Raw genomic sequence first — 60,948 nt, 5'->3', positions numbered from 1 at the left:
TGAGCAAGATGCAGCCTGCATGGCATTGAAGTGTTGGCCAAAATGAAGCTGTGCCAGCATTTTTTCAGAAGGCTTAATTAATTTATTAATATATGTTTTTGAGAAGTATATGCTATAAATAGCACAAAGCTGCATAACATCTATAGGCAAAGCCTAAATTAATACAAAGATAAAAGCTCTTTCTCTCTCTCTCTCTCTCTCTCTCTGGCAGGTTTTTACAAGAGTGTTCCAACACCACTCGTTTGGCACCTTAAACAGAATTTTTAATTGGCGCTAAACACATACTAAGCTAGCTCCCTCCATTAACTTGAGTATCATTCTTGAGTTGAAATAAAATAAAAAACAGATCAATTGATCAATCATAATGCACTAAGCTAACTCGTCTTTTAATTTGCTCCAAAATACTGGATATCATCAGCTATGCAACACTGTGAATGGCATGAATATATTTTCTCTTGCGGAATCAAGTCCAATTATTCTTTACACTGTGAGAAGAAACCTTTAGCTGCTTTACAAAGTATGTGGATGCTTAAATTGTCACATCTTTTCAAAGTTTCTATCTGGTGATCAGGAAATTCAATTCCAAAAGGTATTGGGTCAAAGTCTCCTTAATCTTCACACTCTGATTCCTCTTACAAAGCTCATTTCAAAATGCCTGAGCCTTTTTCTACCTTTTTCTGCATGCTAAATTGCTCAGCTCCTATAACAGAAGAACCCATTTGAGGTACTTCTTGGGACACTCAAAAGCTAGCTGTTTGTATATGTTATGTTTGTGACTTTGTGTGAGAGAGAAAGGGGGGCATTATTGTAATTTTAACAATGCCAAGGAAAACTAGGTGCTTTCAATAAAGCTAGTGGCACTCTCATTTGGGTTCTCTCATCAACTCCTTTAGTGAAAGAATCAAGCAATATATCTTCTCTCCCAAGTGCATATTTAAACCCTTCACCCATCTTTCCTATGGAAGCCAAAACACTTCCCCATTGTTTACAAACATGACCACTACCACCACCACCCAAACTACACCCAACAACAACACCACCACCATTTGCTTCTCCAAATATCTCCATTCCCTATCCCAAACACCCCACAGGCTCAGAAAGAGAATGCTAGCCACATGGACCCCAGACCAAGAGCTCAACCAAGTGAGGCAAAGGTCTGGGGCTGACATGAAAAGAAAGCTCAAGTGGTATGATTTGATAGCCCTTGGTGTTGGAGGCATGCTAGGTGTTGGAGTTTTTGTCACAACAGGCCGTGTGGCACTCCAAACATCTGGTCCTTCAGTTTTCATATCCTATATCATTGCAGGAATATCGGCCCTTCTTTCCTCCTTGTGTTACACTGAATTTTCTGTTCAAATTCCAGTTGCTGGAGGTGCCTTCAGTTATCTCAGATTGACTTTTGGTATGAACCATGAACTGCTTGGTTATGGGGGTACTAGCTATATATATTCTTTATTTTATGCTTTTTTACTTACTTTCATTTTATATATATGTAGGAGAATTTGTGGGTTATTTTGCTGGGGCAAATATACTCATGGAGTACGTATTGTCAAACGCTGCTGTGGCAAGAAGTTTTACAGAGTATTTGTCCTCTGCATTTGGAGAAAATGATCCAAAGACATGGAGAGTAGAAGTGGATGGGTTGGTAAAGGGCTATGATATGTTGGACTTCCCAGCTGTTGCTCTTATTCTTCTTCTCACTCTCTGTCTTTGTCATAGGTTTGATCTTTTGCTACCTACCTGTTTGCCGTGCTTGTACTTCTACCTGGCTTATATGTTTTTGCTGTATATTTTCATAATCTAGGTGCCCAACATTTTGCAACTAGACCTTATTTAGGCATAAGTTGGTGGGCATTTAGATTAGTCCTATATCATATTTATCACTTAATCACTATTCATGATAGATGTATTATATATTATATATATTATCATTGCAACCATCACCATTACTATTATTGATAATAATTTCTTTAAGTGTTATTGGGTTCCCATGTAATGGTATCTTTTGTTTTGGTGGATTTTGAAAGTGATGGGTGTTAATTTCTTTTGGGATTGCAGCACAAAGGAAAGCTCCATATTGAACCTTATTATGACAGTGTTTCATGTGGTTTTCTTTGGATTTATTATAATTGCTGGTTTCTACAATGGGACTACCAACAACTTGGTGAAGCCTAAAGGACTAGCTCCTTTTGGGGTGAGAGGTGTTCTTGATGGGGCAGCTAAAGTCTATTTCAGCTATATCGGCTATGACTCAGCCGCAACCATGGCAGAAGAGATCCAAAACCCTTCGAAGAGCCTGCCTATCGGCATCATTGGTTCGGTTGTTATCACCTCCATGCTTTATTGCCTTATGGCCTTGGCTCTGTGCTTGATGGTTCCTTACAACCAGGTTAGTACGTACTTGAATTTGGTCAAATTAACTAGGATTCGTCTACCATATTGGAACCATAAAAGTCCCGCTATAAATACTAGGAGGTTTACTGTTCATATACACACAAACATCACGGCATGGTAAAACATCCCAATTAACTAATTAATATGTTTCTGTCACTCCATATTCCTAATGATTTGGGATTCTTCAAATGATTCACAGATATCAGAGACAGTATCATTTTCAGTGGCTTTCAGACAGATTAATTGGGACTGGGCAAGCAATGTGGTTGGGGCTGGTGCAAGCTTGGGGATTGTTGCTTCACTCTTGGTTGCCATGTTAGGCCAAGCAAGGTACCTTTGTGTTATTGGAAGGGCTCGGCTAGTGCCCTCCTGGTTAGCCAAGGTGCATCCTTCTACAGGCACTCCATTGAATGCCACTCTCTTCCTGGGTACGTGATTAGGGAAATTGCATGCTTTTCAATTGCTTCTCCATGAATCTTATTTACATCCCATTGTGTAGATAGTGTAATTAATTGTGTCAAAAAGAATTTCAAGGATACCTATAGATAAATATGTGTTTATCTTCTTATATTTAATCTATACATTTTTACATGCATTTTGTATATCTTTGGATGTGGAAAAATACACCAAACAATGAAGTTTTGTTTGAGTCCAACTTCTAATTTTTTTTTTTGTTTTGATGTGGAACAAATGCTCGTGGTGGGTATGGAATAAGTGCTTTATATGAGCCCCACTTGTATATTTTTAATGTGCATGCTTATTGGTGTGAAATCTGCACTCATTTTGCCCATAAATCCCACTTATTCATTTCTTTCTGCTACTACCAACCGAATACAAAAAAAAGTACAGATTGTTGTTTTTTCAATTACATTGTCATATATTGACCTCAATTAAAAGTGAGTGCTGTGAGTTGAAACATCAAATCCATACAAAAATAGAAACAGCTAAAAGTGGAAAACCAGATAAATGGATGAATCTGTCTCTTATGATGCAGGAATTTGCACAGCATCAATTGCACTCTTCACCGACCTTGAAATAGTGATTGACATGATCTCCATCGGCACGCTCTTGGTGTTCTACCTTGTGGCCAATGGTCTCATTTATCGTCGATACGTGATCATTAGCAACAATGCCCCAATGCAGACTCTCTTATTCCTCTTCCTCCTCTCATCTAGTGCCATTGGCTTTTCCTTGTCATGGAAGCTTAAGCAACAAAGGTGGGGGCTACCCCTTTTTGGAGTGTCTACAATCACCATCATTGGCTTCTTTAACTACACAGTTCCTTGCCTCACTCATCCCATCGGGTGGTCGGTGCCACTCATGCCATGGCCAGCTGCATTATCGATCTTCCTTAATATCTTCCTCATGACCACGCTAAAGAAATTCTCATTACAAAGGTTTGCTGTCTGGGCATGTTTCATAACATTGTTCTATCTGTTGTATGGTGTTCATTCGACTTACCAGGCAGAGGAGATGGAGAACAGTGTTGATGAAGTAAATCCAAACTCAGCAGTACTGCAACAAACAAAGCTAGACATTCAAGTAATTTGACTACCAATGTGCCTGTCTTTTCCCTGTTCTTTTTTTTTTTCTTTTTTTTTTTTCTTTTTTTCATAGCACTTTTTGTGGTACTTAATTTGGGTTCAAGGAATTCCCATCAAGCAAAACAGAATTCCGATCAAATGGAAATGACAAAGTTAATTGTGTATAAAAATGTCATAGCAAAAGAAAACCAAATTAAGTACTTGTGGTTGTGTGTGTGTGTGTGTGTGTGTGTGTGTGTGTGTGAGAGAGAGAGACAGAGAGAGAGAGAGATGACCTACTAGTTTTTCTGCACTAATTTCCCTTTTTGCTTCAGCTGTTACCACCCATCATATAAACTCTTTAATTGTGGGAGTGGACAAGACGATTGAGGTCATTTTGGGCCATAGCAAGTAATGATTGACACACTAAAGAATTAGAACCTCACGATCCATTAAAAAAGAAAGGAGGGAAATGCTGAACCTCTAGCAAAGTCAACTTTTCATGTTTTTATCATTTATTGAAAGTTCCGTTGTATAAGTGTATGACAAAAGCATTATTATGCTCTGTTTGTCTTACATGGATAGTAAAGGTTCTGAAGTTTTCCCACTCAGTACTCCTGACAATCCTCACTCGATAATAAGAAGTTTTCTTAAGAAAGCCAAAGGCTAAATTTTCATTAAAATTCACTCTGTAGAAAGTTGAAACACATACATTGTAGGCCATGAATAGGACAACACTAGAGCTTGAACACAAAACATTTGTTCTCAGGCGGCTGCCAATTAGCTAGAACAACCTGTAGTCAATTGATCATGACTTCTTTTAGACAACTCTATATCATGCACTATTTGTTGCACTGAAAATAGACAGAGTTTTCAATTCATAGATGGTCAATTAGTCATAACATAATTCCAGATAAACCAATATCAGCTTTAATTTAAAATCACCAACTTCTCCAATTTTAGACATGAATTGGACCTCAAAGTTCTCCACAAAATATCTTAAAACAAATTATATTTTCAACTCCAAGATCCACCCCCTACCCTTTTTCTTAAGAAAGGGGAAGGAGATGCCATTAAACAAGATCATTGAATAAAAAATGATTATACAAATATAGAAGTATCATTCTCTACATGCAAAACTAGTGAAACTTTATTTGCATGGTTAGCTAAACCAACCCAATAGTTGAAGCAACAAAGGGAAACGATTGTTAGCCTTTTGGTGACACATTATGTCCAACCCAGAACATTGATTGAGCACAAGGACACTCTCAATATAAGGGTGTTCTGTGCCTTGAACCAATTAAGGAAACAGACCTCCATTTTCCAGGAAACCAGGAGACCACAATTCAATTTAATTTTTAGTTCTTTTACCATGCTGCATATGCTGATAACAGAACCTTCTTTATTTTATTTATTTTATTTTTTCTGAAAGAGAGATAATGGAACCTTTTTAATGATAACGAAGAACTAAGATGTACAGTGGGTTATACAGTCCCAATTTGCATCCAAAATACTAATGATTGCCCTAGAAAGATCCAGTAGTAGGATCAGACAAAAATTGCAACCATTTCCTCTGATGGATTAATGTCACTGCCATGACATCAAAAATAGTGATTCATTTTACAACTTCTAGCGTTCCATTGACAACCCATTTTTATTTCTGGTCGAGTGTCTAACCAAAAAAGATAGCCCTGTCAATCCTTTCCATAGCAAAACGCCCAGCTTCCCTCTTATTAAACCAAGTGAATTTTGGTCCTGTGAAGCCCAAATCAATAAAGGTATTTCTGAACATACAGTCTCTCAACCCCTAACTCTACTTCTTGAAGCTCCTCCTTTTTTCTCACTATCATCCAATATGCCATTGAGGTTCCCAGTTCAGGTTGAAAAAATGAATAAATCAAATTTGAAGTCCCCAGCTATAAGCCAAGGGTGATTACAAGCTGAGGGGGTATCATCTAAGAGTTCCCACAAGGAGGCTAAAGTATTATAAGCCAAGGGTGATTACAAGCTGGCGTAAAGTATTTCTGTAACTATTTCCTCAAAATAAAATTAATTTTTATGGCGTCTGATACATGTTCCTTCTATTTCTCCTAAAGTCATCCGTATCAAGTGAGTGATGGGTTCGCTTCTATATGATCATACATTATACTTACTATTATGAACTTACATTGCATGATGTTTTTTAGTTGATATAACGGTTCTGCCAACAGAAGAAGATCAACCCATAAACATTCGAAATCACCACACACACATTTGTGACCACAATAGAAACATTTCATTTTAAGCAAATCAAGTCATATAATCTGATCATGTTTTGAGCCATCAATCAACCACGAAACAGAGACAAAAGGATGATTCCCAACTTGCATGAACCAACAGCAAGAATATTAAGCTCATGTATCTATCTACCTGTCAAGATAATTTCCACCTTCAGGGCACAATATCCTATCATACTTGTTTTTGTCAATTACGAATGAAGAAAAAGAAAGAAGATCATCCTAATTTTGCATGTTCCAACAAAAGTTAGAAGCAAACTTACAAAAAGAACAGTTCAACTGCAAAATAAAAGCTCCGTCTAAGAATCAGGGCACACCAACTTCATCTTCTTTTTCTTCTTCTTTTCCAATAATGCATTTACAAAAGCATCTAGAATCTGCTGCTGCGATTCGATAAAGACTTCATTACGCTTCATCTCCATCTCCATTCGCATCTTCTCAATCTGCATGGTCATTTTCATCTTCATTTGTTCCATCCTCACAAACCCTTCTCCCAACAGTGTAATTGATGAAGCCAACTCTTCAACAGGATCTACCCCTCTCTTAACCCCAACAACAGCATTCTTCTTCTTCACAAACTTTGATCTTGACAAAGAAGAATACCCATCCAATTTCTTAAAATCAACACCGGAGTTTAAATTCCCATCAACAATGCCACAGTTCTTTGGTCTAAACCCAGCAGGTACAAAATCTCTATCACCTCTAAATTTGGCATTAAACCCACCTTCAATATCAACTCCAAATTCCCTATCTTGCTTGAAATTATGGTTAAGATTTACATCAACCTGACCATTACTTTTTCGTGTAAACCCCGAAGAACCACCTCTAAATTTGGCATTAAACCCACCTTCAATATCAACTCCAAATTCCCTATCTTGATTGAAATTATGCTTAAGCTTCACATCAACCTGACCATTACCCTTTCGTGTAAACCCCGAAGGCATTAAATGCCTGCCACCCAGAGTTTTTAAGGGAAACCCACTAGCACCATCAACTCTTTGAACAACATAATCATCAACTTCAGAATAAAAGCTAGAAGTTTTACCATTTTTACTATTAAACTTGAACCCCTGAGGCATTGAGTTCTGATCATCTTCAGTTTCTTCACCAAACTCACTTCCCGAATTGCCATCAAAATCAATGTTGGGGCTTGAATTCCTATCAACCTTTCTAAATTTCTTATCAACCGAAAACCCACATCCAAATTTAACACCGTTATGGATTTTCCGATCTGGTTCGGACCCAAAAACAGAAACAGACTCTTCCAATTCATCCATAAGGTGAAACAAAGCCCAGGAAGAGAAAAACCGACCTGGGTATGCCGAAGCCCGTTGCTTCTCGGAACGGTACCGTTTTCGGAGCTTCTCCATCTTGTGACGGCACTGCAAGGCGGTCTTGGGCGGCGAGGAGGAGGAGGGCAATGGGCAATGGGTGGCCATGGTGGCCGCCACGTCATCCCAGTCGGCGGCTTTGAGATTGGTGCGGCGGAGAGCGTGCCATCTGTCCCTGTAGGCCAAGATCAAGGCTTGGGTCTCGTCTTGGGTCCAACACGGTGGAGGGACCCTGCGGGGTTTGGGTTGGGTGACGGTGGTCATGGTTTTGGGTTGGGGAGTAGGATAAGCGGCGAAGAAGCGTAGGTTAGCAGAGAAGGGGTTTTGGTTATGGTGGTGGTGAAGGTGAAGGTGAAGGTGATAGTGATGGTGGTGCCTTTTGTTGACATTGTGGATTGGTGAATGGGTGCTGTGAATAAAGCTAGCGTGCGCAGGTGACGCAGTGCACGGAGTGAAGGTCACAACTAGTCCGCCACGATAGGCCACTACGGCTCAGCCCACCGTACGGAGTTTGGTTTTTGACTTTTGTTGTATGTGGTGGTCGTCGTGGTCCTCCACGTGGGACTTCGCCACCAAAGCTATGCTCGTCATGCTAGTTCTTTTTTTTTTTTTTTGGTTAAATGGAGTGATGCTAGTTTTTGGGCTTAGTTGGCATTCATTATTAAATTGAAGTAGCGTGTGAATTTAGCTCCTCAGAATGTTGATTAACAAATGACATGAAGTTCAGATTAAATACCAAATATTTAAAAGATTTCAACAAATCAGTATAGGACTAATATTTTTAGTTTAAGGTGCTAGCCTAGGGGTGGGAAACCTTAGATTAGGTCATAAATCTCGTAGAAATGAAGATTGTTTTTTTCACCTGGATCGGTAGAATGGCCTTTTTGTTTGGTAGTGAAACTGAAATATTGAAATTTTGATATCTAAAATGAAAAGAAGTTTAATATGGTACTTAAAATTAACGAACTTATAAACAAGATAATAATATTAAAGTCCTATGAGTCTAACTCACCCTTAAAATTGATCGGGGATATGACATATTTAACACCTTCAATATGTCCAATAATACACATCATGGGCTCTCATACCATGTTAAAGTCCTATAGACTTAACTCACCCTTAAAACTAGCTTGTAAGGGAGGATTGCTCAAAGCTTATACATTGTACTACTCAACTATATTATAACGATGTGAGATATTTGACAAATAATGAATTTATATTCAAAAGTTTGAATAAATGTAATATTTTCACATATTATTTAGTAAATGAAATTTGATGATCATAATAGGAAATTTTTTTCAAAAAATGACACATACTTTGGGGTCAATCTTATTTTAGGACACACGTTTAAGTTTGTATTAGTGTATGACACATATTTAGGATTTGTGTTATTGTGGTACAATTCGTCAACTCTATTAAAAATTCCGTTAAAAATAGATCATGTGTCATGCACATTAATTTTTATGGGATAAATTTGACAATTCACCTATATATTTTAAAAACAAATTAAAAAAAAACTAAAAAAATTGAAAAAAAAAAAAAAAATCAGCACCCCATTCCCCCGCCAAGCCCCACCCAACCCGCTCCACCACCTCCCTCTTCCCCACCCAGTTTGCCCTACCACCTCCCCATATCCCAGTCGGAGAGTCACAACTTAGATTTATTCTGCATAGTTATAGTTTCTATTGCTAAGTTTGATTTTGAATATTTGTTGATCTGAATTTTTGAGTTGTTTAGGGATTTAGTTTTTATTTCAATCTTAATATATGTATCTTAGATTTTTTTGATTGTTTGTGACTGATATTTGACAAAGCTAAGGCCTTTGCTATTACTTTGGTTGATAAGATAAGCTAACCTGAGCTTGACATTTTCCCTTATTTTTCCATACAAACTTAACGACATAAGTTCACCACTAAGCCTAAATTTTATCAATTTTTTAATGTCTGTATAAGACAGATGATATTTGTTGATGCCTATTGTTTTGCAAGATTCTTCAAGGAAGAAGATTTTCAAGGATAAAGATGCTGAACCTATTGAATTTGAAGAGTTTGTTGCACAAATAAGCTATGCACCTGTATATTTGTGGATAAGTATGCAGCTATGCAAATGTATACTTCAAGTAGGCATTGCATTTTGTATTTATTTTCTTATTGTTATTGTTTGTGAATAAATTTACTGGTCTGATTTGACCGATGACAAATTGCCACGCAGCCTAACCAAGTATCTTATTTGACACGTTGACTTGTTAATAAAAAAGAATGGGTTAGCACAGAAAACTGGACCCCGAGCCAACTACCATGACGTCTCAGGCCGTCTATTGGGCCTTGTATTAAAGAGTTTGAAGATGGAGGCCCATTTGAAGATTGAAGAAGCATGAAGAGCTCCCAAAAGAGAAGAAGCCCATTGGCCCACTTCGCCCAATTGTCCGTCTGCTGCCCATATAAGGCCCTTTACCCCTAAGAGTTGGGGGTTCTGTTTTTAACATTTTTACACAGCATTTCAATGGCTTTCACAAGCCAAAGCTGAGAGTGCTCTAAATACAAAAGTGTAATCTCTTCAACACAAAAAATGGAAATATACAGACTGTGACGTAAGCCAAGTTGGGTGAACCACTATAAAATCTCGTGTTCTTGATTCTCTATTTTTCTATGCTTACAACCCTTGTTGTACCCCTTTTTTTTTTCATAAACAGATTGGTGCCGTCTTTGAGAATTCGACAAAAATTCATGTCGTTTTTTAAAAAGTTCTACTTTTGTTCACTGTTAAACACATGAACATGAAGAACACTCAATCCAAAACCTAGTTCAGAACACCACTGTCCAAACCAAAAATCTGATGAGGACATCCACTGTCCTCATCCATTCCAACTCCCTGCAAAAACAAAAAATCCATACACTTATTTCTTCTTATGCTGTCTATCTCTCCTCTCTCACTGACAGAGACTCAAATTCAAAAAATACATCACCCATGTTCTTCTTCCCACTCATTCTTTGGGAGGTACCACTTCTTCCCTCCCTTGATACAAACACATGCATCTGGGTTCTCTCTCACAAGATAACAATGGTGAAGAGATCATAACAGAAATATACAAAACAAAAAAAAACCCATTTCATATATCTCTCTGCAAAAGAAAGAAAAAGACTATTCTTGTGTGCAAAACACCCCTCTGTTCTTTCTTACTTACGCGCTGGCCACCGCAATAGATATTTTACTGAAGATGATATTTCATTTTCTTTAATATGCTTTGCAAATTACATCCTAAATTAAGATGTTGTAACTACATTACACATATTGAACTTACATGCTAGTATCAATGGAATGAACACATAATTAAGACTATATATTGTTTCAATACTTTTATTACTTACCCAATGAGTTTGGACAATCGATGTGCTCGGACACTTGTGAATTTAAATTCCCGTGAATATCACGACCCAACTCACGGCCCGACTCATGACTATGAGTGTTTACAAGTTATACAGTCTCCTTGTATGCTCGAACATCCGATGAGTTCGGACAATCGTTGAGCTCGGATAATCGCTGTGCTCGAACACTCGTGAATCTAGCCAGATAATGGGTATAAAGTCTAGACAAGCCCATTGGCATAAGGCGTGGAGTCCACAAAGGCTTGTCCTAATGTCCACTTGTTGCAAGGGTGATGTAATTTGCAAACCAATGAGGATAAAAATGCAACTAAAACAAAAGGAAAAGGAAAGTTGCATAACTCAATTGCATGCCGTAAGGTAGTTTCCAAAGAAGAGGAAGTCAAGTTCTCTTGGAACTTTGCTCCAAACTACAAGTCCGATGGTGTCCCACGTACAACAAGCATATATTGAAAATCCAAAGTGACAGTAGGAGCTCTTTACAAGATTGGCTTTTGGGTTGACATGCAAATGAAGTAGCGTTCGAACCATCAAAGCCATGTTGTTGTAAACCAAATCCCACAACAATAAGAGAGGGTGCACGTCTTCTCATGGCGATTGAAATGGATGGATCAGTCCCCAAGAATATAGAGGCCAACTCTTATTTGGATTGCATCTAATGTACTTGGCCTATAGTACAAAATAATTTTGTTTATTTATTTATTTTAAAGGATGAATATCATTGGAAATGAATAGGAAACATCAATATCGACTTGGACTAGCTAGGTAAAGCCATAGGATCCTTCCTCTAACCAAGCCATGGTGATGTTACAATTTAAAGAAGATCTTATATATGCTCTAGAAGTAATAGGGCTCTCCTTTGACAAGAGCTTTTCAACCTTGACGCTCAAGTTAGGGTTTTTATACGCTTGCGACTACGCTAGGGCTTATCCACCCTTGGCTGCAAGCTTGCAATGCTAAAGGTACTATACTATATGTTCTGTAGTCTTTTCTTTGTGAGTGATTGTAGCATAGACTGAGTTCCATCTACTAGACTAAATTATCATTGGCAGTTTACATATTTTTCATTGATCTGCATTTTGATATACATTAATAGGTTGGTACATTACATGAGTTAATACATTTTAATTATATCAAATGCACCATATGTTAATAAAAGGCACCAATACGTGATCCAAATGCACCTATGGGTTAGTAGTTAGTGCATTTGAGATCTCTGTTTTGTTTAAATGATGGTTGCAATTTTCGGTTTTATTTGTTTTGAGTTTCTGTTATGTTTCCTTCTCTTGAGCCCAACATATACATATATATATATATATAGAGAGAGAGAGAGAGAGAGAGAGAGAGAGAGATGTTGTTTTAAGTAATAATGCTTTCATCATAATGAAATGGTTATATTGTAGGAAAAATTATTGGATATAACCGATATACCGCCACATGCATGGTATAATCTAGGGCTGGTATTTTTGCCCGACAAACAGACCGATATCGAACCAATCAACACGTCGATTTTCTGGCTATTCGGTGAAATATCAGTTATTGATCGATTTTCTCACCGACCTACCACCGTCGGAGTTGAGGTCGGCCTTGGTTTCTGGAATCGCCAAATCGATCGACATATGTGTCTCTCTCATCTGTCTCATATCTCTTAAACCTATGTTTCTAAGCAATGAGCACCAGTCGCCACCACATGCATCTCTCTCATCTCACCGAGCACCAGTCACCACCACCTGCACGCATCTCTCTCATTTCGCCGAGCCCCAGTCACCAGCACCTGTATCTCTCTCATCTCGCCGAGCACCAGTCACCACCGCCGAGCACCACTGAGACTCGCAATCTCCCCACCACTCGAGACCTCCCACCACTTATGATCTCCACCTCCACCACCACCACCACCACCACTAGTCTCTCTCGCATTCTCTCTGCCTCCCCACCAACTCTGACACCAACTGATCGCCTCCGACACAGTCGAAAACTGACAACCATCGGTTTGATTGCGATTGACATTTGTGGTACCTCGACTGCATTTGGTCGGTTGTCGATTGTGAGCTTTCGGTTTAGAAACCGAACCGATACCAGCCCTAGTATAATCGATCCAATGTTTAAGGGTATTGTTGGACGACATGTTTATATTTGTAGGGTATTGTTTTAAACGTCCACTCATTATAACATATAAGTTTGTTATACCACGTTCCAGTGTATCGGTTATACATAATAATTTCTCGTATTGTAGATGTTAGAAATAGTGGTTGGGCTCATAGAAAGAAAGACAAAATTAGAAAACTCCAAATCCTGTAGTTTAAAAACGATGGTTCGAAGCCCTTAGGGTAATTCAAGTGGTGACCGAGGGTAGGTGCAGTATTGAGTTCGCATTTTTCTAGGTTCAGGGTTTGATTTCCTCATGTAATAGAAAAAAAAAATGATTCCATTAGGTTGTTAAGTAAACTCAGAATCTCTAATATATTATGTCAATGGAATGGATGAAATAATGACGTGACCATCACGTGCTTGCTAATAACACATATATTTTCATTTTTTTGTGTGCCTCTAAAACCTCTCAACCACCAACCCACCATAAACATGGATTTGGAAGACTTTTTTGTTTAGAAAATTTGAGAAGTTAAAAATTTAAGGATGACTATATAAGTCATCACTGTGTACGTACGCCTATTCCATTGATAGAGTTGGGGATTTGCACTCGATTAGTGCACTACAGAGTATCATTGTTTATACACTAAAGGAACGAAATTGGAAACCCCACAAACTATAGAGAGTAAAAGTGTAGTTTGTCCAAAATTAACGAGCATACATGAACCTTTGACATACAACTATAATGATTAGTCACCAAGAAATCCTAGTGGCGGATTACATTTCCAAAGAATTTTTTCTTTCAGTTTCAGCTCATTGAATTTGATTATGACTTCAGATATTGTACCTAATACGTTGCTCCATTTCATTTTTGCAGTTCATTTGGTTCAAACCTCCAGACCAGTCCGAATATAGGGGAAAACGTATTTTCGATTTTGTTATCTATAACTGGCATAGTGCTATTTTTAATATATCTCAATGACAGGGTACAGGTTGGTACTGAGTATCCTTCATTCAAAATTTTATTTTGTTCAGTAGTATCTATGCATGTCATGTTTAATTGTTGGCCTATGAATAGGAATTACTTCTACTACGTAGTACAAAAACTGGGAATTAAAACTGACAAGACTTAATTTTGATATAGCGATCGATCTCCATGAAATTCTTCTATATATCAATTGTTTATCATATATAGTGTAATGTTGATGATGCATGCATTCTTTGAATGGATCAGAAATTAATGAACTGTTTGTTTTCAACTCCCTTTAATTTGGTGTAATAGGATGCCGTAGATTCTAGTCTTCTAGAAGGTTTATGAAACTTCCCGGCCTCTAGCTAGCTAATAGGTTTAGTGCATGCATTGGTTATATATGCGTTTTACACAAACAGTCGACGTTTTGATATTACATGTGCATTAATGCGTTTTACATATGAATTATTATGGCTAGCTAAACTAAGGTTTACCTCGATCAACGAAATAACTCTATATATATAAGACGCTTCTATTTGAGGGAGCTCACTTAGAAAGGTTACGCCCAATTCAAACATATATAACTTAGGAAAATGCCAAAACAGACTCGCAACAACCAGTTAATGACTTTCGCTGGATCTGAAAACCATTTAACGCGTAGGCAGATTTTAACACTCATCATTAGCCCAAAACTCAAAAAATAAAACCCTAAGTCCTATTAGTTTCTATACAGTAAGCAGTTACTTGTATCAGTTGTATGTATATGTATATTTCTGAATTTTGTATATTTTGTGATCGATCTAATGGACTCATCATGAACCTACTTGTTATGAAATAAACATATGCAAGAGTCAAAAAAATTATCAGAGAAGCGTAAGTTGAGACCGAAGATGCAAATCATGAGCCTAGAGATAGATTTGTGGTTAAAGAAGAAGGGCCTCTCTAGTGATCTGAAGACGGTGATCAAGAAAATTGTACCACAAAAACTTAAAGAAAACAAAGATGTGGAGAATATCCTTTCTATTATTCCCATAATACACAGAAAACGTATCATGTGCCTTCTCGGCATGGCTTCGTTGAAGAAAGTAAGTTCCTTAATTTATCTATATATATATATATATATATATATCAACAAATAAAGTATATCCAGAAGGTAATGGGATTCTTTACTAATGTTTTCCATATTGATGTTGTGCTTTTTATTCAAAACTACCTAGTTTTGTTTTGAGTTTCAAAGATGAACATTGTAGGTTTAGGATATAGTATTCAGGGAGTACAGTGGAAAAATATATAATTAAATATATGGAAGCTTGAAGGGTCATAATTTTGAATAGAAGCACGATATCAACACATAAAATATTATAGGATCTAGACTTGCCTTGGAAGGATACATACATCAATTTTAAACTCTTTGGAACTTAATAGCTAATCTGGCCATAACAAGATTTCTTCAATGTTTCTAATAATAAATATTGGTAGGTGCCAATGTTTGAAAATATGGATGAACGGGAGTTGAAAGAAATTTCTAAACATCTTAAGTTGGTAATCTATCCTGAGGATACCTATATTTTTCGAGAGGGAGAACCACTTGAGAAGATGGTTTTCATCACGCAAGGCACCGCATGGATCTGCACAACTAGCAATATTACCAATATTAGTGGAGCAAGTACAAGTGATTTCTCAATCATGATTATTAAGTGCCTTGAGATCAAGGTGATTTCTATGGGGAAGAACTTCTGAATTGGGCATCAAAACTTTCCTCTTTTTCTGAGTTTCCTATCTCAACCAGAATTATTACGACCCAAACAAAACTTGAAGCATTTGTTATCAGGGCTAGCGATTTGAAGAGTGTTGTCTCTAAATTTTGGTGGCATTTTAGCAAGGAGCTCAGTCATGTAGAGGATTCTCAATTGGAACGATGGCAGCATTTGGCAGCTTCTTCCTTACAAGTAAAATGGCGTCCCCGACATGCAAGGCTGGCTACGGGGGGACACTGAATGGGCATATTCAAAGTAAAGTAATTAGTCAAAAGTATCTAGTATATATTTGTTTACACCATCACAAGTGTCTAATCAGATTTCTTCTTGTTAATTTCATTGTTAAAACAATACACTCTTTATTTTTGGGTTAATTCTCTTGTTTGATAGAGATTGTAATCTGTTTAGTTTAATTCCTTTTGTGCATATTTTTACTTGCGGATTGTATATTTTGTGAAAAATAGTTGGTAATGCCATTGTAATTGAACGTTAAACTGCTAAGGGCCGGGCATTATCATCATAACAAATTAAGCTTTGTTACTAAATCAAGGACAAGGGGATTTTTCCATTAAGTGTGTTAAGAGTTTTGCATCAAACCTAGTGTCACATGGAGTGACACTAACGCTATGATATTATAAAAAAAATTGAAACATTCAACCTAAAATCAATTGATAATAAGTGAAGAAATTTAGGGCCCGTTTGGTATCCTACTCAAATTTTTTTTTCAAAAATTAAGATTTTTTTTTAAATATGAGTTTTCAAAATCAATTTTTAAAATTTGAAAACGTGTTTGGTATGAAATTTGAAAACAATTTTTAAATTTTAAAAATGATGACATCTAAGAAAAAAGGAAGTGTAAAAAAAAATTTGAAAAAAACGATGTTTTATCATTTTTAAAAAGAGGCATGTTTTTGAATTTTTTTCTAAAAATTGTTTTTAAAAATGGTCTACCAAACACGTTTTCTTGACTAAAACTTATTTTTTTGTTTTTGAAAACAAAAAATAATTTTTAAATAGAATACCAAACAGGTCCTTAAGTTCTTATATTCTATTATGTAAGACTTTTTTGGTCATAGAACTTATAATCTATTATGTAAGACTTTATTATCAATATGGGATACTTCTCTCAACTATGGCCGATTAGCATTCCTTTACTTCTAAGCTCCACAATATATCCTGGCCAAAAAAAAAAAAAAAAAAAAGCTCCACAATATATAACCGAACTTAATGTTACCATCACTTAATAGTTAATAATATGGTTGTCATGTGAATCTGTGTGTGACATGACTGTCAGTGTTACTGTTATTCAATAACATGATTTGATTGAACAATTAAAAAAAAACTCAATTACAAATGCAACCACCATGAGGAATATTTCAAATTGGTCTACGAATAAAAAAATATTTCAAATTAATATATTAATTAATAAAAAGTTACTAAATAGCACATTTATTATGAATTCCGTCAAGAAAGACAGTTAAATGCCAATTTGGATAACAATGACGTAGATTTTTTTAATAATGTGGACACCAAATTTGCTATACATGGATTTATAATGTCATATTGTAAAAAAAAAAAAAAACTACAAAAACTTTTAAACCTTTAAACTTGTTATTATTAATTCATGTGATATAAATTTAGTATCCACATTATTCAAAAAATTCATATTAATACTGTCTACACTAGCATTTAACACCTTATTAACGGAATTTGTAACTTATATGTTATTTTGTAACTTTTTATTAGTTAGTGTACTAATTTAAAACATTTTTTTGTTCATAGACTAATTTAAAATACCTCTTATAATTGATGGGTGCATTTTGTAACTGAACCTAAAAAAATCACAAATTAGAGTAAACATAATTTTTTTTTTTTTACTTTGTGTATTGTGTTAGTATATTATAGATGTTATTATCACTCAATGACATGATTGTTGCTGTCACTCAATGACAAGGTTGTGATCATCACTCAATGACATAGTGTAACTGAGCAATAAAAAAATCAATATGATTCATTTTACTTTTTTGTCTTGTACCAATATATTTTAATAGAAAAGACAGAAATTTATTCCAAATGTCATTGATTGTAGCCACTCATCCGATTTGTAGGTGACTAGGTGTAAATGTGTAATCAGCTGCCCTGCTGCTCTATCAAATGGTGAGATATCCGCAAGTGAGTCTGATGATGATGATGATCTGTTGCTCAATCAAATTCGCAGACTCGCCAGCGACAAGGGTGACGAGATATCCGAAAGTGAGAATTAGACAAATGTGCAGTCACATCGATGGTTAGGATGGTGAGATATCTGAAAGTGAGAATGATATGCTGCTCAATCAAATTTGCACGCACTCTAGGGGCGGCAGGCCGCTGCAGGCAATAAAGGCCTCCATAGACGCCATGTCGAGAGTGGCAGTCACAAAGGATGGGACAGAGTGTGGCATCTGCTTGGAAGGGTTGGAGGTGGGGAATGAAGCCAGGGACATGTCCTGTAAAGCATATATAGGACGTTTCACTCGGCATGTTTCGAAACAAAGAAGGACTTGTCTATCACGGTTATAGGAGAGGTGGCATCCCTCCCTCTCATCTTTGTCTCTGTATTTCTCCCCCTCTCTCTCTCCTCTTTTTCTTTCTCTCTCATTTTTGTCTCTATCTCTCTCTTGAGAGGGATGCCACGTCCGCTATCACGGGACATGGCAAGTTTTATTCTTCGAAACATGGCTGGGAAGGCATTCTCCTGCCCACTTTGCAGGTTGGCTATGCCCCAAGAATATCAGCAAATTAGCTAGCAATGGTAATTTCATAATTGGTATGTCATATGTGACTATTATACGTAAGTACAGTAGGCTAGCTGTGCTTATTCAATGCTCATCAGCTAGGTACTTGTTGCGGCATAATTTCTGAAAAAGCACTTACCTCTTCCTCCAGCTCAGGCACCAGCCATGATTAATTTCTCTTCTCTGTCCTTCCAGTTTAGGCTTTAGGCTTCCCCTGTTCTAATTTTTTTTTTCGGGTAAATGCAGGCTTCACTTGTTTTGGTCTCCTTTTTTGTCTTTAAAAAGAAATTGGCCTATTTGATAAAATGTCAAATGTCTTCAAGCAAAGGATCCTGATATAGTTATATCAAACCAAGAGCAAAGAATCCTAAAAGTTGCACCAGGAAAATGAGAAAATAGCTGGCCTGTTTTGGTCTCTTTCTAAAGCTTCCTTTATTGTAGAGGCCAACGGAAAAGATGCTAGATTTGATGAAATGGGACAACTTCAAACACAGTGCATAGTGAGTCAAATGAATTTTGGAAAGCAAAGTGGCACACCAGGTTCAAGGAGCATGGACATAATTAAGCCTTACATATAATGCAATTGAAAAAACCAAAAGAGTGGAGTGTCCCATAACACATCTCAGAAACGCATATGTGATGCAAATTGAAACACGAGCATTTAATTGCTAGAAACTTGTCATATAATCTTATAAATCTACCAGCTTACATGTTCCAAACCTTGGATCAGTCAAATAGAAATTAACCAAATTTACCAACTAATAAGAACTAACAGCAGGAATATTAAACCCAACAAATCTCACTTCTCGTCAAGACCAGAGAAATCTCTCCTTCAAGTCCTTCAAGGAACATCACCCTAATATACAGTTCTTGTCATTTACCTACAGTTTACAGCACACAAATAAACTTTTTTAATTAAAAGAACAAAAAAATAAATAGGGAGACCATCTAAGTTAGCATTCTCTAGAGAAAATGAAAAGGCAAACTTACAGAAAGAAGTGGTAACTCCATCCATCTAGGAATCAGGTGACACCACCTTGATCTTCTTCTTCTTCTTGCTTTCCAACAATGCATTCACACACGCATCCACAAACTGTTGCTGTGATTCCATTATGACCTGATTTTGCTTCATCTCCATCTCCATTCGCATGTTCAAAATCTCCCTGGCCATCTCCATCTTCCTCTTCTCCATCTTCACAAACTCTTCTCCCAACAATTCAATCGACGAAACCATCTCTTCAATGGGATCTACCTCTTTCACAGACCTCAACAAAGATGAACACCCTTCGAAACCTTTCACAAACCCACTTCTTGTACCAACTCCATAGTTACAACCATGCTTCAAGTTGAGCTTAGGATTAAGCTTTTCACTACTTTTACCATAACTCTTGGGCCTAAAATTTAAAGGCACCAAATTCCTATCACCCAAAGATTTTACAGGAAACCCACTAGCAGTATCAACTCCTTGACTAACATACTGATCAAAAGCAGCTAAAAAGCTAGAATTTTCCTCAACTGTACTATGAAAACCAGCCTTAATTCGAAATCCACCTCCAAATTCAACACCTTTACGGGTTTGCTGATCTGGGTCGGACTCAAAACCTGAAGCAGACTCACTTTCCATCTCATTCATCAGGTGAAACAAAGCCCAGGAAGAGAAAAATCGACCTGGGTGTGTTGTCGAGGCCCGTTGTTTCTCGGAACGGTACCGTTTTCGGAGCTTCTCCATCTTGTGACGGCACTGCACGGCGGTCTTGGGCGGCGAGACGAGTGGGCATTGACGAGCCACGGTGACCGCCACGTCATCCCAGTCGGCGGCTTTGAGATTGGTGCGGTTAAGAGCGCGCCATCTGTCCCTGTAGGCTGAGATCAAGGCTTGGGCCTCGTCTTCGGCCCAGCACGGCGGTGGGACCCTCCTGGGAGCGGGTTGGGCGGTTGTGGACATGGGTTGGGGTGGTGGGGGTGTAGGATAGGGAGTGGGGAGGCGTAGGTTAGCAGAGGAATGAAGGATGTGTTGGTGGTGGTGGTGGTCGTCGTTGACATTGTATAAGGGAGATAGAGGTGGGGGCGAGAGTGGGTAATGCTAGCGTGCGCAGGTGGAGCAATGCGCACAACTCAAGGCCGCAACTACTCCGCCACTGAGGCCTGAGCCCACGGTATGAAAAGTGGTTTTGGTGGAACGGCGGGGGCGGCTCTCTGACGTGGTGCTTTCGGCTCTAACTCGAATTGGGCTTGGGCCTAAAGCATTGGATTCAGGGGTAGAATAGACATTTCACATTTGCATTATAATGCTAAAAATTTGAACCCGACGTGAATCGAACACGCAACCTTCTGATCTGGAGTCAGACGCGCTACCATTGCGCCACGGATCCTATACTGATAGAAAGCTGCATCTTATGAATAATATAATAAATACTCGTCTATTAATTCTACTCCTATAAATCTGTGTCGTTTACATATTGTACAATTTGTACTCCTATCATCTATATCGTTCACATTCTTTTTTGTATTTCGACCGAAACAAAAAAACATTCTTTTTGCATAAAAAAAAGATATCACAAATTCTAATCCAGATTTCCTCTCCAAATCTACAGTTAGCCATGAACCCCCATGGTGTGTTTCTCCTGTTCGGATTTTTTTTGTTGATTTCATTGTGCAGGAATTTTCTTTTTCTACAAAACTATCTTTCAGTATGAAGCTGATTTAAGCCAATGAAATATGAACACCACATGCCCTTTTCGGATTGATATATTGGCAGCTATGTACACCTTTTTATTATTTTGAGTTGACTGACTTTCATGGTGAACCATAACCGGGGTTTGGATTCGTGATGAAGTCTTGAAAAAATTCATTCTGACATTTGTCAAAAAACAAAAAGCAGCTGAAGAAATAGGACTGTACAAAGCTCTTAAAATGCATTATCATGCTTACATGTACTAGAATGAGTTACAAAGTTTCTTCCAGAATGAGTAGGCCTCTTGTTCTCTGCATCCTCTTCCAAAATGAGAAAAAGGTCTGCCAAAGATTTAACTTTTGAGAACATCCATATGTTTGGTCAACTAACCAGTCTGACCTCCTACCAGCTAGAAATCACTGCTAGCCAGAATCCTATCATATGCATTTTTGTTCATTCTCAGTTCCAAATTTCTCTTTTCTGTTAGCCACATACCAGCACCATCCTGCTTGATGCATCAATTATTGCCAAAAATGGTTGTGGCAATTGCATCCGGTCATTTATTTGTCATGCTCAATCTAACAATCTACACAATAACATAATACAATACTTTAAAGAACATCATTTTTTTTTTTTTTTTAGATAGAGAGAGATGAGAGGGCATCACTCAAAATATTTCATTAACTCTAGTTATGGATTCATCACCCAGAAAGAAAAAGTAAAAAACCAGTCTGACCTCCTAACAAGGGCCTTTTATGTGCACAAAATTTCATTATCCCAAAATCTTTTTCAGAATTCAGAAAAATAAATAAACCTAATTCCAACGGGCAACAAAACGAAATTGCAAAAGCTTACGCTGCAGAACTACCATTGACCTGCAAATCATTGCTAGATTTTAACCTGTCTTTCCTCAACCTATCTGCTATTAAAAAGGCCAGCTCAAGTGACTGTGATGCATTCAGCCTGGGGTCACAATGTGTGTGATAACGAGAGTTCAAGTCATTGAAGGTCACAGCCTTTGACCCTCCAATGCACTCTGTCACATTCTGCCCAGTCATCTCCAGATGTACTCCTCCAGGATAGCTCCCTTCTTGGTCATGGACGTCAAAGAAAGCTCTCAATTCAGCCTGAGGCAAAGAAAATCACCTCCAAGTCATAAAAGGGACAAGCAATTCACAATCTGATAAAATATATAGGATGTTCAGAGTTTTTAGTTCCATTGATTCAGCACTTACCCTGATTGCATCAAATGGCCGTGTCTTGAGCCCACATGGAGCCTTGATTGTGTTCCCATGCATGGGATCACTGACCCATGTCACAATAAGCCCAGCCTGACGCACAGCTCTGATCAAATGGGGAAGCTTTATCCGCATATTATCTGCTCCCATCCTGGTAATTATTGTCAGTCTACCAGGTTTGTTATAAGGGTTAAGAACTTCACACAATTTCACAAGCTCCTTTGGGTCCATCTTATCACTCACCTGCACAAGTTTAAACATCAGTACTTGATTAATGAAGGAAAATTATTTTGGAACCTTTAAAAACCATACCAACTACAAAAATGAATAACAAAATTTTTACTGCTAAAATAAGATGCTCAAAATCAACAGGATAGAAAAAGATCACCATAGTAATATTTTGATAAAACAATTCTAGTTTTATTGCTTCTTTGAATTCTAGAGGTAAAGACCAAGTTACCTTAATTCCAAGAGGATTGGATACACCCCGAAGGAATTCAACATGTGCTCCATCCAATTGTCGAGTCCTCTCACCTACCCAAAGCATGTGTGCAGAACAGTCATAATAACGGCCAGTTGTTGAATCCTCTCTAGTCAAGGTCTGCTCATAGTCTAAATGAAGGCATTCGTGAGATATCCAAAACTCAATAGTATTCATTATTGGATTGTCACCAGTAACCCCAGCAGCACCAAGGAACCCAATAGCTTCATCTACTCTCTGTGCAAGTTCCATGTACCTATCCTCAACCAGGCAAAATTTATTGAAACAAGAAACAAACCTTTGTCAATGCATACGTATACTGAAGTATTACTTCACACAAAATATTTCTGTTTGTACCCAAAAATGACCGCACACTCACATCCAAACGGACCAAAATCACTTTTGGCCAACCTTGGCTAAAAAACTAGTGAGCAATTTCACACTAGGGCACGATGACAGAAAATCTGGGTCACATTAAACAACCGTAACAGAACATTCTAGGAATCCAACTCGGCAACTCCAATTTGATTTATCCGATGATTATTAAATTTTGTAAAAGTACACTAGAGAAGTTTTAATTCAATGACAAGGGCCAAATCTTGGCAGCCTGTAGCATGCTCCACAACATGAGGAACATAACTGATAACATCTGAGACCACTAAAATGGTGATGTTAACCATCTGAGGAAGTGGAAATTTCCTGCTTGTACTTGTAGCTATCTGTGTTGTTCAGAGATACAAGATGCCCAGAAGTGCAGGCTAAATGGAAGAAAACCATAAGCTATGATTTGAAAGTATCACATGAAAGTCAAGATGTCATTTAAAACGGGTACCTATTTCCTTGCTCACTATGCTCTACGAAGTCAAGATTCCAATCTGAGACTCTCTGCATAGCAGCATACCCACCAGTGGCAAATGCTCTGAGGAGATTCAATGTGCCAACAGACTGGAGGTATGCTCTAAGTAACCTTTGTGGGTCTGGTGTTCTAGATTTCTCATCAAAGGCATCACCATTGATGTTGTCTCCCCGGTAACTTGGGAGTTTCACACCATCTCTAACCTCAAATGGATCAGACCTAGGCTTTGCAAACTGACCTGCCATTCTTCCAACCTGTCATATATAGTTAATATCAGATTAGACTATTTGTAAACGAGGCTTCATATGCCAATCATTGGGCCCTGGCACAGGAAGTTAAACGTGTGAAGAAGTAATTCAGGGTTTGGATCATCATGTCAAAGGTTTGAGGAAAGTAATAGATACTTATACTGAAGCAAGTGGAGGCCTGCATGTGAGCATTCACACACAACCACACACGCAAGAACTACCTGATCAAGTCACTATTAACCCAAATTGCCACTGTACCAATATCTATCGGCAAGGACAGCTGCCATCAAAATCCTCGGAATTCAGCAGTAGGGCAGAACAGGAAAAGAAGCCTAAAACCCATTTTCTATGTTTCACTGACACTTTTAATATTGATTTAAAGATTCTAGTAAGAAAGCCATGAATTTAATTATCATAGTTGATGAGTTCATGCAGCAGCCACTACATTAATCCATCACAAACCCAGTGTTCATGCATGATTTAACGTTTCATTTCTTTCCAGTATATTTTCAGCGACCAATATAGCCATTGAAGAATGTATATAATTAATTAATAATATAAACTTTCTGTCCAAAAAAAATTAATAATATAAAATAGGATCATGTGGTCACCCTGCTAAGAGTCTACCTTAAAATAATCTAAGAAAACATAACAAAAGAACAACATTCACAGAAAAATCTACAGCTCCAAAAAGACCACAACTCACACCCCAGATAACTGGAACAAAAAACCAATTTAGAAAAAACCAGGACCTTGATGACCGGCATTTGGGCACCGTAGATGAGAGTAATGGCCATCTGCAAGAAGACCCTGAAGGTGTCCCTGATGTTATTGGCATTGAACTCTTTGAAGCTCTCGGCGCAGTCCCCACCTTGCAGCAAAAAGGCCTCGCCTTTGGCGGCCTTGCCCAGCCACCCTTCAAGCCTCCTGGCCTCTCCGGCGAACACGATTGGTGGGAAGCTCTCGAGGGTGGTTAAAACGGTTCGGAGCTCATCTGGGTCGGGGTACAACGGCAGCTGATGGGCCTTCTTGGACTTCCATGAGTCCAAGGCCCAGTCCGGAGGCCCAAGATTGGGCCCAGCAGGGGAGGAATATGTGGAAGAAGAGGAGGAGGAAGAGACTGAGGGGATGATGATGGTGGTGGGGTAAGGCTTTTTGGTGAAGGTGAGGAGTTGGGGGTTTTTGGGGGTACGAGAGAGGAAGGGGTTTGGGGTGGTGAGGTTAGCAGAGCCCGTGGCTGTGGCTGTCAGAGCCATATCGGTTAAGTTCTTCTGCTGCGTATGTGACTGTCAGACTGTGATGGTGGGAATTTAATGGATTGACGTAGAAGAGAAGATGGATAAGAATGGGATAAATCTTGTACGGGGCATGCCCAGTGGAGCATCTCATGTGAGGTGGGATCCACATGGTTGTAACGAGGTAGTGCAAGGACATGGTTGTATCATTGATTTTGTTGTAACGAGGTAGTGCAAGGACAAACGACACCGTTTCTTTAGTAAGGAAATAAGGAATGACTTGTCCTTTTTTGGTGGAAGAGGAAGTTTGACTTTCATTTTAATACGTTTTTCAATTTAGAATATCTCTAACTCAGATTTTAATGAATTTTAATAAATTTTAAAATATATAGAATTTATTAAAATTAAAGAAAATTGACTAAAATTCTCATAAAATTTATTATGTGTAAAAAATACATTCAAATTCATTTAAATCCTTCACTTAATAAAATTCATGACTTTTAAGAACACCTGAATTTCATTAAAATCAGAGTTGAAGACATTTTGATTTCTTTGAAATCCATTAAAATCTGAATTGATGACACATAAATTTTATTGAACATTTAAAATTCAATGAAATCTAAGTTGGAAACACCTTCTTCACTTAAACCTACTCAAAGGCATGGAACAAAGGTTAGTAGAAACTGGTAAATGCACCCCCAAAACTAACTTTGTGCACTCCTCCAGTCCTCCTGTGTGAGTGCATGGAGAATGCTTGAAGTAGCTTTGACGTGCAACTAACAGTTCCCTTTTATGAAAGGATTAGGATCCAATCCCATCTCTCCTACATCACCACTTCTCCCATCATATTTGGTTACTCACGAGAGTTACAAATGGATTAGGTAAAAGAAAACAGAAAAGAAAAGAAACTTTGAATAAATAAAAACATTGCGTTTCCAAATATCCTACACAACTAAATTATACAATGAATTGCCAATGGAATGGCAAACTAATCTATTTTAACTGTAAATACAATGACTTGATGAACCAACATGAAAAAAGGCCAAAGAAGCCTTCAACACAACAACAATATTCAAATGAAAAAATCCTCAATAAAAATCAGCAATGACTATATTAGATAGTACTTCTAACCTCGAAGTCCTAGCTAACTGTACAATTCGAATGGTACTACTAAGCTCATAGCAGGGTTGGATACTTGGCGTCAAGGAAGTCTCTGAGAGTCCGAGCAGCTTTCTGACCACCCATTAACTCGGCTAGCCTCTCCAAAGGCATAAGGGCAAGTTCTGCCAAGCTCTTACACCCATCGATTATGGCCCTGTAATTCGAATCCGTCACCCCTGGGAGTCGTCTCAAGAATTCTACGGCAGATGTATTGTAATTTTCAGCCCTGAAATTTAGAACACAATATGCCATCAAATTTACATCATGAGGATGAACAAACCAATAAATTCAACTCCATTAATGAAGAAACGGAAACACCATTCATGGTGGTCAAGCTTTAGCTCAGGTCCATAGAGAGGGAGGAATTTTGCATGCAAAAACCCATATAAGTATGTCAGTAAAACCCACTGATACAAGTTTTTTCTTCAGACAGAACATGTACCACTACTGACTAAAAGCTTTTTCCTCCATAAATATGCATCATTGATTACTTATTTAAGAAAATATGTACAATGAAGCCTTGCGTAGACCACATGCTCTGCTAAGAAGAGTAAATTCTCCCTATGCCCTCCAGGAGCATGAGAGATTGGAATGCCAGCTTAATACTGCAACATGCAAAACCAGTAAAAAACATGCATCTTACCTCACATCATCTTCCACAATTCCATCTTCAGAGGGTACACCAACTCTCATTGCTTTGGTCTCATCAGGTTCATCCTGATTTGCCTTAAGAGTAGCAAATATTTCAGCAGTAGCATGCAGACTGCGAGACCAGATGATTCGCAGACGAGGGAAATGTAGAACAAGCAACGACAGCTTAGATATAATATTATTTGGCGTGACATCATCACCAATATCACTTGCAGACTGCAACCAAACATCCAACAAAACAAATTAGCTAAGCATCCATGAAGCCTACCAATTGACCAGTTTCAATAGATATGATTCAGGTTACCTGAAATGAGAAGCTTTTATCCTGTGAAAATTCAATCAGGAGAACAGGTATTCTATAGTACCGCACCATGGTTTCCACTTGGTGATAAAGGCGGCCTGATGTGAAGCTCATAAAAAGATCTTGGATACTCTTCCTCTCCACACATATTAATGGAGAAAGGATATAATCCCCAACTTCCAAGGTCACTGGTATTATGCGCATGCCTTTCTGGTGGAGAACATTTGGAAGGCTGCTCATGAACTCCCTCATGTCCACTATGACCTGAAAAGGTGAGAATTCTTGAACAAACATGGTGCTGCTATTAAAAGAGACAAAACATAACGTGAATCACGATAATGCACCTGCATTTCTTTCTCAACCTCCTTTCTTCCCCCCGCCTTTCTGGTTACAGAGTTTTGGGATGAGATAGCTTGAGGTTCTAGTGAAGAATTCAATCCCAGGCAGTTCCCATCCTGATGTAGAATGCAGGCAACACCCGCACAAATACAGGAACATAATTACTAACCATGAAGGGTCTAATGCAAAATAAAATAAAAAAAGTATAAATAAAAGAAGCTAGACTGTTATATTCAAGTTCATAAAATGAAAAAGATACAAGAATATTATTGAATTATGTTCCACCAGCAGACCATGTTCAATGAGTCATTAAGCTGCACATACTTAATCCAGTAGTATATATTTCAAATGATCTACAAGAAAAAATCATATATAGAGCTACCCGTAGTGAAAAGATGAAATTAAATTCTTCCTTGTGTACTCAACACCAATTTGGAGAAATAGTAATGAAGCCAGTAGTTCATAGAGTCCATGTAGAAGGCTAAATGTTAAGCACTAAGAACAAGGCAATGCTAAACCATTTTTAGAAGCTATATATTGGTTTAAAGAAGCAAATTCACATTATCGAATTGTTATGGTACTACACAATATCAATACCGTGTTCAGGAACAGATTGTAAAACCATTTATATTATATCTGCAACAAACAGTTGCAAAAAAGATTCTTTATGATGGAAAATAACCAAACCTGATCAACTGGTATCATCATCAGAGACTTCTGCCTAATCAAAGATTCAAATGCTCCATTCTCCCTTCTTATACTTGCCTCAAACTTTTGCACCTCCGAAGAATCTTCATAGAAAAGGAAATAAACTTTCAACTTCTTTGAGAGGTTCTCAGCTTTATGGACTTCAATTTCCCTGACAAAAGTCATATCTGGATGGTAAACAATAATTATGGAGGGTTTCAGAATGTCAAGTATAGGTTGACCACTTTCTAGAGCATAAAAGTGCACTGGAGGTATTGGTTTAGCATTTATGGGTCCAGTACAACCAGCTTCTCCAGTATGCTTCCTCAAAATCCCCTCATCTACAGGGTCACCCTGGCATGTAGCTTCACTAGAATCAGCTGTCACCACCTGATTGATTTCATTTGTTTGGCCTTCACTTTCTGAATCAGATATAACAATTTTATCATCTACTGCTTCCTTTTTATCATTATTATTGTCTTTCTTCCCCAACTTAACATTAGCTGGGCCCTTTTTGTTCCTTACTTTTCCTTTTCCCTTTCCGCGTCCTTTGCCACTAATAAGAAGTTGAGGGTCTTCTCCAGCATCATCTTTTTTAGCTTGATTTCTAATTTCTGATGCTGAATCCAAAAGCAAATCATGTTCCTGCTTGTTTACACTGCCAGCTGCATTATGTGGGGATTTTGTAGGAACTACTTTTCCCTTTCCCTTTCCACGTCCTCTGCCACAAACAGGAAGCTGAGGATCATCTCGAACAGCATCATCTTGTTTAGCTCGATTTCTAATTGCAGATGCAGCAGCCAAAAGCGCGTCATGTTCCTGTTTGTTTATGCTGCTAGCTTCTGAATTCTTTGGGGGTGCTATATGAACAACTCCATCAAGAATCCCAAAACCTTTGGGATTCTTTGGTTTCTTTTTATAACGTGTATGCAACTCACGCAGCTCTCCCTTGCCCAGCAAGTAGTTTTCCCATTCTTCCCGCATGACCTTCACAAGAAAATACACCATTAATTGGTTGATAAGCTTCTATATAAGCTAAGGCCTCATTGATTCAAAAGGCCATTGGACTTAAAAAATGAAAAACTAAAATAAAACTCCCTACCCAGCCACTCTTTTATTGCTTAAAGAGTTCAACAAATGTATGAAACTATATGATGAGCAATCCCCTTACACAAACAATAATTGCAAATCTAATCACAACTGCAATTACTTTCACATTAAAATCTCTAGCATGCAAATTATAATTTCCTTAAAACTAGCACGAGCATATCCTGTCCCTTGATTCTCTATATATTTGCCCCCATTTTTCATCCAGAATTCAATAAGTTAAAGAAGTAAGCATGATAAAAAAGCAAACATCTCACTGAATTAGAAGAATTGACTGCGAACATCACACATGCTAGTTTTCCATTTTTCATTTCTTTGAAAAAGTGAATGTACGATGCATGTCAAATGAAACAAGTGAACCTAACACTTCAACAAAAAGTAAGAAACCTTCTGTGGACCATTCGTGATGAAATCTTCAAGCTGCATGCATGAGCGTTCATCTTTGCATGCCACTAGAACAATCCCACTATCATTGTCATCACCTTCAACCAGAATTTCTTCTCTTGATGAAGCATTTCTTTCCTCTTCTATCTCTTCAAGAACCTCCTGCAATTAAATTAACGCATAGAATTGTAGATAAACCTTAATTTATGAACTTCACTATCATCCCTATAGGCATTCAAACTGAAACAATAGAAGCAAATGAGACAACTGACAGAAAAAAAAAAAAACAAAAAAACAAAAAAACAAAAACAAAAAAAATTATGGTTGAAACACAACTAATATTTACTTAATTACTTTGTCATATGGTGTGATGCTAAAGTGATGCAACAGGTTGTGCATTCATAAATAACAATCTGACCACATAGAAATCGGAACTCACTCACTCACACGTAAGACCTTCCACTTTGGTGCCTCTTCTAAAACTTCATCTAAAACTACCCCCCTACCTGTACTGGTCGATGAAGTGCCACCAACTGCTAAATATGCAAATAAAAGAGAATTTTAAAAAAAGTTCAAAAAATAATAATAAAAGATAACACATAAGACAGTAATAATTCCTCACCTTGTTCCTTATCATCATCCCCCTTCAGTTTTCTCTTCTTGGATTTCGAACTCTTACTCTGGTCACTCAATTTACCACCTTCTGAACTCACAAATCGATAAACCCTTTTCTTCGCATACTCAAATATCTTATAGCTCGACTCCGCAAATATCCAGACTGATCGAAAGCTCTCTGACACTCTCAGTGTATCCAAGTACCTCAAATAAGTTACAGCATCATATCTACCAAAATAACATTCCAAAATCAATCATCAAAACCATTACTAACCCAAAATGTACAACATTTCCCAAATACAAGTTCAACCATATCTATCTCTTATCAATCTAAAGCACAAACTAAATGCAAAACAAACCCAGAAAGAGCAAAACCAAGATGAGCAAGTACCTAACAAGGTAATCCAAGAGCTTCCTGAGGGTCTTCAAGTCAGACACAAGCTGCTTTGTCTTCTTCCCCAAGGTATGCCAAATGGGGTCCAATTGCCTCCTCACAATCTCATCAAACGACTTAAACAAACCATTCTCAACAGTCAAATCCTCCACATCAACCTTGTTGGTCTTCCTCATCTCCTTCAAGCAAGCATCCATGACCTCAAGTATCGCCTTCTGAATGCCCGCCATGAGTTTGGTCATGGGCACCCTTATATCCACCACCTCCGGCGCGTCCCTCTCCAACTCGTTCGAAACATCAACATGGAACCGCGGCCACAGATGCATCTTCCTGAGGAACAAACACTTCATAATCCGCTCCGCCTTCGCAAACCCAGAAACCATGGCGTGGGGTTTGTCCGAAAACGCGCGAACAAACGCGGTCTTGTTGAGGGACCGGAAAATCCGAACAATAAACGCTTCGGTGGAGGTTTCGGAGAGCGAATGTGCGGCGGGAAAGATGAGACCGGCGATTTGGGAAGTGGGTATGCGGTTGGTGAGAAGGTCAACGATGAGGATGCGAGGGGTGACGAAGAAGACATTGGAGGAGGTGTAGAGAGAGAGGCGGTGGTGGGCGGGGAGGTCGGCGGTGATTTCGGGGATGGGGTTGGGGTGGAAGTGGTGGAGGAGGTGGGATTTGAAGGAGGGGTGCGGAGAGAGGATGAGGAGGGTGCCCTGAGAAGGGGTGTGGAGGAGGAGGAGGGTGGCGATGAGTTTGGGGAGGGAGAGGCCGGAGGAGAGAATGACTAGGCCGCTGCCGTTGGGTGGGTCTTCGAGGAGGTCGGAAATTATGTGTTGGTGGAATTGGACCATTTGCGGCGGCGAAGGGCGGAGTTAGAGGGTGAACAAGGGTTGGGGAGGTTGGCGGCAGCAACTGTTGAAACTTGGGAGTCACCAACTGACCATGGCGCTTTGTTGAAGAGTTTTTAACAAACTACCAAAGATTTAATAATTTATTTGAAAGATTACTGTACGTGACAATATTACCCGTAGCATCATTTTTTTTTTTATTATCAAAATAATAATTCATGTTACCAAAAAAATAATAATAATAATAATTCATTACAAATATGTGAACACTGTTATAGAAAGATCGTTGTACAATAAATCTATAAGCCAACTAGGACATTTCTCTAACCACATCATAAGACTACCGGAAGAGCATATAGATCAACTCAGATACAAGAAATTTGTTACATAAAAACAAACTCTTTTACAGTCCCAGTGATGTTTTTTTTGGTCGAGTTCCAGTGATGTTTGGTATAGCTCCAAGAAAGCAAAGCAGGAGAGGACTGTGTACTGTGTACCAGTATTGTATAGATTCTTTTAGTCTGATTTTACATTTGTGGTGAGATCTCCATGACTTGTCTTGATTCTTCGCAACAACAGGGGAACTGGCTTTTCCAAGACAGACACATTGATATTGTTCCAAACATCAGCTGCGGTGGGAAGCCGAGCAATTCTCTCTGCAATGTTCATGTCTTCTGGAAGAACAGAAGCGAAGACGGTGTATTCTTTTTTCCACTCTTCATGGTTCGCAAGGCTTATAAAAAATTCCGGGCCAGAACCAATCCACGCCACCGAACCCCGTCTTATGGTTGGGCAAGCTTCAGTTGGAATCTTCTTAAATATGGCTCCTTGGGCTTCCAGTGTTCCTTGAACCAGTGCAAAAGGAGGGCCGAAAGGAGCCTACAAAATTCACAGAAGAAAAGTTATGTTGAACACTCAAATATACTAAACATGGGATTTCAACAGTCAATATGAACATCATCAAATTAGTTGGAATCGAATTGAGACTGTGATATAGAAATCTTCTACAATTTATCATGTCTCCCGAGTCATACTCCTTCAGTCTAACACACATCCTAAGGGCTAAGGGTATATGAAGTCTAGCATCTGGTTCGTAATCCGTTAGTTTTAAACCAACACTTCATCCTTTTCCTATGAAAGAACTAAGATCATACCATAAGAATTTTCTTTTTATTCCATTTTGTAGAAAAAGATAGAAAAGGAAAAAGAAAAATATAAACAAAGACATCAACAAAATGATCCGGAGAAATTTATGATTTCAATTTCATGAGTACGCAAACAGTACAATAAAATTCCAATTAAATTTATTTCTCCTTTTCTCTGGGCTGTATTTTTGGATCTTCAATTTGCAAAGTTTAGGTAGCCTTCTCTATTAAATAAGCAGGTATTTAGATATGAGAAGGAATGGTTGATATGAAACTACAGAATGGAACTGCCATATAAGCACATATTTAGAAATGAGAGGGGATAGATGATATGAAACTGCAAATGAATATAGGTCCCTCCATGTTGATTCCCTACATGAAAAATCATCAACGTTTGAGTTTGACAAAGTAAAGTAATTTAATAAAGTCTTACATTTTTTATGTGGTTTCCTTCTGCATCCCATGATTGCCCCCGGCTCTCTGCACGATAAAATTGGCAGCCAGCACAATGGCGCAATGACAACAACTCAAGAATGTAGGCTACAGAATGAGGGGCGCAGTCAGGGAAAAGCTGCACAAATGAGTATTAATTGAAGAACTAGAAAATGTTAGTGTGTGGCTTTAACCAAAGAAAATATTTAAACCTATGTAAATGGAGAATGAAAATATTTGCTTCATAATGGAAAAAAAATCAACATTCTGCGAACTGCATATTTATCTGACATGCCAAATAACAAAAATTTATGTCATTTCCTTCATGAGAGTTAAATTTGTCTTACCAAATCATATCATAACACATCAGACACATGAAAACAACAGATCCTGCATGAAAATATATAATTGCTACATTATTATTTTGCATGGTAGGCACAGACGTATCTCTAAAGGGCCTCCATCAATTATCAAACAACACGTCTTAACAGATCCAAACATGAGAGATTACAAGCTCATATCATTTAACTTCCACATTTAGAAAAACATCCAACATCTTCACCTAATTTAAAGACTTCTAAAGTTCACTTCTCAAAAAGATTTGTTGTCTTGTTATGGACACAATCTTGGATAATGTTCTATCATGCTGTTTATCAACTATTATAAAAACAACAGGTTGAAGGGCCAAAACTCAGAATCAAGTTTCACAAAGATACTAGAATTTTGAGCAATACCTGTTTTGGAGGACCTCTCTTGAATTATTGAACCAAGTTAGAAATAAAAACCGTGTTATACAAGATAAATTTATATACGCAAAAGCAACTCTAGAGATTGCACTCTGATTAGTGCATTTTAAATCACCTTCTGGCCCTAAGAATTCATGTTCCTTTTGCAAATAGTTTATGCAGCTCTTTATGATGTGTGTAATATTACTGCATCCCAAAAAAGGAAGGAAGAAGAAAATTCTGAGGGCATTAAGACTTACTTTTAAATGAAGAGTTCCATATTCTGTTTCCAAGCCAACAATGCCCTAAAAAGAGAAAAGATAGATACATCAATAGTTTATAAAGTTGATCATACAACCAATTTCTGAAAAACCAACAATAAAGAAGAGAACAATACATAATCAATAACAATGAGTCAAAGACGGCAGGAATGAGAGAGGCCTTTCAATGAAAACTACTAAAACAATATCCTATCATGTCTTCTTCGGTTCTTCTCAATCTAATGATAATCACCTGTTCTGCAATTTTTCAGAAGGAATAACACCCTGATTTCATCCTATGGCAGTTCATGTCTACATCAGGGTAAAGAGACCAACAGTCCCACAGAGCAGTGCTGGAGAACATAGTGGCTTACCAAGTTACCATGGTTTATGGCCCAGTCTTACATTGTGAACCCACATTCAATAATTTTTGTTTCTACTTACCTAATAGATGTTTTTTGTTTAAATGTAGATTGTTATTATTTGTGTTAGTAGGAAAATGTTCAGTGCACTTGGCTGAAAGGAGTTTGAAATTATGTTGGATAAATATATAACAAAAAATATTAAAGCAGTCATACAGTCATACTATACATATGCAACCCTCTTTGTTTAAATAAATCTAGCTTTATTTCTTATTGGCATTTTTATAATAAAAATGGCAACGATAAGTCATGGAAAACAAAGAGAGCAGCATTATAAAATTTTCAAGCAGACTGAAAACAACACTACCAAAGTTGCAGCAGCTGAGAATCTAGCAACACATGAACGCAAGATGATAAATACAGAAATTAAAACAAAAGAAAAAAGTTGAAAGGCATATATAAATGTATAGTTTGTATTCCATGTGCATGTTGATAGGCAGATATGACAATGAACAGAACTCCTATATGCAAAGACTAAGTTTTCAATAGCTGCAGGTAATAGAAAAATTTCCAAGAAACAGGACTTTGATTCCAACATTTTTACTGATTAATATTCCACGTAGTAACATAATTCTACTGGCTGACAAATGGAAACTTAATATGGTTACATGCTTCTGTACAAGAAGTGCAGGATTAAATAAATTAAAACTATATTGAAAGAGAGAGAGAGAGAGAGAGAGTATAGCATCTAACAATGCTCGCCAAACTTCCATACCTCTCCTCTCCCAAAGATGAGACCAGAAGTCCAACTAACTGTTTCTCCTGTTTCCTGCTTCTCAGGGGACAAGGTATCCTTCTGTTTCTTCAACCAGCACTAAGTGACAAAAGTTACAGAAAGAAGTTAGCTTGAAAATATGGAATAATTTCATAGAAAAGAACCCAAAAACAATACACCCTCATTGGATGGGAAAATGCAAACTTTGGAAATATGCTCAGAGAATGGCAAGTCCTACGTTAAGTATTCTGAAAGATCTCTTTGAGCAACTACATAAATGCTTAAGGGAATCAAGTGCATAGTTTTAGACTTATTAAGCTTCCGGCCCAAAAAAGAAGAGACTTAGTGAGTTTATACAACGCCATCCAACTCAAGCTTACAGTGTGATCCATCAAGATAGAATTAGAATGTATATGTTTGTGAGTATGTTTAATATTATTTTTCTGGTCAGACTGAATATGTTTAAACTGGACATGTGCTATAAGGTGCATTTACACATACTCATAAACATAAGAAATCATCACAGATTAATTAATTCAGATAAAGACTAGTCTCCAGATTCAACTTACCTCACCAAACTTGGAGCCGCAAGCCTCCTTATTCCCACAAAACACCCACGTATCACACAAACAAGGCCCATCAGTGCCACTACACATGCCTTTACATGCCTTGCAACACTCCTCAGAAGAATTGAACTTAAACTCCGAACCCCACTTCACAGCAGCCCCCCAGAGCTCCAAATTCTCAACCCCTCGACAACATCCCCCACTCTCTGCCTCCACACTCTCTACTACCAATACCAAGGGCTCAAGCTCAGAAACCGAAGGGGTCTCATTGGGTTTGAGCACCACACAGAGGAATGCGTAGACCAGACCACACGAAACCAAACCCAGCAAGAAGAGGGCCGGAGAGGAGTAATGGGCGGCTTCTGGGTCGTTTTGCCTCCGACCCATTTGAGATTTGGAGCAGAAGAGTGAGACGCGGAAGAGGGTTTTGGGGTTTCTCTGGATTATGGACAGAGAATTGAGCTTAGAGATTTTGGTGTTGACCTTCACAAAGATTGATCGTGGGAAAATGAAGGGGAACACCGGAATAGGGAATTGGTGCGACGTGAGTCAATGGTTGTTGTCATTTTTGTCATTTTATTTTTTAAAAATCCGATAATTAAGAGTCATAAATAATAGATCACGTATCTAGATTTTTCATCTCCTTAATAGAACAAAGGAGTCTCCCTTAGGTACTTTTCAAAAGAGTGCTTATATTTTCACCCATTTGTATTATTTTTTTACTCATCTTATTTTAGAGGGCTGCTATTTGCACACCCCTTTTTTTCTTTTTGCACACCCTTTTTCCCTTTTTTTCTCCTACACACCCCACACACTTACCTCAAATTCAAAACCTCTCAACACACACCCAACCCATTACCAAAATACCCTCATTTCATTACACACCCTCCCCTCTATCCCTCTCTTTTTTCTCACGTTCACACCCCCCTCCCCCTGTTTTTTTTTTTTTTTTTTTCTTCTTCTTCTCCAGCCAGCCAGCCCCCTCCCCCTGCTTTTTTTTTTTTTTCTTCTTCTTCTCCAGCCAACCACCATTCTCCCTCTCTCTACCATCCTCTCTCTCTTCCCCAGCCCACCCCAACCCAGCTCCGACCACCCCTCCCAGCCCCGACCCACCCACTCAGCCCCTCACCGGACCACCTCATTCCCTCCCGCACCCCAGCCCTGTAGCAGCAGCACCTCCTCTCTCTCTCTCCTCCCGCGCGCAGCTGCGCATCCGTTCGACACTGGCCCGCCGAAAATGTCACACTCGTTCGGCAGGCATCCGCCGAACGATGTGAGTGTTGTTCGGTAGGTACCCACCGAACATCAAGGACCCGTTCGGCAAGTGCCCGCCGAACCAGCTACTCGGAGAGAGAGAGAGAGAGAGAGAGAGAGAGAGAGAGAGAGAAGGGCACGCCGGTCGGGGCTGGGTTGGGGTGAGAAGGGGCGGGGCTGGGGTGGTCGGGCCTGGGTTGGGGTGGGCTGGGGCGGGGCTGGGGTGGTCGGCAGAGATGGTAGAGAGAGGGAGAATGGTGGTTGGCTGGAGAAGAAGAAGAAAAAAAAAAAAAAAAACAGGGGGAGGGGGCTGGCTGGGGTGGTCGGGCCTGGGTTGGGGTGGGCTGGGGCGGGGCTGGGGTGGTCGGCAGAGATGGTAGAGAGAGGGAGAATGGTGGTTGGCTGGAGAAGAAGAAGAAAAAAAAAAAAAAAAAACAGGGGGAGGGGGCTGGCTGGGGTGGTCGGCCCTGGGTTGGGGTGGGCTGGGGCGGGGCTGGGGTGGTCGGCAGAGATGGTAGAGAGAGGGAGAATGGTGGTTGGCTGGAGAAGAAGAAGAAAAAAAAAAAAAAAAAAACAGGGGGAGGGGGCTGGCTGGCTGGAGAAGAAGAAGAAAAAAAAAAAAAAAACAGGGGGAGGGGGCTGGCTGGCTGGAGAAGAAGAAAAAAAAAAAAAAAACAGGGGGAGGGGGATGGCTGGCTGGAGAAGAAGAAGAAAAAAAAAAAACAGGGGGAGGGGGCTGGCTGGCTGGAGAAGAAGAAGAAAAAAAAAAAAAAAACAGGGGGAGGGGGGTGTGAACGTGAGAAAAAATAGAGGGGGGGGGGATGGGAATGGGGTGTGTGGGTGTGTGGGTGAGGGGAGGGTTAAAGTGGTATTTTTTTTTAGGCTTTTTTTTTTTTTCAAAAGGGGTGTGCAAAAAGAAAAAAGAGGGTGACCAAATAGCAGCCACATCCACTATTAAATTTGAAAAATTATAAAAACATTATTTCCACATTTCATTATTCTTATAATCTATAATACTCTTTGATATACCTAACTCAAACACCCATCTAAATAGAAGAAAAAAAATATTATATCCATTCTATAATTCATTCCTAAATATCAAATTAAATCATTAAGATTAATATTTAATTTCTAAATTAAAACAAACATTAAAATAGAATGAATTCTTGATCTAAAACTATAAATAAAAGGTTTAGGGTATAGAATAATTATATATTTTCATAAATGTATGAGCATCAACCAAATAGTATTATTGATTTTAAGTTTTGGTGACAAAGTAGAATTAGAATTTATGAAAAAAGATGGGTGAGTGAAATGATAGTTAAGGGGGTGGAAAGAGTGTTTAGATGAGTATTTGAGTTGGTATATTAAAGGGTATTATAGGAATAATAGGGAGTATGAAGAGTTTTTTATTTTTTATTTTTAATTTAATGGTAGGTGTAAAAATAAAGTAGATGGGAAAATAAGACATAAGGGTGAGAATATAAGCACTCTTCCCCAAATTCACTGAATCAAACATTGGATTTACCGTCATGGCAAAAAAAAAAAAAACATTGGATCTACCGTAAATCCATAATCTGATAGTTTTTTTTTAGTCTATAAATAAGTTATGTGTATTATTTTGGAAATTAGTAAATGGAGAAAAATGCTAGCTATTTCCTAATCTACATTCTCATTCGACACTTTCTCTCATTATTTTCATTCCTCAAGATTGAAATCATTCATTTTTTTAATTAGATCATTATTTAAAGTTGTAAGGATTATTATTTTGTATTGACATTATTCCGTTGACACAAATATGCCTATGTCTGTATTAGTATAAGTTCTACTGTCTCCATGATCCTTACTATGACGAAAGCTTCATCAGAATACTCAAATACGATCTTAGTTATTTTGAGATGGTAAGTGACTTAGTTACCTAAACTCTTAGGTGGCTAGACATTCCAGGCATTTCATGCATCAACTTATTTCAAATTTAATGTTGGTTGCTTACACTGCGCACACACACATATACGTTTAGGAAACCTTGCATGTTTTAAATTACGTGCCAAAATAATTAATTTGATTTAAATTAAAATGACAAATTATTATAAAATTAATTTATTTTATATCAAAACTTTTTCACCCAAAATACATAACACTCGAAGTCGTGACGTCACAATTTTTTATTCAATTGTTTGTAGGGTTTATCACCATTTGGACTTGAGAGTTAAAATCTAAAATCTAACCGAGGAAAATGTGCTCAAAATCATGAGAGTCAAATGGCCATGGGTCTTAATTTTCTATTTATACCCTAAAGTATTAAACTATGACAAGAGATCAAAAGGTGAAAAAAAAAAAAAAAAAAGCTATAAAATATATGCATTCATTCTTTAACTAAAAAACAAGTGTCATGCAGAGAGAAAACCCCCCTATATATAGATAGATTTAGATAGATAGGCAAATGATTTCCGATTTGGCTAATTTTTTGCAATGATGATCTATCAATGAAGATCATCCTTGCGAACGGTTCGGATCGATACAAAACGACTCGTGTGGGCCCCAACAAGGTCATACCTCAACATAAATAAGTTGAGGTATACCTCAACAGAAGGAGCCTGTATATATATATATATATATATATAGGTATACATAGATAGACTTATACGATTAATATCGAAATTATCGATAATCGTCCCCTATTCAGATAATGGACGCCTTCATGTGCATGCCAAGGTATTTTGGGGATCTATGAGTTGGGTGAGACGATTAGGCCACACACTTACGTTTTGTATATTAGGAGTGAGTCTAATAGGACCATTTGATTATATAGGCGACATCGCTTACCATGAGTTTCGAGGCGATCTAAAGGGGAATCCAGTGTGGCAGAGCTGTGAGTTGGACTTTGCTTTGAAATGTTTTAACGTTTTTGAATCTCCTATTTCTATTTTTATCTTACTCTTGAAAGTTTTAATTTACAATTCATTTATTTGAAATATACAGTTCCTATGGCGAGAATGTCAACTTATTAATTAAGCAGCAAATTTCTATTCTTAGTTTGAGCAAGCTAGCTAGCATGATTTACTCTTAAAATAGTTTTGGGAAATTATGATTTAAGCTTATCCAGTAGGTAGACATTTACCCAGTAGCAATATCCTATACGCTACCAACTAAACTACTAGTTCACTTGTGGTAACTGGTAAAAGGGCTATTATAATTTATTAATTATAAGACATAAATTCAATTTAGACACATAACTATATATGTTATTTTAATGGGGTCTACGAACTTTCAAATATTTTAAATATACACCTGATTTATTATGTAAATTGAAAAATGAAATTTCGTCCATCAATTTATTGAGAGATCAGTTAAATGTCAGCTTGCCTTTTGCTAACGGGGATTAATTGGCGACGTGACACCAACTCAGCATACATTTCCCGCCAAATGAGCAACACATGTCCACTTGACACGGGCCCACACACTCATCACCTCTTTCCCGCTCGTCGAACGCTCTCCTGACCATTTAGTCTCCAAAAAACATCACGTTTTCCCCCAAATTCGAATATAAATATCTCACTTGTGTTCAACGAGCGAGAAAGAGATGATGAGTTTGTGGACCCGTGTCAGGGATTAGGTGGACTTGTGTCGCTCATTTGGCGGGAAATGAGGGACACGAGTCCACCTAACCCCTGACACGGGCTCACAAACTCTCTCTCTCTATTATTATTAAATTGTGGGCTCGTGTCACTCATTTGGCGGGAAATGTTTGCTGAGATAGCGCCATATCGCCAATTAATCCCGGTTAGCAAAAGTCAAGCTATCATTTAACTGATCTCAACGAATCAATGGATAGAAATTCATTTTTCAATTTAGATAATAGATCGGGTGTATATTTGAAATATTTTAAAGTTCATGGTCCCCGTTGAAATAGCTTATATAGTTATGTGTCTAAATTAAATTTATTCCTAATTATAATTATACACTACTCTATTCTATTCTATTTGAAAAAGGTGGATGCATATGTATATATCTGCAAGAGGTGGATATGCATATGTATGCATCTGCATGAGGATGATGCATATGTAGGCATCTGCATGATGATGCATATGTAAGACTCATATGCATGAAAATATGAGATACCAGAGCATCCATAAAGCATTACAAGCGAAACCAGAAACATTGAATTGACACCACATTTGTGTTATGATTTTGTATCTAAAATGAAATTTGATCTCCCAAATTCCCACAAGAAAAATAAAATTAATATTGTTCCCCAAATTCCCAATTGAGCCTGGAAATATTTCACTGATTTGGCAGTAGGCGGTATTGAGCTGTGTACAATGGAATGCTCCTCGCAGCTTCTAGCTGGCGCTCTCAGCTTTTCTCACAGTGGCAACATCAGTGCATACCTTGCGCTTAAAAAGATAACATGATATCTATAAGGCAGCTCTAAGTATAATCACGCAAACCCCTTGTTCTGAAACCCATAACAAAACTAGGTTAAGCGTCACAAGCTAGAATCAATACACTCTACTACACTACTATACACATATGCAACCACTAGAAATATAAGTGAAAGAGTTTGATACCGTTGATAGAAGCAAACCAGGAGAATTGGGTCAACATACAGCATAAAACATAGCCCAATAACATAGCTCAATACGTTCATTCAAACTCTGATACCATAATTACCATTACTGCCCTTGAACACCAACATTCTGCCAACAATAATACCAAAAGCAAAAGCTTTCTTTCAAGACCAAATGGCCAAGACAATATAATCTCTCTCTCTCTCTGGACATGTAGACAAACAGTAGTTTAGACTCGTATAAACCGAAGTTAATTAATTGCTTTTCATCTATTATAGCAAATATATTACCAACGTTTTATACATTACAGTACTAGTGCGTATTCTCAATAAGACTAAAAAAGAAGGATCACAACCATTAATTAAACCACTCATAAATAACATATAAACCAAAACATAAAAAGCAAAAACCTTACGATTTGATACATACGATAGGATTGGATAATATAAATTCCTAAATTCATATATATTCAAAGAAGAACATATAAGATGTCTTCTAACTTGAAGGAATAAGATGAATTATTTACAAGGGAAAACTTATTCCCACTAATCCAACCATTTTGGGGGATTGGAAGAAATAAATTTCCCCTTATGATTAATACATCTTATTCTCATCTTAATCTTTTATGTTATACATTTTTTCCTTGAATACACATGAATTTATGAATTTATATTATTCAATCCTATCGTGGACTTTACCTTGCCACATGAATTTAGGAATTTATATTTGTAATAAAATATCGTGGAATTTAGGAATTTATATTTGTAATAAAATATAGGGAGATTTAGAATCCAGTCCATTTTATGAGTCTTTCCTAAACTAAGACCGGTAGTGATTTAGGGTTTTTAATTAAGTCCTTTTATTTTTCTTTGACGGCTTTATATTAGGTTTTAACTCTAAGATTTTGAGCTCTGCCCAAAATCTCGAAGTTAAAACCTAACATGCAGCCTCTACAAAGCCCACTCTACACCCTAGGAGGGGAAATATCCTTCAAATAGGGGGACATACCCTTCAAATCGGAGAATGATTTTATTATGAATTAAAAAGATTTTCTTATAAATTATTATTAATTAAAAGGATTTTCTTAAAAATTTTAAAATACCCCTGATCTCCATCAAAAAACTGTTTTCTAAAGGACCTAAGCCTAATTCTCTAAAATATATTACTTCACACACATTTACACAGGTGCAACAGTGGGCTTACAGTGCAAAGAAAAAGATGGGGAAGGTAACATGGATTGGCAAGACTAACCCCAATGAAAAGGGACAGTACTTGTGGCATCTACTTGGATACGAGAACGTCGAGAAGGCAATCGCTCTAGTACGTGGATAGCTACAACCCTAAATGTAATGAGGTATCTAGTCAAGTGTCTCCCCAACTAATCAACTTCGATGTCGTGGCCAACTCAAAAGTGATCGACGCCTACGGCAATGTGAAACCGACCACCATGAGATATGTGGCCACCCCAATGGGTTTCCAACCAAAGGAAGAGGCTCCTGGTTGCAAAGACATAGTCTCAAACGAAAAGACGGGAATAAATAAAATATGAATCTTGGTGATGTAGGACGAGTTAGGGTTCAATTTAAGAAAAATAAAACCAGGAAAAGAAAGCGGCTGAAAATTAGCAAGAAGACACAAAATAAAGAAACAAATCATATACAGTTAATATGGCGACATAAAAGGCAGGAAAGAATATTTTGGTGTCAGAATTGGGCGCATAATATATCGATTTCAAGGGAAACGACGAGATCTACACGACTCATATTGTATAAGCCCATTCAGTTTTTGGCCAAATTTCTTCGTTTAGGGCCTCAAAACAGCGTTTTAATTATTTTCCAAATTTTCAGACATTTATTAATTTTCGCTTCTATTTTATTTGGGCATGCAGAGCCATAATTTCTGTCTTACGTGCGCAGAGCCGAGAATCTATCATACGCACGCAGAGCCGGAAATTCTGTCGTACGTGCACGCAGAGCCACCCCCAAAGGGTCAAGCATCACGACACACGGCCCAAAGCCTATGTGTGTGCCGCAATGGGTCCCAAAGACCTATCTGATCTGAAAACCTGGAAGGGCACTGAAGTGGGTGGTTTGAAAACCATTTTTTTTCCATAACCCCATCGTAAATATATAAAAATAAAACTCAATCCTTTCGTATCCTTTTAAACTTTCTTTAACAAAACCAAATTCATAAATCCTTGAAACTTTGAGTATGCATTCGTTCAACTCACAATATCTAAATTCATAAATTCATGAAACTTTGAATACAAAAACCATAAATCTCAATTTAAACTAAGGAAAGAAGAATTTAAAAGCCAAATTTTAACTCAAAAATCTTTTAGCTTAAATTCAAACTCAATATAGCCAAGTAATAGAATTTAATCATCAACATATAAAACATTTCAGAAAAATTAAAAGTTAGTCCACTCACAGAGATAGCCCTAGCTTCGATCCTCCGCCGGATCGTCACGAGCCATGGTCATCTCGCCTACAAAATAAACAACAAAAACATAGATTAGTCTCGGTTCTACGACCTTTGAAGGATGTGTGTGTGGAGTCTAACGTCCCACTCGACTTCGTTCATACGCGATTGGTTTACGATCTACACTAATTGACCAATAACACTTCCACAAACGCCTCTAAGGTTTCCCGACTCAACCTAACCACAATCACTATAACTAATAACGATAACCCAATCAACCAATTATCATAAATACTCTAAAATTAAGGAATATCAGTGGGGGTTTCGAAATCATAGAGGTTGCTGCCCAAGGTGGCTGCCCCAACTCCAAATTCAACCAAGAAATGCCTAATTCCTCAAACCCACTCAATCCTTCAATCTTAAACCACAATTGGGGTTCCTAGGAATATAATTTATTATTCAAAACAACAAAAATAGCCCTCTAGTCCGAAAATTAAAGAACAACCCGAAATGGCTTCAAAAACCCAAGAATTTCAAATTCCCAATTACTCGAAATTAATCAACGAAAGTTTAGGGAAATGAAAACTCAATGGAAATGAAAGAAATCTCACCAAAAATAGGGGTGAAAGGGGTTGGAATTCGGCCGGAATCCGACGAGACAGAGGAGCGTCTCTGGCGTCGTTACTGTGCACGTGGGTCTGGGCGGGCTAGAGGAGGCCTGAGTTGAGCTGGTCGGCGTCGGGGGAGGCTCGCCGGAGGTCTCAGGTGGTCAAAAGGCCGGCGACCTACTGGCGGTGGCAGACGGGCTTCTCTGGCTTTGTTCGCTCGCGTGTGTGGGGTGGGCTGCAAAGGGGGTGACTGGGATGTGGTGTTGGTCGGCGCGGTGGGGTCACACCGGTGATGTTGGGTCGGTTGGTGGTGGTTGACGGCGAGCTGGGTGGTGGTGCTCGTCGATCGGTGCAGGGGTGGTTGTGGGGAAGTAGAGAACCGGGGAGAGAGAGTGCGGGGAGAGAAGAAATAGAGGGAGAGAGAGTGTGTAGAATATTCTAGAGAGAGAGAGAGAGAGAGATCTTCTTAAAAATCCGATTTTTAAACCCAGTTTGTCAATTTTACGAAATTGCCCCTCGCTTCAAACGTCCATATCTCTCAAACCGTAACTCGAAATAATGCGTGCTACGTGTCTATGAACTCGTGGGCTCGAAACCTATCCAACGGACCCAAAGTCAGAATCGAAAGCCCATTTATTTTAAAAGTCAACTTTGGGTCAAGCTAAAATTAAAAGAAAAATAAATAAATCAATCAAAAATTTAAATCAAAACCCTTTTTATTTTCCAGATAAAATCTCAAATCTTTAAAATACATTTCAACATCCTTTAAAAACTTCTTAAAACCATAATTGAATAAAAATTTAAATTTCTAGTGGAAATTTGGGTCGGGTCGTTACAATATATATATATATATATATATAAGCTCCTTCAGGTATGAGATCCCGCATTTAGTGTTAAATGTGGGATGAGGCAGATGGGCCCACCACATTTAGTTTTTCAACAATCCGAACTGTTTATTTTTTAGGTCTCTATTCATAGATCATACTTTCAAAAAATTAGCCAAATCGAAAATCATTTGTCTATCTCACTCTAATAAAACGATTAGACGAACCAAATATTTTTAATAAAACCGTCTATTTGTTTGATCAAAATTAAATAGACAAATGAATTCCGATTTGGCTAATTTTTTGCAAGGATGATTTATGAATAGAGGCCTAAAAAATATACGGTTCAGATTGTTGAAAAACTACATGCAGTGGGCCCATCCGCCCCATCCCACATTTAATACTAAATATGGGATCCCACACCTGAAGACCCCTATGTATATATATATATATATATAGGCCCCTTCAAGTATGAGATTCCATAAATAATTTTATTTATGGAATCCCTCATAGGGCTCACTCAATATAATATTTCAACGATCCGAATCGTCTATTCTTTAGGTATTTATTCAAAGATCATCCTTGCAAAAAACTTAGCCAAATCAAAAATAATTTGTCACTCTAACTTTGATCAAACAAATAGACGAAACAAATATTTTTGACAAAACCGTCTATGTTTGATCAAAGTTAGATAGGCAAATAATTTTCGATTTCACTAATTTTTTGCAAGGATAATCTATGAATAGAGGCCTAAAAAATAGACGGTTCGGATTGTTGAAAAACTACATGGAGAGGGCCCATTCGCCCCATCCTACAAATAAGCTTAAATGTGGGATCCCACACTTGAAGGGGCCTATATATATATTGTTTTTTTTTTCTCTAGAGAGGATGTTTGCAAATTTCAAAGTTTGCGGAAGCCGAGACAATTCTGACATGGGTTAGACAGTGTGTCAACACAGATGATGTGCAGCAGCAAGTTCTGATATGCTGCAGCAAGTTTTAGAATTCTGTGTTGACACATTGTCTACCCGATGTTAACACTGTGTCGGCGTTCGCAACCCACATTTAGGCTTATTTGTGTGATCCCTCATTGGGCCTATTCGACAATGTATTTTGATAATCGGAACCGTCTACTTTTTTTTTGTCTCCATTGAATGATTGTGTTTGGAAAAAATTTTGTTAATTGGAAAGCATTGATTAAAGAGATAATTAGGTTTAGATCCTTTAGAAAAATAGTTTTTCCATGGAGACCGGGGGTGTTTTAAAATTTATAAGAAAATCATTTTAATTCATAATAATTTATAAGAAAATTCTTTTAATTCATAATAAAGTTCTTTTAGTTTATAAGAAAATCATTTTAATTCATAATAAAATCCTTCTCCGATTTGAAGGGTATTTCCCTCTATTTGAAGGGTATTTGCCCTCCTAAGGTGCAGAGTGAGATTTGTAGAGGCTGCATGCAAAATCTCGGCTTAAAACCTAACATAAAGCCGTCAAATAAGAAAAATAAAAAGACTTAATTAAAAACTCTAAATCCCTACCGGTCTTAGTATAAGAAAGACTCATAAAATGGACTGGATTCTAAGTCTCCCTTGATTAAATGATCACCAATTCAAGTGTTTATCAAAAATATTTTCTTCGTCTATTTATTTGATCAAAGTTTGATAGTTTAATGGTTTCCGATTTGCTTAATTTTTTGCAAGGATAATCTTTGAATATATATTTAAAAAATAGACGGTTCCGATCGTTAAAATACTATATAGAGTGGGCCCCCATGAGGGATCCCACAAATATAAGATCTCACACTTGAAGCAGGACAAAATTAATTAACAATGGCAAAGTCTACCACAATTTTCCTTGCCACTACCCTTTGCCTCTTGTCCCTCTTTGGTTCAGCTTATCGCAGTGTCAACACTGAGATATTTGGCTCACATTATTGTGACAATTAGTTGGATGGAAGGGATAATTATTTGGCTCAGTTGACATATTTGGCTCAGTTTCTTGAATGTAAACTCACACACAAGTACACAGGTGCAACGGTGGGATTGCAATGCAAAGATAAAGATGGGAAGGTAACATGGACTGGCAAGACTACGACCAAAGAATAGGGACTAGACTCATGGCATCTACTTAGATACCAGAACATCGACTGTGCGATAGCTCTAGTGGATAGCAACAATCCTAAATATAATAAGGTATCTAGTCAGGTGTCTCCCCAACTAATCAACTTCGAAGTCGAGGCCAACACAAAAGTGATTGCCACTCCGGCAACGTGAAACCGACCACCATAAGATATGTGGCCTCCCCAGTGGGTTTCCAACCAAAGGAAGAGGCTCGATCGTGGTTGCAGAGACAGTCTCAAATGAAAAGAAAGGAATAAATAAAATATGAATCTTGGCCTTTTGAGTCATATATTAATTAATAAGGGGAAATTAGTTTTCTTAATAATAACTAGACTCTCGGCATGCTCACGCACATGCTTGCATTTTTTTTTATATTGTGTAACGTGGGGTTTATAGTTTTAATCCAAAGAAAAGGTTGAATATTTAATAAGACCAAGTGTATAAGATTCAAAATTGATATAAGACCTTTGACTTTATATCCATGTCAGCATCTATATTTCAGCTGATATTTTTTTGTTTTCTAATAATTTTATTGGTTTATTTGTTTCCAAAATACCCTTGTGATTAAATATTTTAATTTAGTTTTTTATGTTTCACATTTTTTTAGTTTTGTATTAATTGAGAGATCCCTTAACCGAAGCTCCAATATATATGAAATATGTTAAAAGTAATATTTTACAACATTAGACACAAGTGTGGTGCACCCCACTTGTTACAGACAATACCATAAGGCATGAATTTTAAATTCCTCTGCCCTTTCACACCGCACGAATGGAGAAGAAGTCACAGCAGAACGACGTGCAAGACATACTCCCTCTATATAAATAGAGATAAATATATAAATACTAGGGGCCTTCCAATAAGGGATCCCTCATTTAGTGTTAAATGAGGGATCCCTCAAAAATCAATAACCCGTTTGATTAACCAGTCAAAGTTTAGATGTTTATAGACAAACTTGTTTTTCGTCCATTTGTTTGATCCAAATTAGATATCTTAACGATTTTCGATATGGCTGAATTTTTACAAGAATAATCTATAAATGGAGATGTAAAAAATGGACGGTTCATATCCAAACAAAACGACCTGTGTAGGCCCCACTGGGGGATCCCTCATTAGAAGGCTATTGTATAAATATAGAGATGGATATATAAATATAAATATAAATATATATATACATATTTATATATAGATAGATAAAACAATATTAGACACCAGTGTTCATGGTGCAACTTAGTTGTTACAGACAATACAATAAGGCATGAGTTATAAATTATTGTGCTCTTTCACACTGTATGAATGGAGAAGAAGTCACAGTAGAACGACGTACAAGACGTACTCCCTCTTTATATATAGAGATAGATATATAATATTATAAATGCAGGTATCTTCCAATGTGGGATCCCATAAATAATTTTATTTGTGGGATCGCTCATAGTGCTAACTCCATATAATATTTCAACGATCTCAACCGTCTATTATTTAAGTGTCTATTTAAAGATCATCCGTACAAAAAATTAGTCAAATCGGAATTCATTTGCTTATCTAACTTTGATCAAACAAATAGACAAACCAAATATTTTTGACAAAACCGTTGATTTGTTTGATCAACGTTAGATAGGAAAATGATTTCTGATTTGACTAATTTTTTTGCAGGGATGATCTATGAATAGAGACCTAAAAAATAAACGGTTCGGATTGTTGAAAAATTACATAGAGTGGGCCCATTCACCCCATCTCACAAATAACCTTAAATGTGGGATCTCACACTTGATGGGGTCTGATTGTAAATATATATATATATATATAAAGATATAGATTGATAAAATAATAAAAATAACAAAATTATAATGACCACAAAGTTTTTTTTTAATTCAAGGTTTAGAGTTAATTCAGGACGACAAGAGTGAGTCAAAATAATTTTTTTGATTACATGTAAACATAAAAAAAACAAGCACTAACAAAACTTTAAAACACATTTTCGAAAATAAACGTAGGTATTGTTTGATTCTCCGTCTGAGAGAGAGCGAGAGAGAGAGAAAGAGAGAGAGAGAGAGAGAGAGAGAGAGAGAGAGAGAGAGAGAGAGAGAGAGAGAGAAACCCCACTACTTTATCTACATGCGTATGTATGTATATATATATATATATATACACACACATATATAAATATATACATTCATCATTTGAATCTAAATTGATATTCAACCAAACAAGAAAATTAAGCAAGCAGGACTAAATTAATTAACAATCGCAAAGTCTTGCACAATTATCCTTGCCGCGACTACCCTTTGCTTCTTGGCACAATAATTAGACACTTGGCACGCTCATAGCTTAATAAGGAAATTAGTTTCCTTCAATTTTGAAGGAAATTGAAGTTGGGTGAAATTTGAAAAATTTGCAATTTCTTTTGGAAAATTTGGCAGTTTCGGGTAGCCTAGTTTGTGACCAATTATCTCGTGTTTCATAGCTTCCTGTTGAATTATTTTTATATAGTTGTAAAGACGAAATTCATAGCTTCAAAATGAGTATAAGATTGTTAATTTTGATGGATATTTGATGAGTCAAAAGTAGGAGTAAAGTTGAGATAAAAACTGAAAAACATGAGGCTTGAGGTTGAAGATAATGAACAATAAATTAACATAGAAAGACCAAAATACCCTTATTTTTAACAGAAATGTGACGGAACTGGACGGAGGTATTACATTGAATTTTCTTAAAAATTAAGGTGGCACATCGAGTCAAAAAATTTATTAGGTGGTGAAGTGAAAAACGGGTCAAAGTTCAAGTGGGTAACATTGTAAAAAGCCTTTTAAAAAACAATTTCAACACTTAGTGGTGGAGTCCATGTGTGCCACGTTATTGTCAAGTCAGCACTTACCGGACTTTTTAACGGTCAGAATAACGAATGTACTTAATTGACGAGATTTCATAGTTGAGATATCATAATGCAACTTTTTGAACTTGAGGTACCAAATTGCAAAGTGGTGTATAGTTAAGGCATGTAATTGTAACTAACCCTAGTTAAAATTTATAAGGTTTTGACAAAATTGCGCTTAAGCCTTTTATATTGTCTTTGAAGTTAGCTAATGTAGTCTCAATTATAAATTTAGTTGTGATTGTACGACACTCACAACTTCAAATTTAGTTGTAACTGAACGACAGTCACAAGTAAGTTGTGATTGAATTGAATTTTTTTTAAGAGAAATTGTACTACAATATAGTATAAATAGATGTCAAAACAATATTTTTACTCAAAATAATACCTATTGTATAGTGGTGGGAGTTGTCTCTTTCAACTTACAGACAGTCACAACTAAATTGTGACACTGTCGCAGTTAAGTTGTGACTAGCTTGATTTTTTTTTTTTTAATTTTATTACAATATAGTATAAATTAATCTAATATTTGTGATGTAATATTATTTTTTATTTTTTTATTGTAGTGGCATGTGATGTAATATTTGTGAATTCTAATATCTTTTACTCTATTATTTTCTTTGATTTTTCAACTAGTACCTAATCTAAAATGTTATTAAATTTTAGTATCTAAACTAAAAAGTTATTAAAATTTGGTATTTAAAATCAATGGACCTTTTTTTAATTCAAGGTTTAGAATTAAGGACGACAAGAGTGAGTCAAAATAATTTTCTTGATTACATGTAAACATCATAAAAACAAGCGCTAAGAAAAATTTAAAACAAATTTTCCAAAATATAGGTAGGTATTGTTTGATTCTCCGCCTACGAGAAAGAGAGAGACAGAGAGAGACAAAGAGAGAGAGAGATACCACTACTTTATTTCAATGCATATACCACTACTTTATTTCAAGCTCCTTCAGGTGTGAGATCCCGCATTTAGTGTTAAACGTGGGATGTGGCAGATGGGCCCACCACATTTAGTTTTTCAACAATCTGAACAGTCTATTTTTTAGGTCTTTATTCATAGATCATACTTTCAAAAAATTAGCCAAATTGGAAATCATTTGTCTATCTCACTTTGATAAAACAATTAGACGAACCAAATATTTTTTATTAAACCATCTATTTATTTGATCAAAGTTAGATAGGCAAATGAATTCTGATTTCGCTAATTTTTTGCCAGAATGATTTATGAATAGTGACCTAAAAAATATACGGTTCAGATTGTTGAAAAACTATATGGAGTAGGCCCATCCTCCCCATCCCACATTTAAAACTAAATATGGGATCCTACACCTGAATGGCCCTCTATATATATATATACATGCCCCTTCAAGTTTGAGATTCCATAAATAATTTTATTTGTTGGATCCCTCATAGGGCTCACTCCATATAATGTTTCAAAGATTCGAACCGTCTATTCTTTAGATTTCTATTCAAAGATTATCCTTGCAAAAAATTAGCCAAATGAAAAATCATTTGTCTCTCTAACTTTGATCAAACAAATAGATGAACCAAATATTTTTGACAAAATCGTCTATTTGTTTGATCAAAGTTAGATAGGCAAATAATTTTCGATTTGACTAAGTTTTTGTAAGGATGATCTATGAATAGAGGCCTAAAAAATAGACAGTTCAGATTGTTGAAAAACTACATGGAGTGGGCCCATACGCATCATCCTACAAATAAGCTTAAATGTGGGATCCCACACTTGAAGGGGCCTACGTATATATATACATATATTTTCTCTAGAGATGATGTTTGCAAATTTCAAAATTTGCGAACGCCGACACAGTTCTGACATGGGTTAGACAGTGTGTCAACACAGATGATGTGCTGCAGCAAGTTCTGATATGCTACAGCAAGTTTTAGAATTTCGTGTCGACACATTGTCTACCCGATGTTAGCATTGTGTTGGCATCCGCAAATTTCAAAATTTGTCTGAAATTTGCGGACATCCTATCTCGAGAACGATTGTATATATATACAGGGAGCTTCAAGTGTGCGATCACACAAATCCCACATTTAGGCTTATTTGTTTGATTCATCATTGGGCCTATTCAACATTGTATTTTGATAATCGGAACCGTCTACTTTTTTAGTCTCCATTGAAGGATTGTGCTTGCAAAAAATTATGTTAATCGGAAACCATTGATTAAATAGATAATTAGGCTTAGATCCTTTAGAAAAACAGTTTTTAGATGGAGACCGGGTGTGACGCCCCGAAACTGAGAACACCACAGCGGCACCCGTCTTAAAGATCCTGAGACTATAATACCCCTTACCCCGAGTATTATATTCCCAAGCTCTCTAAAACGTGTTAAGCCCTTTTTGTTGAAGAATCCGGGTTGGATCAGAGTAGTAAAAATACAACGGAAGAAATTACTGAAAATGCCTCAAATTATAAATAATAGTAAAGAGTACCAACCCGTGAGGGTTATGTTTTTCAAATACACTAACCCTAATGCTACATAATAAAACAGTAGATAAACAGATATGTCAGGATAGTCCAACCCACACCAGAGTGATTCAGTCTTCAACAAAGTGGTACAACAAATTGGATTCATGGATAGCCATTGGGACATGCCACCTACGAGGATGAAAGAGAAACACCATCACGGATCCAAAGAAAGGATCTAAACCATATAGCAAGGCTGAAACTGACAAGCTGCAAGTGCCACACCCACGACCTCAATCTTTGTCTCCAACAACTAAATTATCTGCACTCATAAGAGTACAGTAGGGGGTAAGCGTCACATACGTTCATCGCTTCCCCTCGAGGGAAAATCCTGGTTAGGTTTGAAACAATACTCGAAAATATAGGAGTTCAAGGAAAACAGTTTAAAAGCAATGCACACCCAAAAACAAGTTATCAACACCAATAATATTGTAACGAAAGCCAGTAATGATAAAGATAATTATGCCAATAATCAGTGAATAAAGCTTTTGCATGCTCATACATCTTTTTCAGTGAAAATCCTTCCTGTCACGTGACATAGTTCAGAAACATACCTGCGACTGATCACATACAGGCCAACCGCCAGTGTTGGAAATTCAACCACCACCTCGATACTGTGGTGAGAGTATCCATTTACCTGGTAATACCACCTTGGTTAGCCTCCCCAGAAGGACATTCGACTAACCAGTCCGTACTTACCCCTCCGGAGGTTTAGGGGATCGAAACCCAAGGTCACAACACATGCCCGTTACTCTCAGGTCGTCCAAGGTATCACACAGAGAAAATCACACAAATATGCCATACAAAAATCATGCACATTCTCTATGAAAGACATTTTCATATACATATAGTACGAAAATAGGCAGGAAATCCAATAATCGGGATATGGTACCTGCCCCCAACCTGTTTTACCAAAGTGTGTCCCTTGCCTGATCCCTTTCCTGTGTCTGGGTCCCACTTGTACCTGTTGGGAAACTGGAGATCCGAATCCGACAACAGCCATTAGGAACGTACTAAATGTACTCTCGACCTTGTCTGTTAAGACCAGGTAAAATCTAGAGGTTTGGCACTAGCGTAACTTGCTAGGCTTTTCTAAATTCTTGATCCGGCATGACCCTGCTCCCCAAGGCAGACAGTCATGTCAGACCGTGTGGTTTCTAAGTTTATTTTAATTTATTGTCGAGGAGGTTAATCAAATATGAACCTTACAACGTGACTAGGTCAGTGCATGGGGAAACTGAAGGAGCTCTGGCTCAGTACCCAACGCCTGTATGCTCATGGACTGACCTTAGTCATCACGTTATTTGGTCACCACTGATATGGCCTCAATATTTATTAAATTCATTTAATAATAACAGTTAAATGACGTTTCGTCTATAACTACCACTTAAACAACAGCAGATTAAATAAGCTGGGCTAAGGGTATACCTGTTGAAGACTTCCCACGGGCAGAGTCTCGACAGGGATCAAGAAATTACCTATGCAGCTCAGAAATGATTTTTTTAAAACTTTACCAAAACATAGCCTTCACACTACTAGAATTGAAGAGCTCGTCACCACGATCGCGTAGGCGAAATCGGATCGTCGATCAGAGCTCCAGAACTCAAGATAAACTCGAAAGAAGATTGAAGAAGAGAGAGGAGGAGAGAGGAGAGAGGAGAGAGGAACTCTCTCTTGGGAAGCGTGTGGCTGAATTGTGAAGATCAGCTGGGGGTGTGCGGCGCGGCATTATTTATAGGGGGAGAAAGTGAGTCAACTTGGTTGACTCATCCGAGTTGACTGGGTTGACTCAAGTCAACCGTCATAACTTTGACCAATGAGGAATTGACACATGGCATGTGCCCTGGCACTTGGCTGCACATGCAGCCATTAGATCTTGCTGCCATGCAGCGATGGACGCTCCAGATCGTGCCAAGTGGCGCGATCTGGTGATTTCCCTATTTTATTTTTTTTCCTTTATTTCTTAACTTCAAAAATTAATTAAAAATAGCTCAGGACTCAGAAAAATACCCCGAAAAATACTACGAACTCGTATCGACTAGTACTAATTAACTATGAGGCCAAATTACCAATTTACCCTTTAGAAAAATTTCAGAAATTTCAAGCTCCACAAACTAGGATAAAATGCTTTTAAAAAAAGAAAATTTGGGAAATGCATAAAATAATCTCTCGGACTCAGAATAATACGAGACTTGCTCCGTTGGGTTCGTGAGTAAAAGTACTACCTTTTAAAGGTCTAACTTGGGTCAAAACCCTAGTCAAAGTTAGTTAAACAATTAAAGCTCAAGGTGAAAAATATGATTTTCCGCCCAACAATTTCTAGAAAAATTCTAGAAATTAAGAAAAAATCCCAAAATAAATTTGGAAAATTTTGGGTCTCACACCGGGAGTGTTTTAAAATTTATAAGAAAATCATTTTAATTCATAATAATTTACAAGAAAATCCTTTTAATTCATAATAAAGTCTTTCCCCGATTTGAAGGGTATTTTCCTCTATTTGAAGGGTATTTGCCCTCCTACGGTATTGAGTGAGCTTTGTAGAGGCTGCATGCAAAATCTCGGCTTAAAACCTAACATCAAGCTGTCAAATAAGAAAAATAGAAAGGCTTAATTAAAAACTCTAAATCACTACTGGTCTTAATCTAAGAAAGACTCATAAAATGGACTGCACTCTAAGTCTCCCTTGATTAAATGATCACCAATTCAAGTGTTTATTGAAAATATTTTGTTCGTTTATTTATTTGATCAAAGTTTGATAGTTTAATGGTTTCCGATTTGCTTAATTTTTTACAAGAATAATCTTTGAATATAGACTTAAAAAATAAACCGTTCCGATCGTTAAAATACTATATAGAGTGGGGCCCCATGAGGGATCCCACAAATATAAGATCTCACACTTGAAGATGGACAAAATTAATTAACAATGGCAAAGTCTTGCACAATTTTCCTTGTCACTACCCTTTGCCTCTTGTCCCTCTTTGGTTCAGCTTATCGCGGTGTCAACACTGAGATATTTGGCTCACATTGTTGTGACAATTAGTTGGATGGAATGGATAATTATTTGGCTCAGTTTCTTGAATGTAAACTCACACACAAGTACACAGGTGCAACGGTGGGATTGCAATGCAAAGATAAAGATGGAAGGTAACATATATGGATTGGCAAGACTACGACCAAAGAAAAGGGAGTATACTCATGGCATCTACTTGAATATAAGAACGTCGAGTGTGCGATAGCTCTAGTGGATAGCAATAATCCTAAATGTAATCAGGTATCTAGTCAGGTGTCTCCCAACTAATCAACTTCGAAGTCGAGGCCAACACAAAAGTGATTGCCACTCCGGCAACGTGAAACCGACCACCATGAGATATGTGGCCTCCCCAATGGGTTTCCAACCAAATGAAGAGGCTCGTGGTTGCAGAGACAGTCTCAAATGAAAAGAAGGGAATAAAATATGAATCTTGGCCTTTTGAGTCATATATTAATCAATAAGAGGAAATTAGTTTTCTTAATAATAACTAGACTCTTGACACGCTCACGCACATGCCTGTATTGTTTTTTATATTGTGTAACGTGGGGCTTATAGTGTTAATCCTAAAAAAAAGTTGAATATTTAATAAGACCAAGTGTACAAGATTCAAAATTGATATAAGCCCTTTGACTTTATATCCATGTCAGCATCTATATTTCAACTGATATTTTTTTGTTTTCTAATAATTTTGTTGGTTTATTTGTTTCCAAATACCCTTGTGATTAAATATTTTAATTTAGTTTTTTATGTTTCACATTTTTTAGGAGCTGATTTTGGATTGAATCATGCTACTTTGATGATGCAAGATAATTGCATCTAAAGAGAAAAGTAAATCAAAATCAAAATTAAAGTCAAGATTAAAATTAAAATTAATGATTAAGCTAGATATATATCTAGTCTACCTATATTAGTGTATCTATGTAAGTGTACCTATATAATAGTGTATCAATGATGGTGAAACCAGTGTATCTAGCTATTTTAGTGTGCCCATATTAATGTATCGAAGAAAATAAAACAAAACGAGAGCTATAAATGCTTATAGTTTAGTCGACAAACTAATAGAAAAGGTGGAAGCTAGAAAACAACAATTAATTAAGGTAAAATAAATAGCAGCAAAATCAAACTAAGACGAATTAATTAACCAAGATCTAGAAAGCGTAGGCACTTAGCAGATGGAAAAATTCCATGACAGAAGCAAAAGAAACTATGAGTATTAATTAAGGGATCCCTTAACGTACGGAAGCTCCAATATATATGAAATATCTTACAAGTAATATTTTACAACATTAGACACGAGTGTGGTGCACCCCAGTTGTTGCCGGACAAAACCATAAAGTACGTATGAATTTTAACTTTGACACTGTAGCTAGGTAGGGAGAAGAAGTCACAGCAGAAAGACGTGCAAGACTTACCCCACACGGCAACACCCCTCTAATAGCTCTCCAAATAAAAATAATAATTTTGGAACGAATTTTCTAAATTTCATTTGATTTTTAATTCTAATCATTTATTAATTATCTGATGTTAGGGAACAAAAGAAAAATTCAAATCCAAGTTAGTAATCATTGCGACACTTAAAACGGATGGAGTCAGTTGTTCTCTTTTTGGAGTGTTGCCCTATTTTGTGTACGGTCTCAATTGTTTCTTTTTCTTCTAAGATTTAGGGGGAAAGTAATGAACAAATTGAGTTTTAAAAAGTCCCAAAACCTCTGACAAAAACAAACAGTTCCAAAATCTATTTTTATCTATCTATATATATAGAGATTGATATATATAAATATATAGATATATAAAATAATAAAAATAACAAAATTATAATGACCACAAAGTTTTTGTTTTTAATTCAGGGTTTAGAGTTAAATAAGGACGACAAGAGCGAGTCAAATAATTTTCTAAATCGATTACGTACATGTAAACAATAGAAAAACAAGCGCTAACAAAACTTTAAAACAAATTTTCCAAAATAAACGTAGGTATTGATTGATTCTACGCCTTAGAGAGAAAGAGAGAGAGAGAGAGAAAAGAGAAACCCCCCTACTTTATCTGCATGCATATATATATATATATAGATACATTCATCATTTGAATCTAAATTGATATTCAACCAAACAAGACAATTAAACAAGCAGGACGAAATTAATTAACAATGGCAAAGTCTAGCACAATTATCCTTGCCACTACCCTTTGCTTCTTGTCCCTCTTTGGTTCAGCTTATTGTGGTGTCAACACTGAGATATTTGGTACCGTTTATTGCGACAATTGCAAATTAAGGCATAAAACCCCAGTGGATCAGCATCTCCCAGGTATACATTAAACTACATACATTTCATTGATTTTAATCTTCAATTTCTTACGCGCAATGACAATGCATGCATGCATGTAATGATATTTTTGTTTCTCGATCTGTTGTGCTTGCTTTTACTTGTTTCAAATTCTAGACATATATTAAAAATCTAAGAGCTATAAATTCTTGAATGTAACCTCACAGACATTTACACGTACAGGTGCAACAGTGGGTTTGCAGTGCAAAGATAAAGATGGGAAGGTAACATGGACTGACAAGACTACGACTAATGACAACGGACAGTACTCGTGGCATCTACTTGGATACGAGAACGCCGCGTGTGCGATCGCTCTAGTGGATAGCAACAATCCTAAATGTAATGAGGTATCTAGTCAGGTGTCTCCCCAAGAAATCGACTTCGATGTTGAGGCCAACTCAAAAGTGATCGACTCATCCGGCAACGCAGCACCGACCACCATGAGATATGTGGCCACCCCAATGGGTTTCCAACCAAAGGAAGAGGCTCCTGGTTGCAAAGACCTTCTCAAACGGAAAGAAAGGGAATAAATTAATAAAATATGAATCTTGGCCTTTCGAGTGATGTTTTAATCAATTAATAAGAGGAAATTAGTTTCCTTAATAATAACTAGACTGTCGGCACGCTCACGCATATGCATGCCCGAATTTTGTTTTTTATATTGTGTAACGTGGGGTTTATCGTTGTAATCGTCAAATAAGATTGAATACTATTTATTAAGACTTACTGTACATAAGATTAAAATTGATATAAGTCCTTTGACTTTATATATATCGAGGTCAGCATCCATATTTGAGCTGATATATTTTTGTACGTTTTCTAATAGTTATATTGGTTTATTTGTTTCCAAAATACCATTGTGATTAAATATTTTATTTAAGTTTTTTATGTTTCACATTTTTTAGGAGCTGATTTTGGATTGAATCATGCTACTTTGATGATGCAAGCTAGATAATTGCACACCTAAAGAGGAAAATCAAACTACCCAGCTCTAGAAAGCTTAGGCACTAAAGCAGATGGAAAAACCTCACTTTATTTAACTATTAATTAAGAGGTTACAGTGCAACCAAAGTTAGACCAAATGGCCCAACCGGTGAGGATATTGTCTTCCAAGTTCCATCCATTGATCCATATATGCATACTACGGCTCAGGCCAAGTGTAGAAAAGTTCCTCAACGTGTTTCTCATCATCACGGGAATAGAGGCCTGCTTCTCTAACAAACCAGACACACGACGTGCACCTCTCCTCATCCCTGCTGGCCCTGTATATTTCAAAGTTGCCAGAGACTTTTTGGCCGCCTGTAGACTTGTGCCAGGCAAAGTCGCAGGTAAATATGGTGTTGGAAAACCAATTAATTGTTCCGAAACTTCCAATTGAACTTGTGTTCGTAAGCAAGTTTGTGGGTCCCTAAATCATCACCATCTTTGGATTTGCAGTGAAGGGTTATCTTTGTCTTCCCCTCCAATTCGTTGAAGATGGTCACCTCCATCTTCTCTAAAAATCCCAACACATGTGGACTTTGGTCCACTAATAAGAGGATGAACATGGCGAAGGCAAACAATGTATTGCCAGGACGACTGTTGACACCCATTCTCACTCGATCTCTTAGCTAGGTGTTTTCTGTTGAGTGAATTAATATGCATATGTATTTATACATATGCATATGTATCACGTCTTATGTACGTTGCGAATCGAATCTCAGAAAATTAAATAAGCCGCCCATCTCCATTCCCCTATCCCCACTCCCACATGCCCTAACTCCCTCTCCCACATGCACTGCCCCTCTCTATTCCCCTAACTCCCTCTCCCATGTGCACTGCCCCTCTCTATCCTCCTGTTCCCCTACCCTGCATGCCTCTCGGCTCCACTCCACTCCACTCCACTATTTTTTAGTTTTTTTAGATTCTTAATTGTTTATTTTTGTATTAATTAACGGATCTCTTAACCGAAGCTCCAATATATATAAAATATGTTAAGAGTAATATTTTACAACATTAGACACAAGTGTACGTGGTGCACCCCAGTTGTTACAGACAATACCATGAGGCATGAATTATAAATTCTTCAGCCCTCTCACACCGCAGGAATGGAGAAGAAGTCACTGTAGAACGACATGCAAGACGTACTCCCTCTATATATATAGAGATAGATATATAAATACTAGGGGCTTTCCAATTAATAAGGGATCTCTCATTTAGTGTTAAATGAGGGATCCCTCAAAAATCATTAACCCGTTTGATTAACCAGTCAAAGTTTTGGTGTTTATAGACAAACTTGTTTTTTCGTCCATTTGTTTGATCCAAATTAGATATCTTAACGATTTTCGATTTGACTGAATTTTTACAGGAATAATCTATAAATAGAGATGTAAAAAATGGACAGTTTGTATCCAAACAAAACGACCTGTGTAGACCCCACTGGGGATCCCTCATTCGAAGGCTAT

The 60,948-nt window shown here is 37.3% G+C and overlaps 7 protein-coding genes, 1 non-coding gene and 1 pseudogene across 10 annotated transcripts; 3 read left to right on the top strand and 6 right to left on the bottom strand.

The window, feature by feature from the left end:
• The first annotated feature begins 978 nt into the window (after nucleotides 1-978).
• LOC147273656 (cationic amino acid transporter 6, chloroplastic-like) lies at nucleotides 979-4,530 on the top strand. Its single transcript, XM_086257444.1, has 5 exons — nucleotides 979-1,402; nucleotides 1,497-1,719; nucleotides 2,059-2,389; nucleotides 2,594-2,822; nucleotides 3,389-4,530. The coding sequence occupies exons 1-5, from the start codon at nucleotides 994-996 to the stop codon at nucleotides 3,943-3,945; spliced, it is 1,749 nt and encodes a 582-aa protein (XP_086113570.1). The 5' UTR covers nucleotides 979-993; the 3' UTR covers nucleotides 3,946-4,530.
• On the bottom strand, nucleotides 3,777-8,119 carry LOC147273655 (uncharacterized). 2 transcript variants are annotated; one of them, XM_086257442.1, is made up of 2 exons: nucleotides 6,457-8,119; nucleotides 3,777-3,909 (listed from the first exon to the last, which is right to left on the bottom strand). In XM_086257442.1, exon 1 carries the CDS (start codon nucleotides 7,786-7,788, stop codon nucleotides 6,493-6,495), a length of 1,296 nt encoding a protein of 431 aa, XP_086113568.1. In that variant the 5' UTR covers nucleotides 7,789-8,119; the 3' UTR covers nucleotides 3,777-3,909; nucleotides 6,457-6,492. The 2 variants fall into 2 exon arrangements, with proteins under 2 accessions (XP_086113568.1, XP_086113569.1); XM_086257443.1 differs by lacking the exon at nucleotides 3,777-3,909 and adding an exon at nucleotides 4,647-4,711.
• A 4,457-nt stretch (nucleotides 8,120-12,576) lies between these two features.
• Nucleotides 12,577-15,962, top strand: LOC147273654 (putative cyclic nucleotide-gated ion channel 13; annotated as a pseudogene).
• Nucleotides 15,963-19,141: 3,179 nt separating this feature from the next.
• LOC147273653 (uncharacterized) lies at nucleotides 19,142-20,638 on the bottom strand. The gene is made up of 2 exons (XM_086227949.1): nucleotides 19,487-20,638; nucleotides 19,142-19,377 (listed from the first exon to the last, which is right to left on the bottom strand). The coding sequence occupies exon 1, from the start codon at nucleotides 20,439-20,441 to the stop codon at nucleotides 19,512-19,514; it is 930 nt and encodes a 309-aa protein (XP_086084075.1). The 5' UTR covers nucleotides 20,442-20,638; the 3' UTR covers nucleotides 19,142-19,377; nucleotides 19,487-19,511.
• A 158-nt stretch (nucleotides 20,639-20,796) lies between these two features.
• On the bottom strand, nucleotides 20,797-20,868 carry TRNAW-CCA (transfer RNA tryptophan (anticodon CCA)). The gene has a single exon. It is a non-coding gene; the product is annotated as a tRNA-Trp (tRNA).
• A 909-nt stretch (nucleotides 20,869-21,777) lies between these two features.
• LOC147273651 (phospho-2-dehydro-3-deoxyheptonate aldolase 2, chloroplastic-like) lies at nucleotides 21,778-25,320 on the bottom strand. Its single transcript, XM_086227486.1, has 5 exons — nucleotides 24,746-25,320; nucleotides 23,722-23,999; nucleotides 22,869-23,145; nucleotides 22,406-22,651; nucleotides 21,778-22,297 (listed from the first exon to the last, which is right to left on the bottom strand). Exons 1-5 carry the CDS (start codon nucleotides 25,247-25,249, stop codon nucleotides 22,022-22,024), a joined length of 1,581 nt encoding a protein of 526 aa, XP_086083612.1. The 5' UTR covers nucleotides 25,250-25,320; the 3' UTR covers nucleotides 21,778-22,021.
• An 802-nt stretch (nucleotides 25,321-26,122) lies between these two features.
• Nucleotides 26,123-31,783, bottom strand: UVH1 (Restriction endonuclease, type II-like superfamily protein). Of its 2 annotated transcripts, none has more exons than XM_086228489.1 (9): nucleotides 30,865-31,783; nucleotides 30,481-30,701; nucleotides 30,306-30,394; nucleotides 29,862-30,020; nucleotides 28,368-29,354; nucleotides 27,686-27,796; nucleotides 27,345-27,605; nucleotides 27,033-27,256; nucleotides 26,123-26,615 (listed from the first exon to the last, which is right to left on the bottom strand). In XM_086228489.1, the coding sequence occupies exons 1-9, from the start codon at nucleotides 31,716-31,718 to the stop codon at nucleotides 26,405-26,407; spliced, it is 3,117 nt and encodes a 1,038-aa protein (XP_086084615.1). In that variant the 5' UTR covers nucleotides 31,719-31,783; the 3' UTR covers nucleotides 26,123-26,404. The 2 variants fall into 2 exon arrangements, with proteins under 2 accessions (XP_086084615.1, XP_086084616.1); XM_086228490.1 differs by having other exon boundaries at nucleotides 30,306-30,391.
• Nucleotides 31,784-31,937: 154 nt separating this feature from the next.
• Nucleotides 31,938-36,545, bottom strand: LOC147273649 (peptidyl-prolyl cis-trans isomerase). The gene is made up of 5 exons (XM_086257090.1): nucleotides 35,984-36,545; nucleotides 35,415-35,513; nucleotides 34,278-34,322; nucleotides 33,294-33,431; nucleotides 31,938-32,594 (listed from the first exon to the last, which is right to left on the bottom strand). Exons 1-5 carry the CDS (start codon nucleotides 36,365-36,367, stop codon nucleotides 32,232-32,234), a joined length of 1,029 nt encoding a protein of 342 aa, XP_086113216.1. The 5' UTR covers nucleotides 36,368-36,545; the 3' UTR covers nucleotides 31,938-32,231.
• A 21,784-nt stretch (nucleotides 36,546-58,329) lies between these two features.
• LOC147273648 (olee1-like protein) lies at nucleotides 58,330-59,034 on the top strand. Its single transcript, XM_086228252.1, has 2 exons — nucleotides 58,330-58,486; nucleotides 58,688-59,034. Exons 1-2 carry the CDS (start codon nucleotides 58,330-58,332, stop codon nucleotides 59,032-59,034), a joined length of 504 nt encoding a protein of 167 aa, XP_086084378.1.
• Nucleotides 59,035-60,948: the final 1,914 nt, after the last annotated feature.

The sequence above is a fragment of the Dryas octopetala genome, chromosome 9 (assembly GCF_963921425.1).
Source record: "Dryas octopetala chromosome 9, drDryOcto1.1, whole genome shotgun sequence".
NCBI classification, from domain to species: domain Eukaryota; kingdom Viridiplantae; phylum Streptophyta; class Magnoliopsida; order Rosales; family Rosaceae; genus Dryas; species Dryas octopetala.
This window is presented reverse-complemented; position numbering and strand designations above follow the sequence as displayed.

Bases quoted from the DNA above. Each gene is read 5' to 3' on its own strand.
- LOC147273655 (XM_086257442.1), bottom strand. From the start codon at position 7,788: ATGACCACCGTCACCCAACCCAAACCCCGCAGGGTCCCTCCACCGTGT.
- LOC147273653 (XM_086227949.1), bottom strand. From the start codon at position 20,441: ATGTCCACAACCGCCCAACCCGCTCCCAGGAGGGTCCCACCGCCGTGC.
- LOC147273651 (XM_086227486.1), bottom strand. From the start codon at position 25,249: ATGGCTCTGACAGCCACAGCCACGGGCTCTGCTAACCTCACCACCCCA. The intron at 24,000-24,745 runs GTCCTGGTTTTT...TATATATGACAG, and splicing joins CCCAAATGCCGGTCATCAAG to GTTGGAAGAATGGCAGGTCA. The intron at 22,652-22,868 runs GTAACTTGGTCT...AAACTTGTGCAG, and splicing joins CCAATCCTCTTGGAATTAAG to GTGAGTGATAAGATGGACCC.
- LOC147273656 (XM_086257444.1), top strand. From the start codon at position 994: ATGACCACTACCACCACCACCCAAACTACACCCAACAACAACACCACC. The intron at 1,720-2,058 runs GTTTGATCTTTT...TTGGGATTGCAG, and splicing joins ACTCTCTGTCTTTGTCATAG to CACAAAGGAAAGCTCCATAT. The intron at 2,390-2,593 runs GTTAGTACGTAC...AATGATTCACAG, and splicing joins TGATGGTTCCTTACAACCAG to ATATCAGAGACAGTATCATT.
- LOC147273648 (XM_086228252.1), top strand. From the start codon at position 58,330: ATGGCAAAGTCTAGCACAATTATCCTTGCCACTACCCTTTGCTTCTTG. The intron at 58,487-58,687 runs GTATACATTAAA...TTACACGTACAG, and splicing joins AGTGGATCAGCATCTCCCAG to GTGCAACAGTGGGTTTGCAG.
- UVH1 (XM_086228489.1), bottom strand. From the start codon at position 31,718: ATGGTCCAATTCCACCAACACATAATTTCCGACCTCCTCGAAGACCCA. The intron at 27,797-28,367 runs GTTTGGTTATTT...ATTCTACATCAG, and splicing joins TGATGATACCAGTTGATCAG to GATGGGAACTGCCTGGGATT. The intron at 27,257-27,344 runs GTAACCTGAATC...GTTTGGTTGCAG, and splicing joins ATAAAAGCTTCTCATTTCAG to TCTGCAAGTGATATTGGTGA.
- LOC147273649 (XM_086257090.1), bottom strand. From the start codon at position 36,367: ATGGGTCGGAGGCAAAACGACCCAGAAGCCGCCCATTACTCCTCTCCG. The intron at 35,514-35,983 runs GTAAGTTGAATC...TTTGTCACTTAG, and splicing joins GCGGCTCCAAGTTTGGTGAG to TGCTGGTTGAAGAAACAGAA. The intron at 32,595-33,293 runs GTAAGACTTTAT...TGAATTTTGTAG, and splicing joins AAGGAAACCACATAAAAAAT to GCTCCTTTCGGCCCTCCTTT.